Here is a 60,948-nt window from a genome sequence, read left to right on the forward strand (position 1 = left end):
TGCTTTCCTTCCTCCTTCCTTCCTTAATTTCTTAATTTTCTATTTAATTTCAATTTAGTTTGCATATACTATATTATTAGTTTTAAGGGTGAATTTATTGATTCATCACTTGTATACAATACCCAGTGCTCATTACATCAAGTGCCCTCCTTAATGCCTGTCACCCAATTACCCTGTCCCCCCAACCACCTCCCCTCCAGCACCCCTCAGTTTGTTTCCTAGAGTTAAGAGTCTCTTATGGTTTGCCTTCCTCTCTGTTTTCATCTTATTTTATTTTTCTCTGTTTTCTTAAACCCTCCCCCAAAATCACCCAAGGCAAACCCAAGTCCCACATCTTTTCTAAAACCATCTTATCAAAATGCCAGACAGTTCCCTTGGTTGCATGTTCTTCTTCCCTGCAATGAATAATAAACCTAGCTTGTTCAATTACAGCTCTGTTCTTGGTGGTGTTTGGCTGGAAGGCATTGGCTTGGCATGATGGATATGCAGCTAGAAAAGGGAAGTGTGTTTTAATAGCCTTTTCAAATCATAGTGTATGTTCTTCTCTGATATTACACCAAAATTCAACAAGTGATAATTTCTTAGAGGTTGGTCAAATGTGGAATCTGAAACCATCTCAGTTAATTTTGCCCAGTCCATTACAATAAAATCCATCAGTCTATTTCGTGCTTTGAGTCAGTGTTTTGCTCATGCACAATTTTGAACATCCTTTATCGATCATTTAGAAAATAATGGTTCACTGAGTTATGCAGCTCTTCCACATGTTGGCACATTTTATTATAAAATATATTTTTAAATTTAATTTTATTTTTTTAAGATTTTATTTATCTATTAGAGAGAGGGAGAGAGTGAAAGAGAGCATGAGCAGGGGATGGTGAAAGGGCAGAGGGAGAAGAGAAGCAGGCTCCCCGCTGAGCAGGGAACCCAAAGCGGGACTTGATCCCAGGACCCTGAGATCATGACCTTAGCCGAAGGCGGACACTTAACTGACTGAGCCACCCAGGCACTCCTACAATATATATATTTTAAATCACACTTATTAATATCACCACAATCTCATCAGAAAATGTATTTTTTGTATCTATGTATTAGGAAGCTGTCAAGCTTATAGTAGTAGATACAAGACTTCCTGAATTTTAATTTTCTCTTGAAAGTTCAAATGTTATCACTGACAATTGCTATCAGTTGTTTTCCTCAAAAAGGCAGGCTTCCTACAACCATTTTCAAGAAAGCATTTGCCAACTACCCAACTCTGAATAACCAAGGTTGTTTGGCAGTTGTTCTCCTTAGTGGTGGGGGGTACGTTGGAGGGAAGATGTTCCATGGGGGAATAAAAAAGCTGATTCTGCCTTTTCTTTTTCTTTTTCTTTTTTTTTAAACTCAATCACACAAATGTTTTTCCGTAGGACAGTCCTCATACTTTGGAATGCAACAAAAATACTTTATGTGTACTTCCCATTTTGTCAAACAGAATAATAAAAAGATGTGTTTTCAAATTTCAAGACTTATTAAAACTATAATTTTTTACTGCTTCATCAAGAACACTTTTAAGTAAATTTTTTCCCCTGCAAGTTTGTCGTGGTGAAGAATACAATGACTAGTACAGTCTGATACCACTGCCTGGACTCCTGGTGGGGTATCAGCACTTATAACCACCACCAGGGCAAATAGCAACATGATGAAAAAACAAATAACATCACAGTATTGTTATGAAAATAGTTTTGATTCATAGACTTCCTAAAAGGGTCTTGGGAATCCCCAGGGATCTGCAGACATATACTTTGAGAGCTGCTGAGCTAGGGTATAAAGCAAGTCTCAAAAATTGGAAAGAATTAAGACTTCATAGAAATTATAACAAATAAAAAACATACTTAGAATTGAATGGTAATAAAAATACATGATGGGCACCTAGTTGGCTCAGTCAGTAGAGCATGCAACTCTTCATCTCAAAGTCAAAGGTTCAAGCCCTACGTTGAGGGTAGAGTTTACTTAAAAAAAAATTGGGGAGGGGGCATCTGGCTGGTTCAGTTGGAAGACTATGCAACTCTTGACCTCAGGGGATCATGAGTTCGAGACCCATGTGGGGTGTAGAGATTACTTAAATAGAGTTTTAAAAACTTTAAAAAATTTTGTAAAAACATGACAAAAAAAATGATGCTTAAGGAAAGTTTGTGGTCTTAAATGCTTATATTGGGAGGGGAGACTAAAAATTAATGATCCAAATAATTCAAGTTAACGAGTTGAAAATTGCAATAGAATGGGCCCAAAAAACATAGTAAGATGATCATAAGGATAAGAGAAGAAATTAGAGAAATGATAGGGGGGTGCCGTGGCTTAGCAGTTAAGCATCTGCCTTTGGCTCAGGTCATGATCCCAGGGTCCTGAAATTGAGCCCCACATCGGGCTCTCTGCTCAGCAGGAGACTGCTTCTCCCTCTCACTGCCACCCCCCGGCTTGTACTCTCTCTCTCTGTCAAATAAATAAATAAAATCTAAAAAGAAAGAAAGAAAGAAAGAAAAAGAAAGAAAGAAAGAAAGAAAGAAAGAAAGAAAGAAAGAAAGAAAGAAAGAAATGATAGGAAGGGTCAATAAACCCAAAAGTTGATTCTTTGAAAAGGTACAAACTTGCAACAAAATAAGCAGCAGAATGGAGGGGTAGAGCAAAGTATCTGGAAACTGAACAAAGTATTTCAATTTTTCTTATTTTAATTCTTTTGGACAAATATATTTCTGGATATCAATGTTGAAGAGTTCTCTGCACCTCCATGTTCACTGCAGCACTATTCACAATAGCCAAGATATGGAAACAACCCATATATCCATTGATAGATGAACGGATAAAGAAAATGTGGTGTACATATGGTGGAATATAATTCAACCTTAAAAAAGGAAGGAAATCCTGCCATATTGAACAACATGAATGAACCTGCAGGACATTATGCTCAGTCACAGAATGTCTGATACTGTACTATTCTACTTATATGAGGTCTCTAAAATAGTCAAACTTAGGGGCACCTGGGTGGCTTAGTCAGTTAAGCATCCTACTCTTTTTTTTTTTTTTAAGATTTTATTTATTTATTTATTTGACAGAGACAGCCAGCGAGAGAGGGAACACAAGTAGAGGGAGTGGGAGAGGAAGAAGCAGGCTCATAGCAGAGGAGCCTGATGTGGGGCTCAATCCCAGAACGCCGGGATCACGCCCTGAGCCGAAGGCAGACGCTTAACCGCTGTGCCACCCAGGCGCCCCTAAGTGTCCTACTCTTGATCTCAGCTCAGGTCTTGATCTCAGGGTCATGAGTTCAAACCCAGCATTGGGCTCCACACAGGGCATGGAGCCTGATTTTAAAAATTAAATATAAAAAATAAAATAGTCAAACTTATAGAAGCAAATAGTTGAAAGGTGGTTACCAGGGGCTGGGAGGAGGGGGGAATGGGGAGTTGATGTTCAAGGGTGTAAAGTTTCAGTTACACAAGATGAGTAAATTCTATAGATCTGCTATATAATATAGAGCCTACACTTAACAATACTGTATTGTGTACTTAAAAAATTGTGAAATGGGTAGATCTCATACTGTTCTTACCACGACAAAAGAGGTGGAACACAAGGAAACTTTTGGAGGCGACAAATATGTTTATAACCTTGATTATGATGATGGTTTCATGAGTATATGCATGTGTACCAAACTCATCAAATTGCATACATTAAATTTGCAGGGTTTTTTGTATATCATTTATACCTCAGTAAAGCTGTTAATTTAAAAAAAAAAGAATGAAATGGACTATCACTACAGACCCTACAGACATCAAAAGGATAATAAGGGAATACTAGACAAACAAAAAACAAAAAACACAACCTTACACACCTAAATGTGACAACTTAGATGAAATGAACAAATTCCCTGAAAAATAGAAATTATCACAACTCACCCAATATAAACTAGATTGTTTGAATAACCCTATAACTATTAAGGAAATTGAATTTATAATTTTAAAACTCCCCAAAAAGAAATCTCCAGGTCCAGATGGTTTCACTGGAGAATTCTACCAAACAATTAAAGAGTTAATATCAACTCTACACAAACTCTTCCAAAAAAATAGAACATTTCCTAATTCATTTTATGGAGTTAGTGTTACCCTGGTACCAAAACCAGATAAAAATAATGCAAAAAAGAAAACTGCAGACCAGTATCTTTCATGAACGTACATGTAAAAATCCTCAACAAAATATCAATGATTCCAACCCAGCAATGTATGAAAAAATTATACACCATAACCAAGTGGGATTTATTGCAGGTATGCAAAACTGGCTCAATGGTTTTAAACCAATCACTGTAATCCACCATATCCACAAGCCAAACTATAAAAATTATATGATCAGGGGTGCCTGGGTGGCACAGCGGTTAAGCGTCTGCCTTCGGCTCAGGGCGTGATCCTGGCGTTATGGGATCGAGCCCCACATCAGGCTCCTCCGCTAGGAGCCTGCTTCTTCCTCTCCCACTCCCCCTGCTTGTGTTCCCTCTCTCGCTGGCTGTCTCTATCTCTGTCGAATAAATAAATAAAATCTTTAAAAAAAAATAAAATAAAAAAATAAAAAAATAAAAATTATATGATCAGATTGATCACTGTAGAAAGATTCATTTGACAAAATTTGATACCCATTTATGATAAAAATAAGAATAGAGGGAAATTGTCTCGACTTTATATATAAAGAGCATCAAAAAAATGCATGGGTAACATTATTCTTTACCGTAAAAGAATGAATGCTTGCCCCCTAAGATCAGGAACAAGGAAAGATGTCCTTCCTCTCCACTTCCATTAAGCATAGTGCTACAAGTTTACAGATAATGGTTTGTCTCATGTTGACATATCTTGGAAGTGATTAAATACTCGGTGTTGATGGCAAACGTTCATAGGTTGTCTGATACAGAGTTGCTGCAGGTGGTGGGTTAGGGTAGCCACGGATGAAGAATCTCCCACAAAGCGTACTTCTCCCACAATTTAGCTGTTCCAAAGGAATGTGCCTGAAAACCCACAGGCCCCAAGAGGCCCAAGGAGGTGTCCAAACAAGTTGAGAGAGGGCTGCTATGACTTCCTGCCCAAGGAGGTTAATGCAACCATGATTGTTGCCAAATATCCAGTACTTCGAAGGCAAGTATTATTTTCCAGATTTACCATTTTCTTAATGATATAATTTATAATATATTTTAAAGTTGAAATATTCTAGATACCTCAAATCATTTTTTAAAAGATTATTTATTTGAGAGAGAGTGCACGCGTGAGAGAGAGCACAAGCCGGAGTGGGGGGCAGAGGGAGAGAGAGAAGCAGACTCCCTGTTGAGCCCGATGCAGGGCTCGATCTCAGGACTCTGGGATCATGACCTGAGCTGAAGGCAGACGCTAACCGAGTGAGCCACCCAGATGTCCCTAGAAACCCCAAATCATTTTTTAAACAAAATTAAATTCAAATCAAATTCAGAAATTAATACATAATCCCCTTGGCTCTTGCAAGCTAGATAGTTCTGCCCAGAATGTACTGCTGAAGGGATGTAGCAGGTCACCTGGTCCCTCCTTAACATCTCTGTGCCTCAGTTTCCTCACCTGTAAAGGAGGGATCATAATAACTCCTAACTTGTAGGGACCTGGAAGGGATGACAGGAGTTCATGCAGGTGAAGCACTTAGAACAGCGCTCGCACGTCGTAGGCCTCCAGAAGAGTTGCCAGCCTCCTGCCCGCACTCATTAGGGGGATTGGTCCTTCCGAAGGGTTTAGGTGAGACTACTTGATATCAGTCCCATTCTGCATTGGAAATGATGAGCCGACACTGGTTGCTCAAGGCTGATGAGAGAGATCATTAGGGGAGCAAACCAGGCATCGCCCACTGCCTGCAGCTGCATCCGACTGTATTTTATTTGGTCAAATTTCCATCACCTGCCTGGCCTCCTGAGCATTTGAATTTGTGATGTCTGATATTTCGCTAATTTTCTACATTATAGAATTCCCCACCATTTTACCCAAAGAGCTGGGGTTGAATGGCTGAGAGAGAGCAGTCCTCTCAGAGGAAAAGGAATAAAGGAAAGATTTTAGCATTTGCCATCACTTTATGCCAAGTCACTTACTTAAAGTTTCATATGTGAAACCTCGAGACTAAGTGGAGGAGGGGCTGGGGGCGGTTCTAGGGATTCTCAAGGGCGTCTTGGGTTATCTGGTGTGCCAGGTGTCTTGTTTGCCCTCCCGGTCCTCTCTCCACCCTCCTGACCATGCTCTGTGCCCAGGACTGCAGCAACAGGCTGCTTCGCCCTCTGGCTTCCAGTTGGGTTTAACTAAAGGTGGGGGGCCCGGGGAGAAGATGGACGGGCAGGAGAGCAAAGTCAGAGCGTTTACTTCCCGGCATGGTCACTTCAGAGGTCTCTGCTCCTGCCAGTGACCTTGTCCATACAGCTTTCTCTGTCTCTGGGTACCTGTAACTACTCCCCCTCGTGGCCTGGGAGTTGAAACAGAACCTGCCGGTACAAGGCCTGGGTACCGGCCAGCGCCTCGAGGCTTGCCTGCACACAGTCGAGCCCTGGGAAGTAGTCCCTGTGAAATAGTTAGAATGTATATGTTGGTCTCTGCCCCTTGTTCCTGACACACAACTCCTAAAACCCTTGTAAATAGGAGTGCTAGGAAAACCTTTTGTTGTAATATTTAGTTTCGGCCCAGGTTCCTGACCCAGAGTGCCTAAGACTTTTGTAATTTCCTGAGGGATAGGAGCAGCTAACACAGAGCTCCTGCAGCTCTTGGAATTTCCTGGGAGATAGGAATGTCCTTTGTTGGAATGAGGCAACTCTGGGTGGGCTTCTGGATGGGGGCTGATCACCAGAAAGACCCAGCCATGATTAGAAGCTTAGACCTTTCAGGGGCGCCTGGGTGGCTCAGTTAAGCGTCTGCCTGTGGCTCAGGGCGTGATCCCAGAGTCCTGGGATCGAGCCCCACATCGGGCTCTTCTGGGAGCCTGCTGCTTCCTCTCCCACTCCCCCTGCTTGTGTTCCCTCTCTCGCTGTCTCTCTCTCTCTCTCTCTCTCTCTCTCTCTCTATCGAATAAATAAATAAAATCTTAGAAAAAAAAAAGTTTAGACCTTTCAGCCCTTCTCTCCTCCATTCTCAGGAGAGGGGAGAGGGGCTGGATGTGGAGTTGATAATTACAATTATGTGATGAAGCCTCCATAAAGTCCCCAAAGTATGAGATTCAGAGAGCTTCTGGGTTGGTGAACACATCGCTGGCCCAAAAGGGTGGTGCAGGCCAACTCCCTGGGGACAGAAGCTCCTGCACTGAGTATTTCTTAATCTGGCTGTTCGTTTGTATCCTCTAAAATAGTCTTTGTGATTAATCAGCAGTAAGTAGACTGTTTTCCTGGGTTCTGCAAGCTGCTCTGGCAAGTTGTTGAACCCCAGGAGGGGGTTGTGGGGCCTCCAATTTGTAGCCAAGTCGGACAGAAGTTGCGGGTAACCTGGGGACATATTACCTGTGAACGGTGTCTGAAGTGGGGGCACTCTTGTGGGACTGATACCTTAAACTGTGGGGTCTGTGCTAATTCTGTTAGTGTCAGAATTGAATTGAATTGAGGACACCCAGCTGATGCCAGAGAATTGGTCAGTGTGGGGAAAATCCACACACATGGTGTCAGAAATGTCAGCAAGAGTAAAGAAAATACAGTGAATGAAAGACATTCCCTTACTAAAGTCTCCTCAAATACCTTCCTTTGACAGTGCCATCTATTTCTTAGCACTATACCTAGTGATGTGTGTGTGTGTGTGTGTGTGTGTGTGTGTGTGTGTGTGTATCTTCGCCTTACTCATCTTTGAACCTAACCCCTCGGTAAAGCATGATTCCTTGTGCCAAGGGCCAGGGTCAGTAAGGACGGTGGGTTCAAATCTCAGCCTGAAAACCTCTCAAGTGTACAGAAAATACAACCTTTTCTACTTTTCTGTAACTCAACTTAATTTCTATTTCAGCCCCAATCCTCCAAGGTTGTAAAAAACATAAGCTAAATCAGTTCAGGGTCCCCCCAGACAATAAAAATACAATTAGTAAGTGTAAGAATAGAACTACACACTAGGAATTTGGGAGCCAAGAGGAGGGATGCCTAACACAGCCTCAAAGGAGGAACAAAGGAGTGCCAGGGAACTTCCTGGAGAATGCAATGTCTGCAATGAGACAAAATGATAAACAGAGTTCATGGCATGCTAGGTAGGCAGAGGGCAAAGGCATAGAGGCAAGGAACTACAAGTAATTCTGCATTGTTGGAGGAGAAGATCAAAGCAGGGAGAGGTGCCAGATTAAACAGTGACCAGATATCAAAGGCTTTGTTACATCAAGTTAAGGAGCTTGAACTTTATTATAGGTCAGTGGTCCCCCGAGGTGCACACACCCCAGATCACTCACTGGAATACGTGAAGAAAATACTAGAACTTCAGTATTTGCAAATCAACCAACGTGATATACCACATTAATAAAAGAAAGGGTAAGAACCATATGATCCTCTCCATAGATGCAGAAATAGCATTTGATAAGATTTAGCGTCCATTCTTGATAAAAACCCTCAACAAAGTAGAGTTAGAGGGAACATACCTCAACATCATAAAGGCCATAACTGAAAGACCCACAGCTAATATCATCCTCAGTGGGGAAAACTGAGAGCTTTTCCTCTACACTCAGGAACCACACGGGGATGTCCACGCTCCCCATTACAATGTAACATAGTACTGGAAGTCCTAGCCTCAGCAATCAGACAACAAAAAGAAATAAAAGGCATCCAAATTGGCAAGAAAGAAGTCAAACTTTCACTCTTTGCAGATGACATGATATTTTATGTAGGAAACCCAAAAGAGGGGTGTCTGGGTGGCTCAGTCATTAAGCATCTGCCTTCGGCTTGGGTCATGATGCCTGGGTCCTGGGATCAAGCCCCGCATCGGGCTCCCTGTTCAGCGGAGAGCCTGCTTCTCTCTCCCTCCCCACTCCCCCTGCTTATGTTCCCTCTCTAGCTCTCTCTCTCTCTCTCTCTCTCTGTCAAATAAATAAACAAATAAAATCTTTTTAGAAAGAAAAGAAAACCCAAAAGACTCCACCAAAAAATTGCTAGAACTGATACATGAATTTTGTAAAGTCACAGGATACAAAATCAACATACAGAAATCTGTTGCATTTCTGTACACCAATAATGAAGCAGCAGAAAAAGAAATCAAGAAATTGATCCCACTGACAATTGTACCCAAAACAGTAAGATACCTAGAGCTAAACCTAACCAAAGAGGTCAAAGATCTGTGCTCTGAAAACTATAAAACACTGATGAAAGAAATTGAAGATGACACAAAGAAATGGAAAAACATTCCATGCTCATGGATGGGAAGAACAAACACTGTTAAAATGTCTATACTACCCAAAGCCATCTGCACGTATTCAATGCAATCCTCATTCAAACACCACCAGCATTTTTCACAGAGCTAGAACCAGCAGTCCTAAATGTGTATGGAATCACAAAAGATCCCAAACAGCCAAGACAGCCTTCAAAAGGACAAGCTAAGCCAGAGCCATCACAATTATATGCCAGACCTCCAGTTCTATTACAAAGCCATAGTGATCAAGACAGTATGGTACTGGCACAAAAACAGACACATAGATCAATGGAGCAGAAGAGAAAACCCAGAAATGGACCCACAACTCTATGGTCAACTGATCTTCAACAAAGCAGGAAAGAATATCCAGTGGAAAAAAGACATTCTCTTCAAGAAATGGTGTTGGGAAAACTGGACAGCTCCATGCGGAAGAATGAAACTGGACCACCTTCTTACACCGTATATAAAAATAAATTCAAAATGGATGAAGGACCTAAATGTGAGGCAGGAAACCATCAAAATCCTAGAGGAGAACACAGGCAGCAACCTCTTTGACCCCAGCATAGCAACTTCTTACTAGACCCGTAGCCTGAGGCAATAGAAACAAAAGCAGAACTGCACAATTGGGACTTCATCAAGATCAAAAAACTTCTGCACAGTGAAGGAACAATCACCCAAACTAAAAGGCAGCCTACAGAATGGGAGAAGATATTTGCAAGTGACATATCTGATAAAGAGTTAGTATAAAGAACTTATCAAACCCAACACCCACAAAACAAATAATCCAGCTTAAAAATGGGCAAAAGACATGAACAGACATTTTTTCCAACCAAGACATCCAGATGGCTAACAGAGGCATGAAAAGATGCTCAACATCACTCATCAACAGGGAAATGCAAATCAAAACCACACAGAGATACCACCTCACACCTGTCAGGAGGACTGAAATCAACAACACAAAAAAACAAGAGGTGTTGGTGAGGATTCAGAGAAAGGGGAACCCTCTTGCAGTGTTGGTGGGAATGCAAGCTGGTGCAGCCACTCTGGAAACCAGTATGGAGGTTCCTCAAAAAGTTAAAAAAAAGAACTACCCTACAATCCAGCAATGGTATTGCTAGGTATTTACCCAAAGGATACAAAAATACAGATTTGAAGGGGTACAGGCACCCCAATATTTATAACAGTACTATCAACAATAGTCAAACTATGGAAACAGCCCAAATGTCTATCAACTGATGAATGGATAAAGAAGATGGAAATATTACTCAGCCATCAAAAAGAATGAAATCTTGTCATTTGCAACAACATGGATGGAGCTGGAGAGTATTAGGCTAGGTGAAATAAGTCAGTCAGAAAAAGACAAATACCGTATGATTTCATTCATATGTGGAATTTAAGAAACAAAAGAGATGAACATATAAGAAGGGGGAAAAGAGAGAGAGGGGGAGACAAACTGTAGGAGACTCTTAACAACAGAACAAACTCAGGGCTGATGGAGGGGGCTGGGCAGGGAATGGGCTGAATGGGTGATGGGTATTAAGGACGGCACTTGTGATGAGCACTGGGTGTGGTATGTAAGTAGGAATCACTAAATTCTACCCCTGAAAACAATATGATGCTATATGTTAACTAATTAGAACTTAAATTAAAAAATTGGGGGCGCCTGGGTGGCTCAGTCGTTAAGCGTCTGCCTTCGGCTCAGGGCGTGATCCCGGCATTATGGGATCGAGCCCCACATCAGGCTCCTCCACTGGGAGCCTGCTTCTTCCTCTCCCATTCCCCCTGCTTGTGTTCCCTCTCTCGCTGGCTGTCTCTCTCTCTATCAAATAAATAAATAAATAAAACCTTTAAAAAAATTAAAAAATTGAAAACAAGGATTAATTAATTTAATTAAAAGGGAAACCTTTAGAGAAAAACGAAGCAGCCAAAAATAGTGTGATTTCACTGATCAGACGTCCACCATTTTCCCTAGGTGAAGTAAAAAAATTTTTTGAGATTTCCCAATCTATAATCCTAGGTATCAAGTTTCTTCAAAAACACAACATACTGGAAAATCTTCTCCAGAATTTAATTTGCTGGGTACAAAGCACAAACAGGTAGTGCTTTTATTGAATGTGTTCCTTCGGTGTTGTTCATGTAGACTTTTGGGCATGTGGAGAAAACATGGCATCTTCAAGTTTGACAGCTCCGTGAATATTAATGGCTAAATCAACTCTCCTTCTCCTTTCGTTGGTGGCTGAGATGATTTTGGATCTCCCTGAGGGTACTAGCACAGCGGATCTGATTGATGAAACGCTAATAGAATGGAAACTCTTTTAGGTGTCATGTAATTGTCACTGAATGGAACAAACAAGGTAAAGGGTGATTAAGGAATCACACACATTCAATGTTTTATTTCATTTAGCTGTATGTTCACAAAGGTAATTATAGTAAAGCATAATACAGCAGATTACTAGCCGAGGGTTAAACGATGGTGGGCCCCCTCATCATTTTTCAGCTAAAAGCAAGCTATTGAACGTGTAAGAGATTTAGATGCTTGCTTTGACTTATTATAAAAGATGCTCAGATAAGATAGAATGGAAGCTGCTACATGTTTTCAAAGCGTTCGAACAAAAGAAAGCCTTAACGCGCTGCCCAGAAAACAACAGCAACGAAGCAGGGCTTAGCAGCAGGTGGACCGCTGCTTACAGCAAACGTGCTTCACTTGCTGGAAGCTGGTGAAGAAATAACCAAACTGATGTGCCTTATGAGTTCACCTACAGCCTTTCCTGCATCATACCTGCCGCAGAGATCCTCCTATCACTATTCCAGGTAAGATGCTGAACTTGGCATACACGCAATGACAACTGAAACACGGATGCATATTCAATGACTATTTGGTTACCGCAAAAGCCAGTTCCATCCCTCCCTTGCTCCAGGGTTCAAGAAATTCTTTTCCCACGTGACTGTGTGAAACAGTGACTGAATGCTAAAACATTAGCAGCAAAAAATATAAGGAAGGACAGGAATCTTGAGTCTTTTTCTGAAAATATTCAGAAAACATCCTCTTCAAGAGCTGCACAAAGCTTCCGACTGTGGGCTTGCTTCAGTAAAATGGCATCATCACAAGCGCTCAAATCTTCGGGCTAGGGGTAGAAAGAGACAATTCATGTTTACAGTCGTCAGCCGCTCTTGGAAGGGGAGAAAAAAAATTAATAACATCAATACCAGTAGACTTTGATAAGTTATGAATGTCTGTTGGAATACCTAGAGCAACCATTAAGAAAACTACCAAGCCATACACCTAAAAACACTATAAATAAACCAAGAAATCCTTAAAGGTATTCAAATAAAAGAGAAACAGAGGAGAGATGCCTGGGTGGTGCAGTCACATACGTATGTACGTTTATTATGGATTCACATTTAAGATTGTAATGTCTTCCTGGAGGATTAACACTTACCATTTTACCTTCTATCATTATGTAGTGTCCCTTTTTGTCTCTAGTAACTTTCTTTGCTTTAATGTCTATCTTATCTGATATTAATAGAGCCACTCAGATTTTTTTTTAAGTAGGCTCCACACCCAGCGTAGAGCCCGGTGCAGGGCTTGAACTCATAACCCTGAGACCAAGACCTGAGCTGAGATCAAGAGTCAGACACTTGGGGCGCCTGGGTGGCACAGCGGTTAAGCGTCTGCCTTTGGCTCAGGGCGTGATCCTGGCGTTACGGTATCGAGCCCCACATCAGGCTCCTCTGCTGTGAGCCTGCTTCTTCCTCTCCCACTCCCCCTGCTTGTGTTCCCTCTCTCGCTGGCTGTCTCTATCTCTGTCGAATAAATAAATAAAATCTTAAAAAAAAAAAAAAGAGTCAGACACTTAACCAACTGAGCCACCCAGGTGTCCCAGATTTTTTTGATTAATGTTTGCATGATATAACTTTTTCCATTCTTTTACTTTCAACTTACCTATGTCATTATATTTGAAATAAGTTTCTTTTGGACAACACATTATTAGATGATTATTTTTTAATCCACTCTGATCTCTTTAATTGGTATGCTTAAACCATTTATATTTAAGGTAACTATTGATATGTTTTGACTTTTTATAAGTTTTCTGCTTCTATTTCTCATTCCTCTGTTTCTCTCTCTCCCTCTCTTTTTAAAGATTTTTTTTTAAAGATTTTATTTATTTATTCGACAGAGATAGAGACAGCCAGTGAGAGAGGGAACACAAGCAGGGGGAGTGGGAGAGGAAGAAGCAGGCTCCTAGCGGAGGAGCCTGATGTGGGACTTGATCCCATAACGCCAGGATCACGCCCAGGGCCGAAGGCAGGCACTTAACCGCTGTGCCACCCAGGCACCCCTCCTTTTAAAGATTTTATTTATTTATTTGAAAGAGAGAGCATGAACAGGGGTAAAGGAGGGGCAGAAGGAGAAGCAGACTCCCCACTGAGCAGGGAGCCCAACACGGGGTTCAATTCCAGGACCCTGGGATCATGATCTGATCAGAAAGCAGACGCTTAACTGACTGCCCCTCCCCACCACTGCTTGTTCTCTCTCTCTCTCAAATAAATAAATAAAATCTTTTTTAAAAACCACACCAATTTTACATAATCTCTTCCAGAAAATAGAAGAGGAGGGAACATATTCCAACTTATTTATGAGGCTAGTTTACCTTGATACCAAAACCAAAGACAGTTGTGAAGAATCACTATATCCAATATTAAGGTTTACTATTTGCCCAGTGATATAGAGAGTGAGACACTGGTGGAGAGATAGTCACATAGATCAATGAAACAGAATAGAGAACCCAAAAATAGACCCACGCAAGTATGACCAACTCATACTTGATGAAGGTATAAAAGCAATTCAGTGGAGGAGGGATAGCCTTTTCAACAAATAATGCTGGAGCAACTGGACATCCATACGGAAAAAAAAAACAAACCCAAAAACCAAAAAAACCTACCTAAACCAAATATAACATAAAATGGACCTTAGACTTAAATATAAAATATAAAAATATGAAACTTGTAGAAAAAAATGAAAGTTTTGGAGAACTCAGGCTAGGGAAAATGTTCTTAGACTTGACACCAAAAGTATGATCTATATAAGGAAAAATTGATAAATTGGCTCTCATCAAAATAAAAGAATTTTGCTCTATTAAAGGCTCTGTTAAGAGGATGAAGAAACATGCTACAGATTGGTGGAAAATGTTTCCAAGCGTTTAACCTGACAAAGGGCTAGTATCTGGAATATGAAAAGCATACTCAAGGCTCAACAGTAAAAATATGAACAATCCAATTAGAATGTAAGACGGAACGCCTGGTGGCTCAGTCCGTTAAGCGTCTGCCTTTGGCTCAGGTCATGATCCCAGGGTCCAAGGATCAGAGTCCTGCATTGGGCTCCCTGCTCAGCGGGGAGCCTGCTTCTTCCTCTCCCTTGCACCTCCCCCCACTCATGCTCTCTCTCTCTCTCTCTCTCTCATTCTCTCTCAAATAAATAAATAAAATCTTAAAATAAAAAAAAAAGAACATGAGACAGAAGTCACACACGAGAGAGGCAGGAGTTGGAATGACTCCCAAGTTTCTAGCTTAGGTGCATGGGGTTACCAGCTGGGACTGAGAATATAAGGTTTCATATCTTAAAGTATATGTTAAATGTGATTTCATAAATGTAGTGTGGAAGAGGATTGCATAGATCAGACCACGGGCACAGGACATGAACAGACATTTCATCAAAGAGAATATTCAGAAGGCAAATAACTACATGAATAGAGGTTCAACATCTTTGGCCATTAAAGAAACGCAAACTGAAACCACAATGAGATGTCACCACACACCTATCAGAATAACCAAAATACAACAGAGTGACAGCACCAGATGCTGGCAAATACGTGGAGAAACTGGATCACTCGCACATTGCTGGTGGGAATAGCAAGCGATACAGCCACTCTGAAAAACAGTTTGGCAGTTTGTTATGAAATTAAACATGCAGCTACCGTGAATCCTGCAACCACCCTCCTGAACTTTTATCCCAGAGAAATGAAAACAAACGTTCACACAAAACCTGCACACAAATGTTACAGCAGCTTTATTTACCTAAAACAACCCCAAACCTGAAAACCTAGACGCAACCCAGTGTCTTTCAACAGGCAAACAAATGATGGCTCCATGGACTTCTACTCGGGAATAAGAAGGAATCGGCTATGGACACACACGAATGGATCTCCGGAGGTGCTGTGCGGCGTTAGAGCAGCACGTCAGCAATCCACACTCAAATGCTTCAAGGAAAAACCATCTTTGCCCTATTCTTGCAAACCTGAAGTTATTTCAAAAGAAAAAAAAGGAACTGACGGAACTTAGAACCTAATTGGACATGAGAAAGGCAGGGGTGAAGAAGGACTCCCAGGTTTCTAGCTTAAGTGATGGGGGTTACCAGCTGAGACGGAAATGTAAGGTTTCATAGCTTAGTGACAGTACATGTCAAAGAGCATTTCGTAACTTGAATGTAAAAGAAGATTGCGTAGATTAGAGATTCTCTTTTACTAACGCATATTCATTTATTAAGGTTATCCCGACAAATTCCCATACGCTCGGCTAACTTCTAGGAGTTGCCTGGGGTCAGATGGTTTGGTGCAAGGACAAGAACCAGAAATCCTAAGCCTCATTCCTGGCTCTGATTCTACACAGAGCACTAAATTTCTTCTATGCTTCCTTTTGCATTTTTATGAAGCGGGACTAATAATTCTAGTCTGCAAACTGCTTTCCTCAGGAGGGTCATAATTTGAATGCAATTAACTGCTTTTAATTTTTCAAAAAATAAAATTCTACCTCACAGTGGAGACACAATATCCCAAACTAATTGTTTCTACAAGTGATTATTTTTTTTAAAGCCATCAATTCATTTTGTGGTAATTTTATGAAATGGAGATTGCATTGGAACTAACTCATATAAAAATAATATCCTTTAATATTAGCCATAACAACAGCTTGATATTATCTTAATAGGAAAGTTGTGCAACATGAGGAGGGAGGGGGAAGAGATATAAACAACAAAAAGTCCATTCCTATGTAAAACCCTAATTTTAATAATCATTGGTATCCATACCTTCTGTAAGTTTTCTCAGGAAGCAGAAGACAGAATTACAGGTTGTCCCAGCATGAAACTAATGAACTCAACACAAACAATACCACTAGACGTGATAAGGGATTCTGCTTTGGGGAATTATTGTCAGACTTTCATACTGAAGACCAAACTTGGGGCCGTACCTTAATCTAAAGGGACTGGGTCTGAAGAAGACGCTTTTGTTTGTTCAGTGTTAAGCCCCTGCCCCCACCTCTTCAGAGTGCTTTCAGGTTGTTCTTTAGAAGAAAAGACCAGGAAAGCTGAGAGAGAAAAAACAGTTCATGCATTCATCATCTCCCCTACAGAGAAGCAATGATTTTTATAGTACTGTACAATAGTTTTTAAGTGGTTCCCCTTCTTATTTTAATGTGAGTCTTTAGTTTAAATAGACAGATTCATAACATGATAATAGTTATAAAATCATGAAATACGCCTATAGTAGCAGAAATAGAAGAAACTAGTGCTTGGAACATGTCAGAATAAAATTCTAGTCATTATCCAGGGTTTGAGGGACCATAGGTCATAGAATCATTCTTATTTAATAATGATTTTTAAATTACTTAGATTCTTGTTTAAGTATAACATATATACAGAGAAGTGCATAAATTCTAAGTGTACAGATTGATGAATAATAAAAAATGACCACATCTATGTAATCAACAATCAGGTCAAGAAATAGTAATACATGAAAAACTTGTTCTTCGTACAAATAGGTCAGAATAGTGGCTAATGGTGGAAGTCATCATCTGGGTGAAGAATATGCCTGCTTGGGTGTTGAAAATGTTCTATATCTTGATCTGGGTGATAGTATCACAGTGTTTACTAATGTAAAAATTATCCTGTACATTTAAGATTCATGCATTTTCTCTACTTAAGTTATAATTCAATACAAAGTAAAAAATGTTGAAGAATTAGTTTTGCCCCTTTTTGAACAGTATGTAAATAAAATCACACCACACATGTTCTTTTGTATCTTGCTCAACGTTATGTTTGTATAGAAATTCATCCATATGGTTGAATATAATTGCCATTCATTCATTTTTGTCAAAAGTGTTCAATTGTATTAATACACCATGGTTTATTTATCCATTCTACTTTTGGGTTGTATCCAGTTTGGGGCTAAGATGAATATTATTTCTGTACGTCTTTTGATATGTTTTGTACACATTCCTGCAGGGCATATATCTAGAAGTAACATTGCTGGATCTTAGTGTGTGTATATATTCAATTGGATATACTGCCAAAGAGTTTTCCAGAGTGGTCATCCGATTTACATCCCCACCATCAATGCACCAGAGTTCCCACTAGCCCCACATTCTTGTCATTAGTTGATATTGTCAGTTTGTGTAATGTTAATCATTCTGGTAGAAGTGTACAGTGAATTTTATTGTCTTCATTTTAATTTTATTGATTGCTAATGAGTTTCAGTATTTTCATGTATTAGTAGTCATTTTGTGGAACCTGTTCAAACATTTATCCCTTTTTAGAGCAGCTTGTCTGTATTTTGTCTTACTGATCTGAAAGATTTTTAAAAACTTTTTAAAGTAAACTTTACCCCCAACTTGGGGCTCAAACTCACAACCCTGAGATCAAGAGTCACATGCTCTATTGACTGTGTCAGCTAGGTGCCCCTGAAAGAGTTCTCTATACATTCTGGATATAAATCCTTTGGCTTGCCTTTTCACCTTCTTAATGGTATCCTCAGTGAACAGAGGTTTATTAGTAGGAGTTTGGTCCATCTTATTGAGCTCTTCTTCCTTGGTTAGTGCACTTTTTTTTGTTCTGGAGGAGTAGGAGACCTTAGTTTTGTCTGGTCTCAGAGATTCAGCTAGATAGCTATCAAATTATTCTGAACACCTGTGAACTCAGAGATCGAAGAGAAGAATTGCTGCAATTCTACAAATAGAAAAGTGACCACTTTCTGCAAGGTAGGAGGTGTGGAGAAGTGAATCCGAGGCCATACATGGGAAGATAAACCGCAGGGGAAGGGATCCTCTATAAGCCGGCTACTGGAAAGTGATACAGCAGGGGAGCACAAGATGGGAACTTTCAGAAGTCTGCTCCAGTGAGGGACGTCCCTTCCTGAAAGGTACTCAGGGGATGAAGCGGTGTGGAATCCTAGGTGGGAGCGTGTGGTCTCGGGGTCCTCAGAGTCACAGAAAGAATGGGGTGCCTGAGTGCAGCAGAGTTCCCAGGCATCAGAGCAGGGAAACCAGCTGCAAACAAGCCCAGGAGGGGGCTCTCAGCTCCGTGTTGCCATAAACCGTAAACCAAGGCATAGTCAGGCAACTTATCTCTGAACAGGGACCCAACAAGCAGCAGAACCGCCTCAAGACCCCCCTTCTTTCCCTGAGGAGAGGCTCAAACGCACACTGAGGAGTCTTCAGGGTTTGGAGACTCAAAGCAGGGTCATGTACTTGAGATAGAAACATTTGGTAACAGGCTGGGTGAGCGCAGAGTGTAGACAGAGACCAGGGAGACAGGAGTGGTGGACTGATTTTCCCTGAGGGCGCACTGAGGAGGGGGGCCCTGGGCTTTTGGCTCCCAGGGCTGAGGTTGGGAGGCCACCGTTTTCATCCCCGTCCTCTAAAGCTGTGCGGAAAGCCTTCAGGGAACAAAGTCACATAGTGCAACCCTGAGCCAATTACTTAGCCTGGCTCCCTGGCAAGGGCGGTGCAATTCCGCCCGGGACAAAGACACCTGAGAATCAGTGCAACAGGCCCCTCCCCCAGAAGATCAGCAAGGACATCTGGCCAAGACCAAGTTTACTGATCAATGAGAACTGCAAAACTCCAGCACTAGCGGAAAATAATATATAGAATCCATGGGGTTTTTTTCCTCATGATTCTTTAGTCTTTTAATCTTAATTTTTTCCTCTTTTCTTTTTAACCAATTTCTTATTTTATCAACTTTTTAAAAAAGTCTTTTTTAATTTTCATTTTTACAATTACATTCTATTCTTTCAATGTATTTAATTTTATTTTGGTATATATATATATATATACATATATATATATATATATATATATAAATTTTTCTTTCTTTACAATTCTGGGATGTAGTTTCTTCTAACAAACAGACCAAAATACACGCTGGATCCAGTGTATTGCTATCTTCTGTTCATCTGTCTGATTATACTCTTTTTATTTTATTTTATTTATTTTTATTTATTTATTTGGTTTCGGGTCTCTTCTGATTTGTTTAGTGTATATTTCTCTGGGGTCATGGTTGCCATTTGAGTATTTTGTTCTCTCATTCATCTATTCTTCTCTCGAGAGAATGATAAGATGGAAAAACTCACCTCAAAAAAGAGAACAAAAGGGGGCGCCTGGGTGGCACAGCGGTTAGGCGTCTGCCTTCGGCTCAGGGCGTGATCCCGGCGTTGTGGGATCGGGCCCCACGTCAGGCTCCTCTGCTATGAGCCTGCTTCTTCCTCTCACACTCCCCCTGCTTGTGTTCCCTCTCTCGCTGGCTGTCTCTATCTCTGTCAAATAAATAAATAAAATCTTTAAAAAAAAAAAAGAGAGAGAACAAAAGGCAGTACTGACTGCCAGAGACCTAATCAGTACGGATATAAGTAAGATGTCGGAACTAGAGTTCAGAATAACGATTATAAAGATGCTAGCTGGGCTTGAAAAAAGCATAGAAGACATGAGAGAATCCCTTTCTGGAGAAATATAAGAACTAAAATCTCATCAGGTTGAAATGAAAAAGGGTATTACTGAAGATGCAATAAAAACTGGAGGCAATAACTGCTAGGATAAATGAGGCAAAAGAGAGAATCAGTGATACAGAAGATAAAATTATGAAGAATGAAGAAACCGAGGAAAAGAGAGATAAACAACTACTGAATCACAACGGAGGATCTGAGAGATCAGCAATACCATAAAGTGAAACAATATTAGAAGAATTGGGGTCCGAGATGAAGAGAAAAGGCAGGGGGAAAAAGGTATATTTGAGCAAATTATAGCTGAGAACTTCCCTAATCTGGAGAAGGAAACAGGCATTTGAGTCCAGAAGGCACAGAGAATCCCCCTCAAAATCAATAAAAATAAGTCAACACCTTACAAATCATAGCAAAGCTTGCAAATTTCAGAGACAAAGAGAAAAATCCTGAAAGCAGCTCAGGACAAGAGGTCCTTAACCTACAGAGGCAGAAACATAAGGCTGGCAGCAGACCTATTCACAGAGACCTGCCAGGTGAGAAAGGACTGGCATGATATATTCAGGGTGCTAAATAAGAAAAATATGCAGCCAAGAATACTTTATCCATCAAGGCTGTCATTAAGAATAGAGATAAAGAGCTTCCAGGACAAACAGAAACTAAAAGAATTTGTGATCACTAAACCAGCCTGCAAGAAATATTAAAGCGGATCCTTTAAGTGAAGAGAGAGCCCAAAAGTAACATAGACCAGAAAGGAACAGAGACAATATACAGAAACAATGACTTTACAGGTAATAAAATGGCACTAAATTCATATCTTTCAATAGTTACTCTGAATGTAAATGGGCTAAATCCTCCAATCAAAAGACACAGGATATCAGATTGGATAAAAAAAAGAAAAAGCAAGACCCATCAATATGCTGTCTACAAGAGATTCATTTTACACCCAAAGACACCTCCAGATTGAAAGTGAGGGAGGGGAGAACCATATATCATGCTAATGGACACCAAAAGAAAGCTGGGGTAGCCATCCCTATAACAGACAAATTAGATTTTAAACCAAAGACTGTAATAAGAAATGAAGACGGCCACTATATCATAATTATAAGGTCTATCCAACAAGAAGATCTAACAATTGTAAATATTTATGCCCCTAACACAGAAGCAGCCAATTATATAAACCAATTAATAACAAAATTAAAGAAACATATTGATAATAATACAATAATAGTAGGGGACTTTAACATCCCACTCACAGCAGTGGACAGATCCTCTAAGCAGAAGATCAACAAGGAAACAAGGGCTTTGAATGACACACTGGACCAGATGGTCTTCACAGATATATTCAGAGCATTCCATCCTAAAGCAACAAAATACACATTCTTCTCAAATGCATATGGAACATTCTCCAGAATAGACTACATACTGGGTCACAAATCAGGTCTCAACTGGTACAAAAAGACTGGAATTATTCCCGGCATATTTTCATACCACAATGCTTGAAAACTTGAACTGAGTCACAATAGGAAATTTAGAAGGAAAACAAATGCATGGAGGTTAAAAAGCATCTTTTTAAAGAATGAATGGGTCAACCAGGAAATTAAAGAAGAATTTTAAAAATTCATGGAAATAAATGAAAATGAAAACACAACTGCTCAAAACCTTTGGGATGCAGCAAAGGTGGTCCTAAGAGGGAAGAATATAGCAATACAAGCCTTTCTCAAGAAACAAGAAAGGTCTCAAATACACAACTTAACCTTACACCTAAAGGAGCTGGAAAAAGAACACAAAGCCTAAGCCAACCAGGAGAAGAGAACTAATAAAGATTAGAGAAGAAATCAACGATATAGAAATAAAAAAACAGGGGAAAAGATCAAGGAAACTAGGAACTGACTCTTTGAAAGAATAAGATTGATAAGCCCCTGACCAGACTTATAAAAAGAAAAGAGAAAGGATCCAAATAAATAAAATCATGAATTAAAGAGGAGAGATCACAACCAACACCGAGGAAATACAATTATAAGAACATATTATGAGCAAATATATGCCAACAAGTAAGGCAATCTGGAAGAAATGGATGCATTCCTAGAAACATATAAACTACCAAACTGAAACAGGAAGCAATAGAAAACCTGAACAGACACTGTAAGGTCTGTTCCATATCCAGCAAGGAAATTGAAGCAGTAATCAAAAATCTCCCACAAACAAGAGTCCAGGGCCGGATGGCTTCCCAGGGGAATTCTACCAAACATTTAAGGAAGACTTAATACCTATTCTTCTGAAGCTGTTTCAAAAAATAGAAATGGAAGGAAAATTTCCAAACTTGTTCTATGAGGCCAGCATTACCTTGATCCCAAAACCTGACAAAGACCCCACCAAAAAAGAATTAGAAACCAATACCCCTAATGAACATGGATGCAAAAATTCTCACCAAGATACTAGCCAATAGGATCCAACAGTACATTAAAAGGATTATTCACCATGACCAAGTGGGATTTATTCCTGGGCTGAGGGGTGGTTCAACATCTGCAAATCAATCAACGTGACACACCACATTAATAAAAGAACGGATAAGAACCATATGATCCTCTTAATAGATGCAGAAAAAGCATGTGACAAAACACAACATCCTTTCTTGATTAAAACTCTCCACAGTGTAGGCATAGAGGGTACATAACTCAATATCATAAAAGCCACATATGAAAAGCCCACAGCGAATATCATTCTCAATGAGGAAAAACTGAGAGCTTTTTCCCTAAGGTCAGGAACACAACAGGGATGTCCACTCTCACCGCTGTTGTTCAACACAGTACTAGAAGTCCTAGCCTCAGCAATCAGAAAATAAAAAGAAATAAAAGGCATCCAAATAGGCAAAGAAGAAGTCAAACTCTCACTCTTCACAGATGTCATGACTCTATGGGGAAAACTGAAAGACTCCACCCCAAAACTGCTAGAACTCATATGGAAATTAGCAACGTGGCAGGATATAAAATCAGTGCACAGAAATCAGTTGCATTTCCATACAGTAACAATGAGACAGAAGAAAGAGAAATTAAGGAATCAATCCCATTTATAATTGCACCAAAACCCAGGCGATACCAAGGAATAAACCTAACCAAAGAGGTAAAGGGTCTGTACTCAGAAAACTATAGAGATTTCATGAAAGAAAGTGAGGAAGACACAAAGAAATGGCAGAACAGTCCATGCTCATGGATTGGAAGAACAAATATTGTTAAAATGTCTATGGGGTCTCGAGCAATCTATACATTCAATGCAATCACTATCAAAATACCATCAACTTTTTTTACAGAGCTGAAACAAATAATCCTAAAATTTGTATGGAACCAGAAAAGACCCCGAATAGCCAAAGGAATGTTGAAAAAGAAAACCAAAGCTGGGGGCATCACAATTTCAGACTTTAAGTTATATGACAAAGCTGTAATCATCAGGACAGTACGGTACTGGCACAAAAACAGACATATAGATCAATGGAACAGAATAGAGAACCCAGAAATGGACCCTCCACTGTATGGTCAACTAATCTTTCACAAAGCAGGAAAGAATATCCAGTGGAAAAAAGACAGGCTCTTCAACAAATGGTGTTGGGAATACTGGACAGCCAAATGCAGAAGAATAAAACAGTCATTTTCTTACACCATACACAAAAATAGACTCAAAATATATGAAAAACCTAAATGTGAGGCAGGAATCCATCAAAATCCTAGGGGAGAACAGTCAGCAACTTCTTGCAAGATACATCTCTAAAGACAAGGAAAACAAAGGCAAAATGAACTATTGGGACTTCATCAAAATAAAAACCTTTTGCACAGCAAAGGAAACAGTCGACAAAACCAAGACAACCAACAGAATGGGAGAAGGTATTTGCAAATGTCTTATCAGATAAATGGCTAGTATCCAAAATTTATAAAGAACTTATCAAATTCAACACCTAAAGAACAAATATTCCAATCAAGAAATGAGCAGAAGACATGAACAGACATTTCTCCAAAGAAGACATCCAAATGGCCAAGAGACACATGAAAAAATGCTCAAATATCTTGGCCTCAGGGAAATACAATAAAACCACAATGAGATACCACCTCACACTAGTCAGAATGGCTAAAATTAACAGGTCAGAAAATGACAGATGTTGGCAAGGATGCACCTCTTACACTATTGGTAGGAACCCAAACTGGTGCAGCCACTCTGGAAAACAGTATGGAGGTTCTTCAAAAAGTTGAAAATAGAGCTACGCTATGATCCAGCAATTACACTACTGGGTATTTACCCCAAAGATACAAATGTAGTGATCCGAAGGGTCTCCTGCACCCCAATGTTTATAGCAGCAATGTCCACAATAGCCAAACTATGGAAAAAGCCCAGATGTCCATGAACAGATGAATGGATAAAGAAGTGGCGTGTGTGTGTGTGTGTGTGTGTGTGTGTGTGTGTGTACACAATGGAATACTACTCAGCCATCCAAAAATTGAAATCTTGCCATTTGCAACAATGTGGATGGAACTAGAGGGCATTAGGCTAAGCGAAATAAGTCAACCAGAGAAAGACAATTATCATATGATCTCACTCATATTTGGAATTTAAGAAACCAAACAGAGGATCATAGGGGAAGGGAGGGGAAAATAAAACAAGATGAAATCTGGGAGGGAGAAAAACCATAAGAGACTCTTAACTATAGGAAGCAAACTGAGGGCTGCTGGAGGGGAGGAGAGTGGGGGGATGGGGTAAGTGGGTGATGGACATTAAGGAAGGCATGTGGTGTGATGAGCACTGGGTGTTATGTAAGACTGACGGATCACTGAACTCTACCTCTGAAACTAATAATACACACTGTACGTTAATTAATTGAATTTAAGTAAAAAATAAAATCTTTTTTAAGAAAAAAAGCAAGCAAGAAAGATTATCACTACGTTAAAGCAAAGCTATCCTTGTCCCTTACTGCCAGGAATGACGCACGCTTAATGGCACTGTGTATACAAAACTGCATTACAATGTATTAGACCTGAGGGGGATTTCTTTGATAGGAAGCCTCTTTGAGAGAGAATCAAGGCCCAGCTTGTTTGTATAAATGCCAGAAGCACATATTGAATGAAGAATGGAGTCTGCGCTCCTCAGGTCAGAAGACAGAATTAGGAGTTGGGAGTAGCAACTACCCCTCATCTAAAGAATTTACTCCAAAATCTGAATTAATTTTCACCATTGAAACAGAAAAAGGCTAATTTGATTCCGTAGCTATGAAGAATGAGCATAGCAGCATCCTTTGTAAAAATACTTTGGAAATGTCCCTGATTTATTTAAAATGCCAGGGATGCATTCAGCAACAAAATGCTATGACAAATCATGACAAAAAGAATTTTCACTCTAGCCTTTTGCGGAATCCAGAGCGGCAGCAGCAATTCCTGGTAGGACTGTCTTTTCTTGCACTCACTATACCCAACACTGGACAAGGAAACTATATACTGATTGATTCAGGAAATCAAAGTAATAAAACTGCCAGCAACAATGCGGCCAAGCGATTAAAAGAAGGCTGGTTGAAAATTTAAACACCCTTTTTACTCATTAATCTCCAACTGCTAAAGACAAACAAAAAGCAAAATTAACATGATTGTAAACTAAGCACTTGTGTCCCGTGGCTACCGTGTTAGCCTGCTGAGAGGGAATGGGCTGATCAAAGCCGGGGAGTCCGCAGAGAACTGTGGATAAGAGCTGCTTTAGGGAGCACACAGTCAGGATCCATTACCGGGCCGGTTCAGGAACAGGTGAGTACCGTAATTAATCTTGCCTTCAATTTGGAGAGAAGCAGGAAACCTACCTGCTCTGTCCACCAAGTTTATATGTTAATCCCCCGAGCTCTGGGAAGAAGTTTTTAAATTGGCGTAAAGACTTTTCCTGCCCTTCCAAACGTGTAGAGGAGAAACAGTTGGGAGGGGTTGCTGAGGTCCCTAACTGCAGGCAGTTAAGCCGCCTCCCAGGAAAGCTGTTGATTGCTACCTTGCTTGGTTTGACGCATCTAAGCCCACAGAGCAAAGGCTCTTCCAATGAAGCCAGCAGGTTTTTTAATGCAAGAAAATTCTCAGAGACACAGGAGGCCTCACCCCACAAACATAAACCATGAAAATCCAGATACTTGGAATTGGAATTGCTTTCCAGGGCAAACTCATCTAATCGATGGACTCTTGAATTGCTTAAAGCATACCCAGGACCTTACATATTATTCTAGATACGGAAAAACGAATAGGTACCTGCCTTGTCCCTTCTTTGCACCAAATTAATATTTTAAAAAAATAATAAATTGTACAAACAAGGGGCGCCCAGGTGGCTCAGTCAGTTAGGCGTCTGCCTTCAGCTCAAGTCATGATCCCAGGGTCCTGGGATAGAGCCCAGTGTTGGGCTGCTTCTCCCTCTCCCTCTGCCTGCCGCTCACCCTGCTTGTGTGCTCTCTCTCTGTCAAATGAATGAATAAAATCTTTTTTTTAAACTTGTACAAACAACATAACTGCATTGGCAATAGAAATTTCACATTAGAAACACTGAGGGGGCGCCTGGGTGGCACAGCGGTTAAGCGTCTACTTTCGGCTCAGGGCGTGATCCCGGCGTTCTGGGATCGAGCCCCACATCAGGCTCCTCCGCTATGAGCCTGCTTCTTCCTCTCCCACTCCCCCTGCTTGTGTTCCCTCTCTCGCTGGCTGTCTCTCTGTCAAATAAATAAATAAAATATTAAAAAAAAAAAAAAGAAACACTGAGAACTTATACTAGTAGCAAAATAAAGTCGAACCACAGAAAGCAATCTTCTACAAGGAGGCAACAAATTATGGGTGTAAGCGGAAGATGCAAGAAGATGCCCTCTGACACCCCTAACATGGAGTGGTAGAGGCCACTCTGTGGCAGAAGGCTGAAAGCAAAGCAGTTTGAGAAGCCTGTTAGAAAAGGTAATTCTTGGGTGCCCCTCCCTTGAGACACCCTCAGTGATGGGCTGAGGCTCCAATGGGGCAGCAGTTAGCCGTACAAGCATGAGACCTTAAAGAGTAAGGTCTTTTTTCCCCCCAGAGAACCTGCACACAGTGGCAGAGATGTGGCTTCACTAGGACTACCTCCCCCATTCCTCTCTGCCCGTCATGCACAATTCTACAACAAAGCATTACTACATTCCTGAAATGTCACTACTGCCAGCTTCTTTCCTCTTTAATTTATCAGGATCTGATGTCCTACTACTAAAGATTTGGTTAGGACCTCTCTTAGTCAGTTGGGTCTGCTGTAACAAGACCATACACTGGGTGGCTTAAAACACAGAAATTTATGTCTCACACTTCTGGAAGCTGGGAAGTCCAAGATCAAGGTGCTGGCAGATTCAGTGTCTGGTAAGAGCCCTCTTCCTGGTTTACAGATGGCTGTCTTCTCATTGTACCCTCACATGGCAGGGACCAAGGACAGAAGCAAGTACTCTCCCGTCTCTTCTTTTAAGGGCACTAATCTCATCATGAAGGCTCTACTCTCATGATCTAATTATCTCCCGAAGCCTCCATCTCCAGATACCATCGCATTGGGTTTAGAGTGTCAGTTTATGAATTTGGAGGGCAGGGTGGGGAGTGGAATCAAACATGTACTCTGTAACGGGACTCATATCAATTTCTGACAACTTCCAACTCCTATTTGTTCAAAATCAGCGGAGCAGGACTGGACATGAATCCATTGAAAGCAAATTCAACCACATACTTTATTTTTGTTGTTCAAAGTGGGTAGGGAGTCTCTGTGTGGTCACTACCTACCACACAACAAGGCTTAGGGTGAATTCTACATGGTCACTCAGCTTGAGTTAAGGAACAGGACTTCATGGGGGGAAATTTCAAGCCAAGAGTCAGAAAGAGAAGATGGCATAGTCGAGGATTTTCCAAACATCCCAGAGAGAGAGATGATGCTGTGTTGGGGTGCTATGTGTGTTCCAATGGAAGAACGTGTCCCCCGAGATGTTATCTTCTTAAACTTGTGAGAAAGCAGCCTCGTCAGAATGTGGACAAAGATATTATTTAGAGCCAGGGTGACTGAGTTGCCAGCACCTGGGGATCTCAGGGTCCCTTAAGAAGTTATAGCCCCTTTTGCAAGGGGTAGAAAGCCCTCCCGAGAAGCTAAGTATGGGTACAGCTTCTCCTGCTGGTAGAAGGGCAGACCCTAGTTCTTCTAGGCACACTATGCGGGCATCCCCAGCATCATCTCCCAAGGTCGTTTTTGGATGACCTTCCTGAAGTACCGTACTCTTCTAGTCACATTTTAAAAGGTGTTAGCCATAAGCTGCTGATGACCAGTGTGAACAACACTCCGCTACAACAATCTGCCAGGTAAAGGAAATGCTTTGAGTTAATAAAGGTGGTTCAGGGATGAAAAGGTTCCAACGGAATACTTACATAACATTCAGACACATCAGAGTATTAAGTTAGAGGCAGAAGGCAAAGTGGAGATTATCTACCAATTAGGGCAAAAAGATGAAGAGATGATGAGATGAAGAAAGACATAAGGGAAAATAACATTAGAAATCAATTCCTTCAACAAATCTTTATTAAACGGTTATGTTAAGTTCTGAGGATGAGCTGGTGAGCAAGACAGATACGCCCTCCTAGTTCTATAGGCAGCCCAGTAGATGTTTAAAAAGCTAAAATAATAATTTTTAAAGATGCTTTTTTCCCTGAATTTCTTGCATGAATATTTTAACATTCTCCCAAGTTGCAATTCTGTTTACCTGAAGAAACAAACAAAAAAAGAGCTGACTGATGGATGGAACAGAAGCAATTTTAAAAGTAAAAAATAAAAAAAAGGACTTAATATAATCTTTTAAAAAGTACTCAGAAAAAAATTTTAACGTTTATTATGTTCTAGACACATTTTAGGGAAAAGACGGTCGTACAAAGGCCTATTTGGACAGAATTTTTAAACTTCAAAAATAAGAGTTTTACGAGTTTAAGACTCGACAGGTAACAATAAAGCACCATCTACCACGCTTGGAAGGACATGTTTTCAAATACGCCAGAACTAGGAAAATGTACCTCCTTTCTGAATAAGCTATTTCAAGACTTACTCTAGAACAAGAGATGATCAGAAGGAAAAACTGAAGCAGGGTCGTTGCAGCTGAAAGAGACCAGCAGTAAGCCGGGAGAACATTTCATTTGTAGGGGTGAGTCTGGTGTAAAGACAGTTATACCACAAGGAAAATGGACAAAACATTTGAATCCACTGAGTAAGAAATATAAATGGCTAGTGAAATAGCACTGATCAGGGATATGTAAGTTAAAACCACAAAGAAACACCACTTTCCAATCTATCATATTGATTTAAAAATTTAAAAAAAAAATACTAGCCGAGGAACCAGCTTGATAGAGGAACCCACTGTCCAAAGTTGGGACAATTTTGGCATTAAAAGAACCATGACTGTAATTGATTGAAACATGTTAACTACATTAGAAAATGAGTCCATATGATACTCAAAAAAAATTAAAAGGAATAAAATAAGCAAGTAAATAAATAAGAACTTCTTTGAAGGTGGCCGTTATGCCAAGTTCTTAACTCTGGAAGAGAAAGGAATATTTTTCCTTTACAGTAGGAAACGTATTGCAGAATAACCTAATATTCCTAGTCAATGAGGAAAAGCTCTTCTTTCCAGAAAAATGCCAGCTATAAATGTAGACAGAATTGGAAAATCACAATTTGCAACCCCTAAGGAAATAATTAAGCCAATAGTATCAACAGATACTGAAACCATTAGGCGATAGGTTGATGGACAGCTGGATATTCACCTAGTGCCAAAGTTATCATCCCACAGATTACTATTTAGTTCCAAGGTGATTGTCGACAGGTAAACCCAGTGGTCAATCTTACTATCGCCAATGATGGGATTACCAGAGCTTCATAATGTGACTCCTGGTGGGATGCGGTGTTTAGCCCGAACCTAATCAAGCCCTTAGATCCAGCTTCCAATAGGTGGCCCTCTTTAAGCCTTCCTAAATCCCTTGGCCCCATCTGTATTTCAATGATCTCTTTATATGTTTGTCCTCCTCCACTAGACTGTGGACTCTGAAGGGCAGGAATTAAGTAGCTCTAATGCCTGACACACAGTAGGTGCTTTTAGTTCTACAACAGAAGAATATCACTTATATTTGATTGTTTCCTCACTAAACGCTGAACTTCACAGGGTTAAAGAATACATCTGGTTTTATGCACCATTAAGCCACTGGTGCCTAACAATGCTTGGTTTTCAATAAATATTTTTGAATGAATGAATGAATAATTTTATAAGTAATCGCCTCTATTCCCTATGACACTGAGTCACATTCCGAGAAAAAGCAGCTTCTTGACATCCTTTTCCTTGTAATGATTTAGTGCATTAAATTAGTTCTTGGATTTATTCTCGTATTACAAACTCCTAGCGATTCTTCTTTCAACCCCCCTCAACTGCCAGAATGTCATAAATCAGGGGGAGGTAGAGATAAAGTGAACAGATTAGCCTCCAATTTACAAGCTTGTTTTGCCTGGGATAATTGTAAAGTCACACGTTCCTCGGTGTGACCCTATCACGACAAAATCTCCACGAGTGAATTGATTACGTATGATTATGACTAAAGATGTAGGATAACGGAAGAGTTAAACTAGTATTTGCTAGGCAAGGTTGTGATCTTTTTAAAAATATAGTCTTTCATTAGTGAAACAGGGAAAATATGTTCCTAATTACATTCCAAGCGGTTTGCTAGGATTGACAGTCCCACGGACAAAGGAGGGGACAAAACGCTCCTTCCGACCGGCGTTTGCAGCCAGAGCCTGCGCCCCCCTGTAGGCGGGGCCACCGGAGCCTCCCTGGACCCAAAGGAGGAGGGGGCGGGGTCGAGGGCGGGTCCAGGCCTCCAGGGGCGGGGCCGCAGCGGGCGAGGGGCAGGCTGGGAAGCGGCGCCATATTGGCGTCGGCCGCGCTGTATTGTCATAAATAGAGCCGGTTTTGTGGTGTTTTCACTACTCGGTTGGATGCCTCGGCCGTAGTAAGTGAGAAAGTGAGCGAGCAAGCGAGCTACAAGCGACCGGAGGAAAGTCGATAGGAGGAGAAGGGAGGAGCAAGAACTTGACTCCAGAGAGAAAGATACTCGCCGGTGAGGGAGACGCAGGAAGCGATGAAAGAGATGTCTGCGTAAGTGGTGGGGGGCGGCGGTTGGGGGCGTAGCGGAGAGGGGTGGGTTTGGATGGTCGGCCTGGGACCCGGTGTCCGTTCCCTGCCGCTCGCGTCCTGCCCGGAGCTCGCCCGAGTGGTCTCCTTCCGCGCTCCTGGCCGGTCGGCAAGGGCACCTCCCCTACACCCGGCGGCTCACCTGGCCACCCCTGCACAGACTCGGGGACTCCTGGAGCCCCTATCTGCCCTCGCCTGTCCCGCCTCCGAAGACGCCCCCAGACAAGGGAGCGGCGGGAGAGGCGCAGGTGTCCGTGGGGAGAAATTGTCGGTCACTGTCCTGCCCCCAGCACTGTCTGAGCCCGTCTTTGCTCCTGTCTGCATTGGCGCAAATACCATCCCCCTACCTCCCCCTCCTCCCTCCCGACAGACTGTCTCCTGGTCTTCAGGAGTGAATGACCTATCCCAGCCCATGCGGTTTTTTTTAATAAAAGCTACGATCTTTTCGCCCTCCCCCGGCCTCCGCCCACCGACCCACAGTGTATCTACCGGTCTATACCTCCTGCTCACACTTTGATAAGTCAGAAACGGTTTCCGTGCTTGGCAAGATTTTGTTGTAGCTCTTAACATTTTGGTTTATTAGGAAATAATTTAAACAGAAAAATGCAGAGGATAACATAAGCATCATTTGTGTAGTCACCATCCATCTCTCCCAAAGCATAGAATTCTATGTGTGTGTGTGGGGGGGGGTGTACATACATATCTTTATTTAAAAGAAATCAAGCATTACCGATATGTCTTAATGATTCTGTTACCTCCTCTTAGTCCATTCACCTCCCTCCCTAGAGTTCCACACAGTCCTGAACTTGATGTTTATTGCGTTTTTAAAAATGCTATTACAGCATATGTTAAGTGTCCATAATAACTGGCATTGTTTTACTTGTTTTTAAGCTTTTTATAACTAATACCATACTTGTCATTTTGCAACTTTTTTTAGTGCAACATAGTATATTTGAACTTTGTCCATGTTAATATTTTCAACTCTCATTAATTCATATTAACTACTGTATTGTATTCCATTGTAGGGATACACCCTGATTTAGTCCTTTTCCTGTTAGTGATTATTTGAGGTTGTTTCTAAGTGTTCAGTGTTACAGTGTGGCAGTGAACATTCTTGTACATGTTTCCTTGTACACTTGTACTAGAATTTCTCTAGGGTGTTTACTTATAAGTGAAATCGATGAGTTGAGGGGATGTGGGATTCTTTTGCTTGGCTTTCCCTCCCCCCGCCCCAGATGAAGGAGGTTCAGAACCATATATTTGGAATTTTAGTGCTAGTAGGGTAGGAAGCTTGATAGCCAACTTTTTCAGCATACAGTTAAGAAAGGGGGACCCAAGATCATAGTGTCAGAAAGAGGTATTTGTTGAAGGGAGAATGGAGTGGTGGAAAGATCTTGGTTCATATTCTGGCTCTTCCTATCCCTTGAATCTTGGGTACTTACCTGTAAAATGGCACTTATTCAGTACCTACCTCTTAGGGTTATTATTGAAATTAATTGAATGATCACATATAATCAGTCTGTCCCATCCATTTATCATACATATTTAAACACACACAGACAATACCAAAATAGCTCTCTTAGAGGTAAAAAGCTAAATCTTTAAAAAGAAGTTACTTGAAATAGCTAATTGAAATTTTGTTTGTTCCACGGGAAAACTAATACCAGAAATTAAAGTCGCTAGTATTGATGTTTCCCTTTTGTTTCTTTGAATCATTTCAGAAGACATATAGGCTATTTTATCTTCCATTTGATTCTCCCTCTTTACCTAATGAAATCTTTAGCTAAAGAGCATGCCTTACTGTAAGAACTTAGTAGCAATAAGTCAGTGTTTTGACAAGTTAAAATTCAAAAACAATCACTACTGTAACTTCGTGTGTTATTGTTTGCAGAGCTGATTTATTCATTTAAAAGACTGTTCTTTTATATTTTGAGATTACATTCTTACTGTTGTTGTTAATGGTCCTGAATATCGAATGGTGAAGATAGATGGTAGGGTTAGTTGGTTATTGCGTATGTTTATTTTTACTTTACTTTCTTAGCAGAATAAAAAGTTTTACCAACCCATGTTGGTCCCAAAATTTATTTTGGAATTATTGAAATCCAAACTCAGAAATTCAGTTGTATAATTTCCTGATAGCTAGAATCTTTTGGAGGTTGGCTTGTATTGTGCCGATAAAAGTGTAAAGAATTTGATAGTTATTTAGTATGAAAATGGTCTGGGTACCAATCTAAATGAAGAGAACAATTAACTAGAGTCACAAAATGTGAGGACTATAAATTCTGATTTGAGCAAAGGATGTTAATGTAAGTTTCTCAAGGACAAATCTAGTCGTGATTTCTTTTTAAAAGCCAGGATATTTCACAAAGACCTTCTAATGGGATGTTTTTGTTTCTTTCTTGAGGGGGAAAGAACGTTGTTCTTACTCAGAGCTTTCTTTCAAGTGGCTGACTGCTTTTCAAAGATTGAATATAGATGGTACTTGACTTAAGTCCGCAGGGTGTAGTGGAGGTGGCCCTGGCCCAGCTCCCATTCAGGCTTTTTGCATTTGAGCTAAGTGGTGCTGGCACAGTTGTCCTGATGCCAACACATGCTGCTTTTGGCTTGAAAAGACATCCTAACCATGAAAGCTGGAGGCAGTATGAATAGCCCTTCATCAAAATAAACACAAAATACCCTTTTTTCCCCTAAAAAAAAAAAAAAAAAAAAAAAGTGCCTGCCCCAACTGTTAGGACTAAGTAAACTTCTAAGGTAGCTAAATTAATGAGTGGATTGAGAGATTAAATATATCAGTACGATATGATGCTTTAAATTTTTTCTGCTATTTCATTTTTCTTGAACAGAAACACCATGCTGGACAGCCAGCGTCAACAAAAGCATTATGGAATCACTTCTCCAATTAGTTTGGCATGTCCTAAAGAAATTGATCATATTTACACACAGAAATTAATTGATGCCATGAAACCATTTGGAGTGTTCGAAGATGAGGAAGAATTGAACCACAGGTATGTCATTTAAAAATGCAAAATAGTTTACAGTACGTTATTTAATCACTGATTCCACAAATATAAAGTACCTCCATCATGCCCCTGCCTAGGGATACAAAAAATGACAACATGAAGAGAAATTTTGGCCCTCCTGGAGCTTATATTTTAGGAAGAGGTTAGAGGAAGAGACTAACAATTAGCCAGATAAATAAAATAAATACAATGTTACAGATGACAAATGCTGCTGAGAAAAATGAAGCTGGAAGTGAAGGTTATCTGGAAGACTTATTGACATTTGAGGGGAAATGTCAAAGTGAGAGAAGGAACTATGTAGATATTTGAGGGAGGAGCATTCTAGGCAGTGGTTGAGGTGGGAGTGTACCTGGTATATTTAAGGAATTACACAGTAAGGTAACCTGGGCGTCCAGAGCAGAGTGAGTAAGCCGGTGAGTATGGGCTTAAAGAACGTAAGATGGGAAGTTGCTTGGAGAGCTAGGTCACTTAGGACCTTGTAAGTCACTATAAAAGTTTTGGCTTTTACTCTGAGTGAAATTGGAAGCCATTAGGTTTTTGAGCAGAAGAGTGACATGATTTACTCATGTTTTAACACAATCACTCTGGCTGCTATATTGAGAATAGTCTGAAGAGGGATCAAGGGCACAAGTCAGGAGACTGGTTAGGAGGCTATTATAAGAACCCAGGGAGGAAAGGATGGGGGGTTGAACTAAGGGGATGTTAGTGGAAGTAATAAGAAATAGGATTCCGGATATATTTTAAAGGTAGGGTTGTTTAATGACTGGAATATGTGTGAGAGAGGTTAAGGATGATGCCAAGGTTTTGGGTCTTAGCACCTCAAGGGATAGAATTCCATTACCCAGAGAAGGCTGAGGGAGAAGCAAGTTTGGACATCTCAGGAATTCCATTTTTCATATGTTATCCTTGAGATGTCTACCCTCTATTTTTTTCTCTTTCTCTCTTTTTTTTAATGTGGATTTAGATATCCTATTGGTTGAAAGTTTGGTTTAATATCAAACTACTGTTATTAAGTAATATTATTTCATAGAAATTAGCCAGTATTTAATTTACCCATTTTAATTATTCAAAGATCTATGACTAGATGAGAGGATGCTAACCTCTATCGCCATACTGAATTGATTTTATTCCATAGTAAGGCCAAGTAAGTTGACAATTCAGTTGGCCTCTGCAGACTTACTGAAGGTAATTTTGATTTTTTATTAGACTTTTTGAATTTTGAGAATAGCTCAAAGGCCAAAATGCTGTCATCACATTCATCATTTCTTTGGAACTCTTAGGGACCTAAGAATGCTAAAGAGATGTGTATGTATCAACAGATGTGACAGCATTAGCCCATGTATGTGCTTTTTACTCTAGCGCCAACATAAAGGTTCTGCCTATACGTTTAACTAATTTTTTAAATACTGTTTTTGGGTTTTCTTAGTTTTAATCTAAAGCATGTTGTTTTTTATTATAGGCTCGTTGTTCTTGGTAAATTGAACAATTTAGTAAAAGAATGGATTTCTGATGTCAGTGAGAGTAAGGTAAGACTCTAAACTACATTGAATTCAGTTTCATTATGTCCTGATCATTAGTCCTAGTAATAAGATGCAGGAGTTGAGGATAATCTGAAATAGGCTTTTTGGTATACTTGGTAATGAACTGGTCTAGACAGTTGAGTCTCTAAATAATGATAATGAGATAAATAAATGAGAATTTACCCGTGTCTAGCTGCAATTCTACATAGATTTCCTGCTTGAATTACATGTAGTTTACCAAAATTTAAATATCAAGGGATTTTACTTTAAAAGCCAGATTTCAGACATCTTGTGAAATACCAGATCTGGCAACATTGGGCCTGTCTTTGTGCAAGGCAGGAAGAGGCTTCAATGGATTTGGGCTCCTGCCCTCCAGTGCCTTGTGGCCCCACCAATGCCTGCTCTCTCTGACACAGCACCTGTCATTTATCAATCAGTTTCTATATTTCTTATGTATACCTTATATTTGCATACCTGCCTGACCCCTGAGACATGGGAGTTTGCAAATCCTAATTTATAATTATGCAGCTTTTTTCCCCTGCAGTACCTTTACTATTTTTCTTCTAAAATAAGTTACATTTTCCTTGCTTTCTTAGAGTATTTTGAATGTAACTGAATTTTCCTATGTCTGGGAATCATCACTGAATATTATTTTACTGGCTGTACTAAATTGAAGTAGGGGGTATGGAACTGGGTGATATTATTTGCCCCTTCACTGAGTGGCCCAAACTGTTGTATTTTAAGTTTTCATTTGGTTTTTATAATTTTTATAGTTTCCCTATCTTTCCCTTAACAATAAGCTGAAAGTTAATGTATCATAGCAGTCAGTGTGTCTCTCCGTAAACTCTTTCTTCTCTTCTCCTTAATCTGCCTGGATTTAGAAATTAGATAAACACCCGTCAGAATTCTTTTGCAAATTTTAGTATGTCTTTGTGTACCTATGGTACATGTTTAAAATTGGTTCTTTTCAACAATGGACTCAGAATAAGGTCATGAGGGAATCTGCTAAGTCTGCAGTCATTGGGTTTAAATAAATGGTCTTTATGTTGTTTACTTTTGCTGCTAAACAGCTATCTGACTCATTTCTGAACTCTCAGCAGGGTTATCAGTAGTTGAGATTTAGATAAGTTGAATTCTGAGCAGGTGAAATGCTAGTCATGAGTAACAAAAAAAAAAAAAAAAAATCATGTTTGTTTTTCTGCTACTAGGTGATCAACTCCACCAGAAAAAGACCTGTCTTGGTCACTTACATAATTTCAGGACAGAGCTCAGGCATTAAGTAAATGTTAAAGGAATCTGTTGTCCTTCTCCAATCAGCCCATAATCATTATGGGTGTGCAAATACTCAACTTGCTAGAATTATTTTAAAATCATAATTACAAGCTTTATGACTTACCGTGTGTGGTCTTTATGTCAACTATTGTGGTTGTGCCAAGGTCTTTGCTTCTATCCCTATTCTAAGAATGCATTTGAGATAAATCAAGTATTATTCACAAAAGAGGCTATATTAATTTGTTGAGAGATACACCTAACTAATTTTCTTCACGGTTTCTTTGCACTTAACAGAAAAATCCGGTAGTATTCTGTTTCATGGTCAAAAGGTGTTTTTTTTGTTTGTTTCTTGTTTTTAATAAATTGCTTTTTCTCCCATTTTACTCACATTAATACTTTAATCTGCAAAAAGCAATCACTGGTTTACATTTAATTTCTAGGCATAAAAATTTAAGACTATGTCATAATTTGGATTTATTTTTTTAAGCAAAGTGAATAAAATATCTCACTATAAAAAATCTTTAAATTGGTTTGACATCTTCCACTGTGTGTATAAGGTGATTTTTTTTCATTTTCTGTATCAGCTGTTCCTTTTATTTATGCATATTTTAGTCCAGAAAATATCGGAAGGATTTGAGTTAGATCAAAGATCGTTTGGCTATTCCACACACAATTGGGATATTTAAGCTATAAACCATCTAGAACCCAAACAGATCATTTTAGTTAAATACTGTGGTTTGTGATGAAAATATTTTACTCTGATTGGTGTATCACTTTCTTATAAATCATGTAAGAATCTTGCTTTTCAAAGTAGGAAGGTAAACTAAAATAGAAAGTAGAAAGCTAAACCAAAAGGTCCTATCTTCTCTATCCTTTTGATTCATATTAATAAATTCACTGGCTTCTTTCTAGCTCTAAAATCATGGTAGTCTTGTGTGGTAGTCTTAAACATTAATACCCATTAAACAGAGGAAGTAACAGATATAATATCCTGTTACATAGATAATTTCATTCAAGTTAATCAAGGGATATTCTTTGAAACTTGCACTGGGCATTATAAAAAGAAATAAAAGAAATAGTAGATACAGTTCTCATTTTCAAGGAATTTAAATATAGTTGAAGAGATGGGACATGTATTCAGGGAAAAAAGGTCAGTAATAAATGTAGTATAAAAGAGGTTAAAGATAATAGTGGAGGAGCACAGAGGGAAAAGAGCTTGTTATGGAAGGGGGGATCATCAGAGAAGGCTTCCTGAAAAAGGTGGAACTTGAACTTTGAAAAAACAGATGGTATTGAGATACCCAGAGAGGATGGGCAAGCATTTGAGGTGGGGAGAATGGCAAGTGCGATGGAAAGGAGACTGGATTATGTAACATGTTGGCAGTTGGAGCTTCAAAAGGGAAGAGCAGAAGACAAGGCAGGAAAGATCCATAAGAGCATATTGTGGAGATTCTCAGGATCCAAGCATCCTTACCTCAGTAGTCAGAGAAGAATGCATTAGCACGTTTTGAACAGAAGAGTTATATATAGTAGAGTAAGAACATCAAGTGAATTTTATACAAAATAGAATAGGAGAAAATAAAGACTACGGTCAAGAAGGTAGCTTAAAGTTCTATTAAGGCCTAGAATTAAGGACATAGTAGTTGAATAGAAAGGAGGTGACATGTGAGGGATATAAGCTAATAATTGGTAAGCCAGGAAGAATAATGACTACAGGTATAGGTATTAAGGAGAATGAGGAACAGAAAGAGAGAAAATCAGAAGGGATACCTGGTTTATCATAGGAAGAGTATTTTGTTTTAAGCATGGAATATTGAAGTGGGTCAGAATGTCTGAGTGAAAATACCTGATGGGAAGTTAGAATTGGCTTCAGAGAGAGGTGACGAGTAGCCTTATAATTCTGGTACCTTCTAAAAAATTTCATTAAAGATGTTAGATTACCTCTCATAAGGAGGTCATGTCAAGATGACCACTTTCTTGCAGAAAGGTTGCAGAAATTCAATCAAGAAATTAAGCATATTTGTCACAAAAACTAATGGGTAAGTGGAATGAGTTAAGTGTATGATACTATAGAGAACTGAAAGTGCCTTAGTTTGGTAGGTAAGAGTTCCTTGGTGACTTCAGAATGATGGAGCCAAAAACAGGCAATCGGAAGGGGGCGAGTAGGGTCAAGTGTTAAAAAATGTTTTTCTTAAGAGAAATGTGTGCATGTATAGTAGGCATGAATTTGTTTTGTCTTCCCTCTGGGAACACTGTCATTACTGCAAGCTGCAGCCCAAAGAGCTCTGAAGTACTTTCAGAAATCTTAATTTCCCAAAGTTGACAAATGTAGTATATATCGGTAGTATTTAGGCAATTTTTATGCTAAATAATTTCAACAATTGAATGCCATTTCTTTAATTTAATTTTAGAATCTCCCACCTTCTGTTGTGGCTACTGTTGGTGGTAAAATTTTCACGTTTGGCTCCTATAGGCTTGGAGTACACACCAAAGGTAACTGCTTTTCTGTGTTCTGATAAGAACTTTCAATAACAAGCTGTTATTTGTTATTCATAATTAGAAGTACAGAAGAAGGGGCGCCTGGGTGGCACAGCGGTTAAGCGTCTGCCTTCGGCTCAGGGCGTGATCCTGGCGTTGTGGGATCGAGCCCCACATCGGGCTCCTCCGCTATGAGCCTGCTTCTTCCTCTCCCACTCCCCCTGCTTGTGTTCCCTCTCTCGCTGGCTGTCTCTTTCTCTGTCAAATAAATAAATAAAATCTTTAAAAAAAAAAAAAAGTACAGAAGAAAAAAATACCCATTATCTCACTATTCAGAGCTAATCATTGTTAACATTTTCCTGTAGTCATCCTACATATTTTCTTCTGTACATAATGTTTTTGTATGTTTTAACAAAAATGTAATGCATACAGTATAGTCTTAATTAGAAATACTTTGATTTTCAGGAGCTGACATTGATGCACTTTGTGTAGCTCCAAGACATGTGGAGAGATCTGATTTTTTTCAGTCTTTTTTTGAAAAATTGAAACATCAAGATGGCATTAGAAACTTAAGAGTAAGTATCCTCTAGTATTTAGTATTTTGAACTTGATAACAGAAGCTTGGGCTTATGATTGTTGAAATATTTCTTAAGAAGTTGCTGTATCTTATTAAAATAACAGATGGCTAAGAACATGGGCTTTATGGTTAATACAGATCTGGGTTTGATTCTAAAATCTACCACATATTAGCTCTTAGATTTTAAGTTACCTATTTTCTTTGAGCCTAGTTTCCTCAAAGCTGTAAGATGGAGATGTAGTGATAACTTTTTATAAGGTTTTTCTGAGAATCAATGAGATAATTGACAAAAATATTGACTGTAATATTTGATAAGTGGTTGATACATATCAAATGTTAGCTGTTAGTATGTGTAAGATTCAGTTAGCCATTCTCTTTGTGCATATCTAGCCCTTGATTGAGCAAATGAAATTTCAGCACAAGTGATTTATCAGATATTGTCCTTAGTCCCACAAATACAATAGTGAACAAGACATAGTTTATGGGAGGGAGGGATTAGGGGAACTAAGCAAACATAGCTTTAATGCAATCTAAAGTGCTAGGATAAGGTGAAGTTGAAAGGATCTGCATTATTTGGGCATCTGAGAATGGAAAAACGTTAAGAATTTGTTAGGTTGGGGGGCTCCTGGGTGGCGCAGTCGTTAAGCGTCTGCCTTCGGCTCAGGGCGTGATCCCGGCGTTCTGGGATCAAGCCCCACATCGGGCTCCTCTGCTGGGAGCCTGCTTCTTCCTCTCCCACTCCCCCTGCTGTGTTCCCTCTCTCGCTGGCTGTCTCTCTCTCTCTGTCAAATAAATAAATAAATAAATAAATAAAATCTTAAAAAAAAAAAAAGAATTAGGTTGGGGGATTAAGGAAAGCTCAGAAAGATGACATTTCTACTAAATCCAAATTACATTGATTGTATTTTTTTAATAGATTAATCATGAGCTCTGATTATAATTTTCAGTACTAGTGCTCTTCGTAAATAATCAGTTTTCAATTTAATCTCAACAAATAGTAAGTACCCGGATGATAGCAGTTCTGCCTGCCAGTTTCTGATGAATTTTTTTAGGAGGATAATAAATTAGACAACTACTGTCATGACATTTTTTGTATCTTAAATAACACAATCACAGAGTAGAAGCACTTACTTATTTGGAATGTGAGACCAAGAACATTTTCACTTTTTAGCAAAGGTATTCACATTATTGGCAGCTAGGAGTGATAGAGAAAGGATTACACCTTTAAAGGATTATTTATGTGTTCTAATTGTTGTCCTCTTTTGTAGGCTGTAGAAGATGCCTTTGTACCTGTTATAAAATTTGAATTTGATGGAATTGAAGTAAGCGTTTAATTTTTTTTCTGACTTTGCAACTGAATTAATACATAGGCTTTTTTCAGTTTTTTTTTTTAAGTCAGACTGACAAAGACATGTATTTTATTTTATTTTATTTTATTTTATTTTTTACAATATCATTTCTTTTTTTTTTTTTTTTTAATGATTTTTTATTATATTATGTTAGTCACCATACAGTACATCCCCGGTTTCCGATAAAAAGTTCGATGATTCATTAGTTGCGTATAACACCCACTGCACCATGCAATACGTGCCCTCCTTACTACCCATCACCGTCTGTCCCATTCCCCCACCCCCCTCCCCTCTGAGGCCCTCAGTTTGTTTCTCATAGTCCATAAAGACACGTATTTTAAAGACTCAAATAGTTTTTAAATAGTTCCTCACCTTTCTTTCTCCTATATCTATTGACTTCTCACCGTGGAAAATGAACCAGCTTCTATTCCTACCCCCATGATTTTTATATATACCCTTCTCATTCCTATAATCTAAAATAATTGTGTTATAATTTGGATTGGAGCAATATTCAGTGTTTACATTATTATAATCTTATAAATAATGTTCAAAACTGAGCACAAAGTGTACTAGATTATCATTCTTTGTGGCATTTTGTTTCTTGGGAGTATATAATTGTTTTGCGTTTTGTTTGCTTGGTTTTTATACTTAACACTAATTCAGAGTTAGTTTCTGCTGGCTGTCTGAATCAGGTGTTCTGTCATTATCATCTTAAAAAAATATGTGAGTCTTTTCACATGTTGGATTCCACACCAGTTGTTCTCCATGAAGGATAAACAGCTGGCATCTTGGATCTTTCTTTACTATCATCCTAGGATTTCCTTTTGCTTCTCTCTAGAGTTGTCTTCTTTTTTGACTTACTGCCATTTTAGTGGCACTCATCCGCTAGCTTCCTGAGAAAGAGCACATATTTTTGAGATCCTGTGTATTTAAAAATGTCTTTATTTTGTTTTCACATCAAAATAATAGTTTTGAGTATAGAGTTCTAGGTGGGAAATAATGTATCTCAGAGTTTTGAAGGCCTTGCTTCATTGTCTTCTACCTTTCATGCTGTGTTGTAAAGTGTGATGCCATTTTGATTTCTCATCCTTGTGATCTGTTTTCTCTCTTCGGACACTTAATGTGATCTTTTATTCCTGGGCTTCATAGTTGTAAAATTCATGGTAATGTACTTTGGTATGTGTCTTTTCAACCAAATACGCTAGACACTCAATAGTCCTCTTCCACTTTGGAAATTCCTGTCCTTCCATTCTTGGAAATTGTATTGAATTCTATTGGATTTCCTGCCTTTGTTTTCTCTTTTTTCTGTATATTGGACTGCCACATCTTTATATTTTTCTTCTGCTTTTGGGGGTTTTCTCATCTTTCAAGCTTCCTATTGTTTTCCATTTCTGCTGTCATATTTTTAATTTCTAAGAATAACTTTTTTATTTTTCTAAGTGTTCTTTTCTGTTTAGTTATGTATTTATTTACAGCCTCCTATCCTCCTTTCCTGGATACAATATTTTTTATCTCTGCTTTCTTAAATCTGCTAAGTCTGTTACCTCTTACCCATCTGCTTCCATAGTTTTTGCTGTTGTCTCCTTTTATTCCCTTCTTCCTAGTGGGTTATGCCTTTAAAAACAAAACTAAATAAAAAACAAAATGAAATTTTACTGGTACTTTAGTGGGGTTTCAAGAGGGAGTGAATGTAAATGTGTGTTGGATCTGCCATCTTTATCTAGAAATTCATTCATTAGATTTTGATGTTCTTTTTAATGCTTGGCATATATGCTAAAATTAAAATGCTTTCCCTTAATTTGCAAATTTAATTACCCTCACAAAACTTTGCTGTGATTTTCCCATGTGAGATTGCCTACATAAGCTTTTTGAAGTTTTGGTAGAACTTCCCAAACTAATAATTAGAACTTTATACTTTTGAGGTTGGGGTGGAGGGGGGGGGGGAGAATGGACTAGAAGGAGAAAAAGTAATATTTTTCTCTTTTTTTGCATCTTTCCAAAGATTGATCTAGTCTTTGCAAGATTGGCAATTCAAACCATATCAGATAATTTAGATCTAAGAGACGACTCTCGACTGAGAAGCCTTGATATAAGGTGTATTCGCAGCCTAAATGGTAAGCTTCTAAAAAGAAATCTCAGATATCTGCTTGAAAACAACTAGACAAAGAGATCTTTTTTGCAGAACTATTAATGGACTTTTTAAGGGATTGGATTAACTCAGTTAAAAATGATGTGATTTTCTTTATATAGATAATGTGACCACGGTTAGGCATTTTAAAAGACATACATTTATTTGAAACGTTGTTTATGTTTGTAGTAATGGTGCGCAGACATAATGGTCTCACGACCCCTTTGCGCTCTAAAAATTTATTGAGGACCCCAAAGATCTTCCATTTATGTGGGTTATATCTGTCAATATATGCCATATTAGAAATAAAAACAGAAAATTTTAAAGTATTTATTTCAAAATAATAAGCCTATTCTAAGTGAATAAAAATACATTTTTGTTTGAGAATGGGATTTTTTTTTTTTTGTATTTTTGCAAATCTCTTTGACTTAATGGAAGATAGCTAGATTCTTGTATCTGTTTTTTCAATCAGTTTCTTGTGTTTTGATTGAAGCACAGGAAGAATCTGACCTCTTAAAGATAAATAATTAGAAAAGGGAGGAGTATTTTAATAGGCTTTTCAGAAAATTGTGGATATTCTTTGACAATACAGCAAAACTTGACCAGTGACAATATCTTTTTCCTTTTCAACAGCTTTATTGAGGTATAATTACATGTCATAAAATTTGTTCTTTTTAGGTGTACAATTCTGTAGTCTTTCCCATATTCATAGAGTTGTGTGCCACAATCCAATTTTAGAACGTTTTCATCATCTTCAAAAGATCCCTCTTACACATTTACAGTCATTCTCCTTTCCAACCCCCAGTCCTAGGAAACCACTATTCTACTTTGTGTCTATAGATTTGCCTTTTCTGGACATTCCATATAAATGGGATCATGCAATATGTGGTATTTTGTGTCTGCCTTCTTTCACTTAGTGTAGTGTTTGTGAGGTTTGTCCATGTTTTAGCATATATCAGAAGTTTGTTCCTTTTTATTGGTGAGTAAAAGTGATTCTTTTTTAAAAGGTTAATTTGCATATCAAATCTAAAACCGTGTCAATTAACTTTTTATACTCTTACATTAAAATATTGGTCTGTCTTGTTCTTTGAATGGATCTTTTACCCATACCTGATTTTGTACTATTATGCCTTGGTCATTTGGAAATTACTGGTTCACAAAGTTATTTGGATCTTCAAAATGTTAACACACATTTCATTATAAAATATCCAGGAAAATCGCATTCATTAATATCACCACCCATCTCATCAGAAAAGTCTTTAAATATTGGAAAGCTGTCAGGCTCACAGTAGCAGATACTAGTTGTCCAAAATTCTAATTTTTACTCAAAAGCTGAAATTTTATTATTGGTAACAAGTTTTGCCATTTGTTTTCCTTGAAGTGAGGGACTCACTTTGTTCATTTTTTGGGATTCTTCTAAGTAAAACTGGTGTTCCTAAAAAAAAAAAAAAAACCCACAAAAAAAACCAGGTAGTTCAGCTTGCTTTAAACTTGCTCGAACATTGGATGGGTTCCTTTCCTGTTTTCTAACTGTAAATGCGTGGTGGTGTGGGTAATTGTTTACTAGTACAGTTTGTTGCTAAAGCTTTGATACCAGCAGTTTTTACCCACCACTGCTTATGCACCATTAGTGCAAACGTTAACACAGTAAAGAGGCAAAGCTTTATTGTAATTATAAAAATAGGTTTGACAAACTTGAAAAAAAAATAGGTTAGCCTAGCATTCCCAAGGGTCCAAGACTGCACTTTGAGAACAAAACACTGGCTTATAGCATCTTTTGTTTTGTCATTGCATTTTTATTGTACTTTCAGAGTATAGCAGTAAATCACAGTATTTGTGAAATAAGGTGTATGGAAAAGCAGTAACAGTTTTATAAGTTGGGGACATTTGATTAACAGTAAAGACCAATGGTGAAGACAGCTAAAGATAGTCAGATCCATCTCTTATTTTAATATTTAATTACATTACCCATGCACTTTTTAATTCTTTAAAAGCAAAGTGATTTCTCATATATGTGCTAAATTTCAAATACACAGAGAAAATAAAACCACATTTTATTGTTTTTGATAGTTTTAGCATTTAAGAGTCTCAAAATTAGAAGCGTGTCTGAATTAACTAGATTTTGTTGCATAATGAAAAATGAATGCTTTATCTTTTTCAGGATGTAGAGTTACTGATGAAATTCTGCATTTAGTGCCAAATAAGGAAACTTTTAGACTCACCCTAAGAGCAGTCAAATTATGGGCAAAACGTAAGTATCCCACATCTTTTAAGCTTGCATTATAAAATTACAATTTTCAGTTTCTAATGATAGAAGCACATACGGAAAGTCTTGAGCCTGTTGATACTGTTGGAAATTGAGATCCAGTAGATTTTGGAGAATCCTGTTTCTTTTTCAGTGATTATGGTGCTCTGATGTGTGCCTCTACCTCGTTTCTTGGTTGAAAACTAAAACCTCCTGACTTCCCGTCTCAGGTTTTAGCCAGGCAGTCAGAATGAGTTAGAACTGAATGAGTGAAACCCTCACTGTTGTTCGCGTTCTCTGTGGGCAGGACCATCTTATTCATCTTTGTCTCCCCATTACCAGCACCGCGTAGTTTGTAGTAGGTATTCAGTAAATTTATTAAATGAAGAATCTCCAGTGATAGTTTCAACTTCTTTTTATTTTTACATTATGACACTTTTCTAATAAAGCCTGGAACTAATGTATATATATACATAGAATATGGTTCATAAAAGGCCCAATCCTGAGCTGGCACAGCACATTTTCTATTATTTCTAACTACATTTAAGTAGTGCTATACTTCTGGCACCAGGTTTTACATAGTCTAAAACTGCACTCTCCAATAAAACTTTTTGATGATGGAAATACTTTATATCTGTGCTATTCAAAAAGTAACCATGTGGCTATTGAGCACTTGAAATGTGCAACCAAGGAACTGAATTTGAAAATTAAATTACAATTTAAAATTAAACAGTATCTCAGAGAAGTAAAAGCATATGTCCATACAGAAATTTGTACACTGATAGGGTGCCTGGGTGGCTCAGTCGGTTAAGCGTCCGACTCTTGATTTTGGCTCAGGTCATGATCTCTGGGTCCTGGACTCAGGCCCTGCTTTGGGCTCCACGCTCAGGGGAGTCTGCTTCTCTCCTCCTCCCTATGTCCCACCCCCTCTCACACACACTCTCTCTCTCAAATAAATAAATCTTTTTAAAAAATTTGTGTACAGATATTCATAGCATTCTCATAATAATCAAAAAGTAGAGACAACCTTATGTTCATAATCTGATCGATGGATAAACAAAAGATGATATGTCCCTACAATGGAATATTACTTGGCAATAAAAAGGACTGAAGTAAATTCCATTTATATGAAATGTCCAGAATAGGCAAATCTATAAAGATAGAAGAATAGTGCTTGCTTAGGTCTGGGAGGATTGGGAACAAATAGGAGGGGAGTGACTGTTAAAGGTTTCACTTTTGAGTGATGAAAGTGTTCCAGAATTGATTATGGTGGTGATTACACAACTCTGTGACTATACTAAAAGCCATTAATTTTTCACATTTTACATGGATGAATCCTCTGCTATATGAATGATATCTCCATAGCTGTTACCAAAAAAAAAAGAAAATGCTACATATGACTTGTGGCTACCATATTGGAAGTATACATTTAAAAAGCCCTTAAGCAAGTAGGATTTGTCCTTGGGCTCGGTTATCTTGTATAGTCAGGATAAAGTAATTTGCAAGAAAGGGATATCACAATTTTTCTTTCCTTACAGATTAAATTAAGTACCATGTTTTGTCATTTCTTAGATGCATATTTTACGCATTTAACATATCTGAAATTGACATTTTGTATCTTTTTTCCTTGCTTACTTAGTGGGACATAAAATAATGCTGTATTATGTAATTGAGGACCTAATAGGCTTGATGACATGTAATATTTTATAGATTGTTGTAAGAAACAATTTAAGAGAAATGAATAATATCAGTGGTGTGTTGTACTTTATGGAGAGGTATCCAAATTCTGCAAAATAATGAAGTTAGTCCAACTTTACACTTAATTTTAAAATGCCCATGAATATGATTCCTAATGAAATGTTTATTCTTCCTACTTGTAGACCCTCCAGGTATCTTTCCTCCTTCCTTTCATTTCTTTCTCAACCATAGCTATTGAAAAGGGGGATTGTGTTATATCAATAGAGCCCAGTCGGGCAGTGAGAACCGAGGCAGGGAACTTTGGCAAAGTAGGGGGATAAGATGCAGTTTATGGGTTACTAAGAAAACTGTGGACCTAGCATAAAGGTCTGCTTATTGATTGTGTAATGTTTCCAGAGGGGAAAGGATAACTAAGCAACAGTCTTAGGAACTAAGTTATCCTATTTCTTACAGTTGAATGTCATGGATAATAGATCCTAACAATAATTAACAAATATATTAATTTTCTAGGACGTGGTATTTATTCCAACATGCTGGGATTCCTTGGTGGTGTCTCCTGGGCAATGCTGGTTGCAAGAACTTGCCAATTATATCCAAATGCAGCAGCTTCTACTTTAGTTCATAAGTTCTTTTTAGTTTTTTCCAAGTGGTAAGTATTCATATGCATACTTTAACTATTTACTAACTTCTGCCTTTATGTAAATTTGTTCAGCAATTTAAGAGAGATGCATAGACTTTTTCTATTGTCTTAGATTCCTTTTAAGTTAAAAGTTTAAAGACATTAAATTTGAGACAATGATGAGACACCAGATGGCGCTTTCTTCTGGGGTTGAGGGGGATCTGTAAATGCAGGCTTTTGGCTTGAGAGTGGTCACAGTAGATTTGGCTCTGATTACTAGCTACATATAGATTAATGTCTCATATGTAAAATGGAGGTGATAATCATAGCTACGACATGGATTTATTAGTATTTTCAGTAAAGTTAGCTCTTGCTGCTATTAAATTATCAGTTAAATCCATGAAAGCAAATAGAAGGAAGGGGAAAACTCAGTTTTTTTGTTTTTAAGATTTATCTATTTATTTTAGAGAGTGGGAGGTGGGCAGAGGGAGAGAGAGAATCTTTAGCAGGCTCCATGCCCAGAGCAGAGCCCAACACAGGGCTCAATCTCATGACCCTGAGATCATGACCTAAGCCGAAATCAAGAGTCAGACACTTAACTGACTGAGGCACCGAGGTGTCCCTGGAAAATTCAGATTTAAATTAGCTACAGCTTAAGGGGCTAAACAGTATTTGCCCTTTCAGAAGACGCATTTAAAATAAGCAGCTTTTTCCTTTGTATACTTCCTTCCCTTGCCCATTTGTTTTTTTGAATACCAAAAACCCGTCCACAATGTTTGCTCTATGAAAGTTGAGAGTCTGATGATTTTAACATTTCATATAGTTCCTGAAGTGAGGTCCTATGTAAATTAATTTGCCTTATTCATGTTAGGGAATGGCCAAATCCTGTGCTGCTGAAGCAACCAGAAGAAAGCAATTTGAATTTGCCTGTTTGGGATCCTCGGGTATGTGACTTATTATTGAAATTAAACCTTTTAGGAAAAGGACAGTTCTCTAAATTGCAGTCTAAAAATAATTCTTCTTATTCCTGCTCATCTTCCTTCTGTATAGCTATAGTTCTTTCCTTCTATCTGCTGTGTTTTTTGGTGCAGATGATTTGTATCTCAAATTCTGATCCAAATGTTATGTCATTAAAAATCATCCATGTAAGAGTAGATGAGTGGGTGTTTATCAACCAAAATGTCATAATCCATTGTTAAAAACTGTCTTGTAAGTAATTAGTTACTAATAAAGTGCTGGAGTATATAAAAGATTTACTTTGCAGTGCAATTTAAAGCAGACTCATGGTTCTAAGCTAGCATAACTCACACCTTGCATTTTAATTTGCTTTTAGAGTGAGTGCTCATTCCTGAGTTACCTACGGAAGTTACCCATTGAGTAGGTGCAGAAAGAGGATTAAGAACCATTGAATTAATGCTTTTTGCAGCTATGATGCTGTATTTTCTTGGTTCTAAAAGACCATTGTTTATAAGATGCACCATCAGTTTAACAGCTTTTCAGAGGAAAAATAAACTTCTACAGAGTTGCCTTTGAATATCAGACATATCTGACATCAGAAATAAATGTAGTTGGGGAGGGAAAATGTACTTCTTAGAATTGAGGAAATGTAGTATTAAATTTATATTTCATATTCTTCAGACTTTTGGGGAAATGAAGTGAGGACAACTGAAATAGGAGAATAGATCAATTATTCTGCTTCTAATTTCACAGGTAAATCCATCAGATAGGTATCATCTCATGCCCATAATCACCCCTGCCTACCCACAGCAGAATTCTACGTATAATGTGTCCACCTCAACTCGAACAGTAATGGTAGAAGAATTTAAACAAGGTAAACCTGTTGGCCTTTTCCCACGAGTTTTTGATTTATAACAGTTTTATTCTAAAGTGCAGTTATACCTGTTTTTTCTAAAAATTCTTTCAGATATGTATTTATTCCTTCAGTAATTGGTTTTTCAAAATATAATATTAAGTCCAAAATGGAGCCAGCCCAATCTGTTTGAAATTGATTTTTGTGTTCTGAGAAACAAGTCTACTTTTTTTTTTTAACTCAAGAGTTTGGTAGGGTTAGAGGTTTTGGGGTAGAGTGATACAGGAGCTGATTTAAAAAAAAAAAAAAATAGCCAGTTTTCAAAGTCAGTCTCTCTCTCATTTTTAATTTAGGTCTTGCAGTCACAGATGAAATCCTTCAAGGGAAATCAGACTGGTCCAAACTACTTGAACCACCAAATTTTTTTCAAAAATATAGGTATTTGAAATTTTGCATTTTGTGTGTGTGTGTGTTTAAAGAAGAATATTAAACTTACAAAGTTAATATATGATGGGTGACTGTTGTCACATTTCAAGTGAGGTAGAGAATAGGTTAGCAGAAATCCTAAATGATGAGACAGTTTGTGTATTCTAGTAGTATCTAACCCAGTATTAGTGGTTTTTGTTTTTAGTGAATTGTTTTTAATTGTAGGGTCTAGAATTAATTTTGTGAAAATCAGAGCATGTTCTAATTTTCGTAAGCTGTGTGCCTGCATTAGTTCTTTTGTTCAGTGGGAGGAAGAAAGAAAAAGTAATGATGGAAAAGCAAACCCTAACAATGTTTCTGGCTTTCTTTTCCCCCCGATTGTTGCTAAAAATTCTTCGTAGACATTATATAGTATTGACTGCCAGTGCGTCAACAGAGGAAAACCATCTAGAGTGGTAAGACTGATATTCAAGTTGTGTACTTAATTTGTGGGGATAACATTTTTATGATGCTTTACCATTTATAAAACATTTTATCCTTAAAATTATTAAATTATATTGGTGACTGTTGTACATGACTATGCAGCCTCAGTGTTTAAGAAATGCTGTTAATGTTTCAGATTTAGAAGGAACATAAAATAAGGGTATATGTATATTCTTTGCCTTTTGCCACTTCTCAGATATAAGCAAAATTGTGAGGCACTTTGAATGATTGTGATACCTAGCCTCATACTGAGTTTTCCATCCTTGCCATCATGTTTCCCCATCAAAACTAGAAGGAAAATACGTTTTTTATATTCTTTTAATTTAGGAGATTAGTGGCATGAAAGCTTTTATCAGCAGATAAGAGAGGCATTTTTGGTTAAGGAGCAGTGCATTCTTTCTAGTAAATCCAAATTCATTCCCTCTGCCTCCAGTGTACTGACGTCCCTAACTCTATCAGTCAGAAGCTATTAGGCCACCAGAAATGGTTGTGCTTTCCTCAGGCCTGACCTCTGGGAAGGGAAAACACGATACTGTCTTATTTTTGCTTCCAAAGTTTAGTGCTTATTTTATTGATAATTAAGGAGACACTGAAAGAATCCTGTCACTAAAACAGAGTATTTCATCTGTAGGTGCTCCCGGTGGCTTAGTTGGATAAGCGTCTGACTCTTGGTTTTGGCTCAGGTCATGATCTCAGAGTCCTGGGATCAAGCCCCTCTTTGGGCTCCACACTCAATGTGGAGTCTGCTTATCCCTCTCCCTCTGCTTCTCCCCCACTCGCACACGGGTGCTCTCGCTCTCTCTCTCACTCTCAATAAATAAATAAAATCTTAAAAAAATATATATTTCATTTGTCTAGATTAGAAATCGGGAAACTATGGTCTGGGCCAAATCTAGTTTGCCACATATTTTTAAAAATAAAGTTTTATTGAGGGGGCACCTGGCTAGCTCAGTCTAACGAGCAGGTAACTCTTGATCTTGGGATTGTGAGTTCGAGCCTCACGGTAGGTATAGAGATTACTAAAAAAAAAAAAAATTTTTTTTTAATTTTAAATAAATAAGATTTTCTTGAAATACAGCCGTGCTCACTCATGTATATATTGTCTGGCCTCTTTCCTGCTATGTGGCAGAGTTGAATAGTTGCACCAGAACCTGGCCCACAAAGCCTAAAATATTTACTATCTGGCCCTTGATAGAAACAGTTTGCCAGCCTCTCATTTAGATAACACTGAGCGGTAATTCGGTGTTCCGTATCTGTGCTGTTGAAGCACACACGATTATAATGTGGAAGCTTTTTCAAGTGTTTGAATAATGTAAAAATGTCCTTGTAGTTATTCTTTCTAATTAATGAAATCATTCTAAGTTAATATAGTAGCTGACAGTAGTCACATTTCTTAGGTAGAAAACAAAGTTGCAAAAAAAACCTGATGAAACTTTCCATGTTGTAGTAGTATCTGATCTGATTTTAAGGAAACTCTTTTTAAATGCAATATCTAGCACCAATTTTATGAAAATATGAGCATGTTTATTTCATAAATTAAGTGATAGTTATTAGTGCTTTTCTCTATGCTATTTAAACATAGCTTTAGTGTATAGACATAAGATTTGAAAGTGAAAAAAGTATTTAGAACCAGATTAACCAGCAGTTTTTGTTCATGCTCAAATCATGACTATTTTTTGGTCTTAAGAGGCAGGATACTTTCAATTGGCAATTCACTAAATAGAGCAGTTTTTTTAAAAAGAGGGGAAGGGGGAAACACAGAAATTGACTAAGTAACTTGTCGTTTACTTAAATGGTATTTTAGACAGTCCCTAATATATTGGACTGAATTTTTTAAATGAACATGTAAAGCATCATAGCTAATACGCTTTTTGGGTTACTTAGGTATAGTTTCCAAATTTAATATGGAAAAATTTTGTTCACTGTTCTACTTCAGGGTTGGATTAGTAGAATCTAAAATTCGTGTGCTTGTTGGAAACTTGGAACGAAATGAATTTATTACTCTTGCCCATGTAAATCCTCAGTCATTCCCAGGAAATAAGGAACATCATAAAGAGTAAGTTATTGCTTAATACTGTATTTCTTAAATAATGTTATTTGACAGTATGCGTGGCTTAAGATCAGTTGTGAGATTGTCATTGAACAAGCATTGATGGGGGAGGATGATACATTATTTGAGCTTGAGTGGTCATGCATTAAACCTAGTACATGCTATGCTGGTAGCCCACAGACCCCAGCAGAAACGCCATCAAAAATTTGGAGCATCTTTAAGTAGATTTTTAGTATGTCATTTACAAAGCCATTTAATCCTCTTTATAACAACACAGGATAACTGGTCAGTGCTCTTCTTGTCAGTTTTAAGAATTTAGCCAAACCATTGCAATTTGTATTTATGCTTCCATAGAGGCCAAGTTTGAATTACCAAATGACATCTGTAGAATTGTAGAAAAAAAAATTAATGGAAATTTAAAATTTTTATTTTATAGCAACAATTACGTATCAATGTGGTTCCTTGGGATAATTTTTCGGAGAGTAGAAAATGCAGAAAGCGTTAACATAGATTTGACCTATGATATACAGTCATTTACTGATACAGGTAAGACTTCGTCATCATGGAGGGGTGGTTCTCAACCTCAGCTGCAGCGCGGTATCATCTGCCATGGATCTGGCTGGCTCTGTTTTTCAGTCAGTTAAGTGAATGTGGTACATCCATATTATGAAAACCTATGCTGCTATTTTAAAAAATAAAGGCATGGTGAAAACATCTCTAAGACATTAAGTGGGGGGAAAGTTGCAGAACAGTATGTATAGTGTGCTACCCTTTCTATAAGTTAAAAAAATATGTGTGTTCATGTTTGCTTATAAGTACATAGAATATCTCTGGAAGGATATATAACTTCAAAAAAAGAAGCTGGCAGAACTGGTTGCTTTTAGGTCAAGGAACCAGGTGTGTCTAGGGGATGGGGCGAGGAGACTTCACTCAGTGCCCTTGAACTGTTTGAGTTTTGTGCCGAATGGTGGTATTATCTATTTTAAAATAAAAAGAATAAATAAAGAGCCCGTACAGGTGATTTTTATTTTCATCATGAACAGATAGGAGCACAATTACAAAGATGATTTGCTCTCACATTTTTTTACATGTACTAACAGTGCAGCTGGCTGATTATGTTTCAGAATCAGTGAAAGAGTATCTTTCACATCTAGCTCCCCTAATGACACCTCTTAATGTATCTGTTATAAATTTGGAGTTGTCTTAATCTGGAATAGTGTACATTCATACTATTAATATTTTTGGCTTGGCTCATCTGAGTTTTCTAAATTCTTCTAAACTAGCTTTCACATTTCTCATGAAAATGCAGATTCCTGTACCTCACGTCAGCACTACTGAATCCCACACTCTGGGAGAGGAGCCAGAGAATCTGCAAGTTGAACAAGCACCCTTGGCGAGGCTTTTATAAGCAATCTGGAATGAAAACATAAATTTTTCCATTCTAATTTGGGCTCATTTTTCCAAAAGCAGGAGGTTGGGAAGCTCTGTTTATTATAGATTTATAGAATGTTCTTCTCTAGATAAAGATACTGAGACCCCCAAGAGATTAGATAATTTACCACATGTCACAGTAGTTACTGTGCAAAAGAAGCCTCTTATCTGTGTCTTCAGTAAGCTTATAATCTAATTTGGTATTGAGTTGAATATACATTAAATAATTTGTGTGTTAATAAGACTTTCTTACAAGATGTGAAAAGCACTAGAATAGGACTCTAGGGCTGTGTGTATTTCAATCTGAGCAAGTTGTTCAGGGCCGTTGAGCCTCATTTCCCCACCTGTACAATAAGGGTGTATTTCTAGATAGTTCCTTAACAGTCTGACATTCTATGATTAGTGTAGTAAAAGAAGCTTCATGGAGGAGAAGAGCTCGAATTGCATCTTGGATATTTAGTTCAAGAATTAGCTTAGACGACTTGGGCAAGTAATTATGAGAAAGAGATTGCCTTTTGGGAAAATAACAAAATTTTTTTTCATGCATTTATTTTGTTAATGAGATTGAATTATTGGAAAATCTTAGAAGTTGGACATGAGAAAACTAGTTGGTACTTATTTTTTTTTAAGATTTTATTTCTTTAGAGAGAGAGTTCATAGGCGCACTAGCAGGGAGGCAGCAGGGAGAGAGAGAATCTTAAGCACTCTCCACGCCCGACATGGGCTTGATCACATGACCCTGAGATCATGACCTGAGCTCAAACCAAGAGTCAGATGTTTAACCAGCTGAGCCACCCAGATGCCCCTAATTGGTACTTAAATAGGACTGTGACGTGGTGAAAATGTTTGAGAAGTGGTTGTTCTATAAGCAGGGTGGGTATGTGTGTTTGTGAGATTATGGGGAGATACCAAATATATGCATTTTAGAGAAAACAGACCTCTCAGTTCAGGAAGAAGTTGTCCATTTAACATATTAACATTGTTACAGTGTACAGACAGGCAAATAATATAAACATGCTAAAGGAAGGAATGAAAATTGAAGCAACTCATGTTAAAAAAAAACAACTTCATCACTACCTTCCAGCAGAGATTCTTCAAAAGAAGAAAAAGGTGAGTCTGTAATCTTAACTCTCCAGTACCACTCAGACGCATAATCCTGGGACCAGATTTGCATTTCTAACAGGTCCCAAACCTATTGATAGAAAAGGAAAGAAAGGTACAATTCAATCTAGAACTAAGATCTCCCCTACATTAATCACAAAAGATAATTCATTTTACGTACTTCAGAATTGAAACCAGTAATTATTTTCATTGGCTTCTTGAAATCCTAACTGCTTTCCCCTCTTTCAGCAAAGTCTTTCTGATGTTAGTCGAAGTTCAAGTGGACCACAATCCAAAAGATCATCTTTAGATAGCAATTGTTTGGATAGCTCCAGGGACACTGATAATGGAACACCTTTTAATTCCCCAGTGTCTACAAACAAACCTTCCAAGCCTGACATTCTTCCTTCAGGAGAAGCAGAAAGGTCTGTATTTTAGAATTTTCTTTTCAGTCTTAGTTTGGGGATGATGTAAACTTTTCTCTACCTTAGCTAAATATCTTAATTGTTAATATATTTTATTTTACCGGTGCTAGTCATTTTCTGGCTAGAAATACTTGAAAATTTGTTGTAATCCTGTGAGACATGGGATAGGCTTATGAAGATGTAGGGTTAGATCAGTACACAGAAATGCACAGGTTTTCTCTTTTCTTACTTTTTACTCGGTCCTCTGCCTTTCTTCCCCTTTTCTCTTCCTCCAGTGAAATGTTAAAGTAGGAGTACTTGAAAGAGATAATCCTGAATGTTGAGTGTTTTAAATAAGTAACACAAATTACTCAATGATAATTCAAAACTTTTAATAGGAATAATGCTGAGCCTACTGCTGTCATTGTGGAAAAGCCACTGAGTGTCCCACCAGCACAAGGACTATCTATCCCGGTCATTGGTGCAAGTAGGTATCTGCACTTTTGTTAGTAATGATTTTACTACGTATACATTTAATTACTAGAATTTTTCTTTCCTTTTCAGAAGTTGATTCTGCAGTAAAAGCTGTATCACCCCCAGCTGTGTGCACCATTCCTACTGTAGTAGGACGAAATGTCATTCCTAGAATCCCAACACCCCACAACCCTGCCCAGGGACAACCACATCTTAATGGAATGTCAGCTAAGAATGTTGCACACAAGAGATCCCATTCCCCATCCATAGATGGGTCTTCTAAGAGGTTGAAAGACATAGAAAAGGTAAAGCTACAACCTTAGCGGTAATTCTGTAGTTTTGTTTTGTTTTTAGTTAAACTAGCACTAAAGAAATTCACAATTCTCCATAGCTGTCTTAGTGCTCCCTTAGGATTTGACTGTTTAAAAAGAATATTTGCCCAAACACTGAAGGAATAATACTGATTGTTCATCCTAAATTCAAATTAGTAATAGATCTGAAAACTTGAATGATTGATCTAAGTTTCTCCTTGACTTACACAGAAGTCACTATTGGTAACTAATCATATGTATTATGTGTTATAATGTTGATGTCTTCTGCCTCCAGTAGGTGGTGGTAAGACTACTTTGTTATCATCTGAATTGATTTAACCCAAAAGATCACTCCAATTGTAGACATTAATGGTGGCCGCTGAATTTAGTCGAATTGAAATTCTTTTCCCTCACCAACCCATATTTGCAGTAGTTTTGATGAAAGCCTTATCATTAGTTTCTCAGCTTATATAGATTGTATGGTTTTTGTAGGTAATAATAGCAATTCATCTTAATGTTTATATTCCAGTTTATTCGACTTGAATCAACATTTAAGGAATCACGTGCTCCTGAAGACAGAAAAAGAAAAGCAATGGTAAATATATGAATAGTGTGCCTCAAACTTCTACTTTCATAGAGCCATGTATCAGGAAAAGTACTGTATTTGAAAGTGGATCAGATTAGATAGGTCTGTGAAGTTTGGGTTGTGTTTTATTTTGTGTAGAAATAAGCGTACAAAGGAAAAAGATTTCATTTGAATATAATTCTGTTTTTAGGATGCCATTGGGGGAGAATGTATGCCTATTCCAACTATTGATACATCACGCAAAAAGGTAACAAAGTCTTACTCAGAAGTAATCTACAGGTACAAAAAGCTTCTTAAGATCCTTGCACTGAGTGAAAGAACAGGATGATAAGATTTTGTCCCTGTCCTCAAAGAACAGCAGTATAGTTGGGAGTTGGGGTAGTAATAGCAAACAGTGGCTGGTCATGAAATATATGTACCTCAGAAGGGAGAAAAAGAGGAAGTTAAGACTTCACTACTTACTCAGTTAATGTTCAGCCTTCGTTTATTTTTAAAGGAGTTTAGTGCTCAGCCCAGTAATTTCTTACCAACACTTGATAGTATATTTTTGTTGTACACCACTGCTTACTATCAAAACTGAGGTTTGGTACTTTTTAATATTTTGGAAGAGCCAAATGTATCGGTATTCATAGTAAGTATCTTTAAAACATGAACTAAAGAGCCCCTAACTCTCAATTTAAAAATGTATTTTTCAAAGAATTTCCACTGAAACTAATAATATGGTATTATTAAGCATGGTAAATTAATAAGCAGGTGCTCAAAAATCAGCCTTGTGTGTATCTATCAGAGACCGCCCTTCTCTGAGAGTTTATAGGGGGGAAAATGGCTTATTTTCATCCCCTGTTAAAGAATAAAGTACTTGTCACAATCAACTGTCACCCTGCCAGCTCCCTCACAATCTATTGGCCATTTTAAAACAAATAGAAAGTATCATACTTTCTATTAGTTGTAGGAGTCATACAGTTTAACATAAAGAGTGGGTAACAAAAAATATGGGTGTATAATTATATATGATGATGGAAGAAAAGTTTGATATGGATATTAAGTACGAAAGCATGAAATGACATGCCTGGGTCTGGCTTTAAAATATTTCAAGTATAAAGGGCAAGGATATAAACCTGACAAATGTAACAAGATTTTAATAATGTCTGACTTTTGGTTGTGGCATTGAAGTTGTCATTGTCCTATTTTATGTGTGTCTGAAATTTTTCATGTTTTTTGAATGGCTGTGGGTAGGATATAGGTTTAGCTAAGGTAACATGGGAGGGGAGTTAATTCTTGCACACTGCTGCCATCACACAGTTACCTGTATTTTAGAGGTCTCTTTCTCAATTGCTTGTCATTTGCCTTCATTATATAACCATCTTTAGTATCCTCAGAATTTAGACACCCCTGATTTCACCATCACTGAAAAAACCTGATCTGGCTACCAAGTGAGTTTTCATGAAAACTTAAATATCTCACAAGTAGGGTTCACTGAGTGTTCTTCTCCATGAACGTATTACAGAAACTAACTGGATATGTAATTTTCCTCTGTAACACACTCATTTTTCACTTAGCACCCCAAGAGTTTCCTGCTTAGTGACCCTGCTCTTCCTACTTATTTTACCATTGCCTGACTTTAGGAAGACTGCATTTCTCAATCCAGAAGCAGCGAGTAATTTAATAAAGTCCTTTTTCCTGTACATACACTCCTCCCACTTCCACCCTTATCCTGTACCTCTGCTTTTCACCTCTAACTGTATAAAAAAAAAGTCCTCTCAACAAGGAAATGTCTTATGAACATTGGAAGAAAATATCCAACACATACGTGAGCATTTAAGAGCTTAAGGGATTTGGAGGAAAACTCAGTTTTGTGATTGATTTACTAGTTGGGACTTGATAATATATATTTGCTTTTCCTTCTTTGTTTCTATTCCTTTCTAATAGAGACTACCCAGTAAAGAACTACCAGATTCATCATCTCCGGTTCCAGCAAATAACATCCGAGTCATCAAAAATTCCATTCGACTGACCCTTAATCGGTAAAAGCAGTGCCTCCTTACTTAAGTGAATATGCAATCATTTAGTGGCATAAATGCAGCCACTCTTTAAATTAGCAGTGGCTGTCATACATAAAATAAGGTGAAAGTTTCAGTCATCGGACTAGCGACCTTGAAGTGGTTTTTGAACTCTCACACTTTGACCTGCAGATGCTGTAGCATTCTTTCATTGGTTGCTACATACACTTCTGTGAGGATCACCTGCTATCAAATTGTCAGCTACGATATTATGGCTTTGCGTTGGAGGTTTTACTGCCTTAACTTTCGATGCTTGTTTCTCTGTTGTGGGAACCAGTTCTTGGCTCTTTGGACACGGATAAAACAAGTCCTGAACTTTTTTTTTTTTTTTTTTTTTAAGTCTTATGTTATAATCATTGTATAGAACTGAAAAAGTTGAAAACAAAACAAAAAAAAAATTGTCTTGTAATTTTCCAAATGTTAACACATTTACTTTAGCATTGAAGCCACTTTGTGAAACCTGAGATGAATGAATGTGAGGTATCTTTTCTGCTTTCCTCATTTGTGTAGATGTACTTATTGTCTATTCTGTTGATTTAAATTATTTTTTTCCAGAATGGCACATGGAATATTTAAATTTTTATTTTTTTGTGCCTTTCTGTCCAAGTGTTGCATAGTTACCAGGGAGGATTAGTCCAGTGATTACATAAGAGTTGGGCACCATAAATTCTCTATATTTTGCCTCCCATGGAGGCCTTAGAAAATGCATCTTTATTAAGAATCAGAATATAACCAAGATACTGAAAGTCAGTATATGAATGGTGAAATTGTTACATATCCTAGCTCATGCCATTCTTGTTAGTTGACTGCTATTTTTTACTGAGGAGCAACTCATTCCAGCACCAACAATAAGATACCTTGAAGTATGGCAGACTTGTATTTTTGAGGTGTAAAATTAACTTGGCATGGTAATTCTTGACCCTTACTTACCCCACAACTTCAAACAGTTTCTTCATGGACTAGGCATGCAGAAATAAGCAGTGGATTTTACTGAAATCTAAAGGCATTTTTGAATGACATTGTTACCAACCATTAATTGGCTCAGGACCTTTGTAATTTTTATTTAATATATGAGTTGTCTTTTTTTACACTGCTTTTTTCAATGCATTTCTTAATATTTTTTAAGTTTCATGAACGCATGCTCAGTTTATTAAAATCCATAACCATGTAATTCTTCTTGTAATATGTTGATTCAGTGTTTTGTAAATGAAGTCGTATGTATTTTCAGAGTATTTTTGTATGTACTGTAAGATACCATCTTTTCAAAGAGAAAACTTTAAAACCTTTACTGTCTCTCTTTAGTCTAATTTTTTAAATATGGATTATGCTTGAATTATTCTTAAAATGAAAATGTATAGATTGCACAGCCGGGAATGCTAGTATTTATTACCTTCTTCAGCTTTCACTAGGCAATTTAGTAGGTTCTGGTAGGAAAAACACACGTGCAGGGAAAATACTTGGTTGTGTACTTTATAGGACTCTTGGGACTCATTTAGCCCAAGGAGTAATAGTCCATACTCTTGCAAGCCCCTTATCCCTGAGTTGAAATGCTTG

General features: G+C 38.2%; 1 protein-coding gene across 2 annotated transcripts; it reads left to right on the forward strand.

Moving 5' to 3' along the window:
* Positions 1 to 31,070: 31,070 nt before the first annotated feature.
* PAPOLG (poly(A) polymerase gamma) lies at positions 31,071 to 60,680 on the forward strand. Of its 2 annotated transcripts, XM_087863425.1 has the most exons (23): positions 31,071 to 31,316; positions 34,196 to 34,357; positions 35,832 to 35,898; positions 39,576 to 39,657; positions 40,108 to 40,217; positions 41,488 to 41,541; positions 43,571 to 43,682; positions 45,858 to 45,947; positions 48,150 to 48,288; positions 49,130 to 49,202; positions 49,969 to 50,089; positions 50,422 to 50,506; positions 50,896 to 50,949; positions 52,914 to 53,033; positions 53,464 to 53,573; positions 55,447 to 55,568; positions 55,809 to 55,984; positions 56,362 to 56,450; positions 56,528 to 56,742; positions 57,278 to 57,343; positions 57,525 to 57,581; positions 59,264 to 59,358; positions 59,527 to 60,680. In XM_087863425.1, the coding sequence occupies exons 1-23, from the start codon at positions 31,300 to 31,302 to the stop codon at positions 59,756 to 59,758; spliced, it is 2,448 nt and encodes an 815-aa protein (XP_087719551.1). In that variant the 5' UTR covers positions 31,071 to 31,299; the 3' UTR covers positions 59,759 to 60,680. The 2 variants fall into 2 exon arrangements, with proteins under 2 accessions (XP_087719551.1, XP_045643989.1); XM_045788033.2 differs by having other exon boundaries at positions 59,264 to 59,731.
* The last annotated feature ends 268 nt before the right edge of the window (positions 60,681 to 60,948 follow it).

Source organism: Ursus americanus, chromosome 7 (assembly GCF_024610735.1).
Source record: "Ursus americanus isolate L20-20 chromosome 7, mUrsAme1.1.p, whole genome shotgun sequence".
Lineage (NCBI taxonomy): Eukaryota > Metazoa > Chordata > Mammalia > Carnivora > Ursidae > Ursus > Ursus americanus.

Excerpts from the sequence above, each read along its gene's own strand:
- PAPOLG (XM_087863425.1), top strand. Across the intron at positions 50,950-52,913 it reads GAGGAAAACCATCTAGAGTG|GGTTGGATTAGTAGAATCTA; the intron begins GTAAGACTGATA and ends GTTCTACTTCAG. Across the intron at positions 55,569-55,808 it reads TTCTTCAAAAGAAGAAAAAG|CAAAGTCTTTCTGATGTTAG; the intron begins GTGAGTCTGTAA and ends CCCCTCTTTCAG.